At 35.4% G+C, this 72,089-nt stretch overlaps 2 protein-coding genes and 2 pseudogenes across 2 annotated transcripts; 3 read left to right on the forward strand and 1 right to left on the reverse strand.

Moving 5' to 3' along the window:
* The first annotated feature begins 8,844 nt into the window (after nucleotides 1–8,844).
* On the forward strand, nucleotides 8,845–12,296 carry LOC149533929 (UDP-glycosyltransferase 85A5-like; annotated as a pseudogene).
* An 11,122-nt stretch (nucleotides 12,297–23,418) lies between these two features.
* Nucleotides 23,419–23,820, reverse strand: LOC149533930 (uncharacterized). The gene has a single exon (XM_089805931.1). The coding sequence runs from the start codon at nucleotides 23,818–23,820 to the stop codon at nucleotides 23,419–23,421; it is 402 nt and encodes a 133-aa protein (XP_089662057.1).
* Nucleotides 23,821–29,038: 5,218 nt separating this feature from the next.
* Nucleotides 29,039–30,801, forward strand: LOC149533931 (7-deoxyloganetin glucosyltransferase-like). The gene is made up of 2 exons (XM_089804489.1): nucleotides 29,039–29,534; nucleotides 29,620–30,801. Exons 1-2 carry the CDS (start codon nucleotides 29,039–29,041, stop codon nucleotides 30,546–30,548), a joined length of 1,425 nt encoding a protein of 474 aa, XP_089660615.1. The 3' UTR covers nucleotides 30,549–30,801.
* A 35,232-nt stretch (nucleotides 30,802–66,033) lies between these two features.
* On the forward strand, nucleotides 66,034–69,111 carry LOC149533932 (UDP-glycosyltransferase 85A5-like; annotated as a pseudogene).
* The last annotated feature ends 2,978 nt before the right edge of the window (nucleotides 69,112–72,089 follow it).

Consider the following 72,089-nt stretch of genomic DNA (forward strand, 5'->3'; position numbering starts at 1 on the left):
CAAGTCTATTTCTAGACTAAGTGAAGGTTGAGCCCTAGAGGTCAATATCAATCAAATCATTTCTGCTCAGGAAATCCTCTAGATCTTGCATACTATCTGAGAAGTCCTCCAGTCCCCCCATCTTTTTTGAGGGCTACAAAGGGGTTTTAATGTCCCCCATAGATAAGATATTCTCTGGTTTTATGGAATCAAACATAGAGGTGGCCTCATTCAAAATAGATAGCCTACTATTACGAGTAGTAAGGGCATAAAAATTGGAAATAGACCAAAGTGCCAAACCAGTTGGTGAATTTGGTGGCAACAAAATGGGTGCTAGCAAAGATATCCACTTCCAATGCCCTGTCAAGATTCAACATCATGGTAATCCCACCAAAAGCACCTTTAGACTCACAATAAGTGTAGCTAGCACCTAGCCAGACATAACTATCCACTCTCGAGAAGACTTGTGTGATCGTTTGAACTTCCTATTAAAGAAACAAATCAGCCTTGAATTCAATCATCTTTTGTTTGATTTCATATTATTTCCAAGGGCTATTCAGCCCTCTAACATTCTAGGATATGACCTTCATCTTTTCCAACCCTGTGTTTCCTTCAAGGATCTTTGTTGTCGCTAAGGAATCTCCTTTTCTATTTCCTTTTGGAAAATGATCCTAGTCAAAGGTTGACCAATCCTCTCATCAGATCTGACATCCAATTTCTTCACTCTTTTTTTCTTCCTCTTTGGAACTATCTATTCAAAATCCTTGTTGAAAATATTTGGGTCCCTAGAAGTAGGTGAAATAAATTCAATATTGCTTGGTAGGGAAACCATAAGAGTTCCATTGTTAAATAGTGATCTAGCTCCCACATCAAGGAGTGGGTTGCAAGCATTCCCATTTCTCACCGAAGCCATATTATTTCTCAACAACCCCTCACCCAACTGCATTATCTCTAGGGTCTAGGTATCCAAAATTTCCCCCTCTTCATGCATAGTCATCTTCAAAGCCTCGGTCTTCTTACTATTTTCTCCTCCCCTTAGCTCTTGACTTAGGATTTCATAGGGGTACTAGATTTCTCCTCAATATTGTGGGTCTCATTTATCTGGACATCCCCCAAACCAAGTGGTTTCATACTTTTCAAGGTTTTTGGGATATCTTCCATCTTGACAATTTTTTAGCTTTCCACCACCTCAACACCTTGGGTTGAGACCTTGTTCTTGAGTTTCTCACTTATTGGGAAGTCAACAAAAAGATGTCCAAAATTGTTACACTTTTGGTAGAAGGGGGCAGCATTCTCATAAGTTAGTGATTACAACTAGGTACCTCATTTAGATCTTAGTCCCATCATGGTGGCAAGGGGTTTTATTCATTCTCACATTAACATAGATCCTAGCAAAGCCAAGCTTAATCTTTGACTAAGTTATCAAGTCTGCTTTTATGAAATGCGTAAAGGAGTTACCAATCCACCTAAAAACACACTCATTCCAATACTCTAAGGGAAGCTTGGGAGGGATATTTAGACTAGGGAAGATCTAAATAGATTGCATTCTGCATTAAATCTTGGTTTACACTTAGCCATCATCATGTGGTGTTTACCAACTCTCTAGGACCTAGCCAAGATTGAATACTACTCCAACTTAGCTATGAACCTAAATAGGAAAAGGTCATCCACCATCACAAAGATAGAAACAAAAATTATTAGTTTCCATTTAGTAGAGCACCATTTTCAAACCATGTCCATCATGGGTCAGAAAGAGACAAAGTTTCCAAAAAGGCTAAGGGTAAAACCTAAGCAAATCAAATCCACCACTGAATCTAAGAATGAAATCTTAGGTCTAGTGGGACCTAAGGACAACATGGGTTTAGCATTAGATTCCATAGGCATCTTTAAACCAACAAAAACCCCAAGATAGTTTGGTTTGGGAAACGTCGATGAAGTGTCCTCATTCGAGGAGACAATCATAGTTTGGGACCTAAGAAGGTGCAATCATCAGGGATGGAGCCAGAATTTGCCAAGATAGCAATAACCTCCTATAGAGAACAGTGACCACTTAGGCATTTTTCCACAAGTTCCAAATCTAGGTAGTCAGTGGTTGGATCTAGAGGGGGGTGGGGAGATCTATCCCTCCCAAGATTGAGAGGGCATGGAAGCAGGATAGGAGATGGTGGCACAGTTGTAGGTGGCATAGTGGGAAAGTTGTAGAGCATTGTCTATTGTTATTGTGAGATTAACTAGTCATTTTATCCCCTACAAGTCTAGCACTACTATTATGGGGGGGATTGAAGAGATGGGAAAAGTACAAGAAGTAGAAAATGAGCAGAATGTATGGGATACAATATATGGGGGTACCCTTGTCCCCTACATGGAGAGATTAAAATGGTCTAATCCTAACATGACTAAGAAGTTCATTCATGGTTCAAAAGAAGGAAATGGAAGCTTGGCAGGGAGACAATTGCAACTTTCGATGGAAGTTATTACAAAAATCACAAGGCTTAACACTAAAGGTATCCACATTTTTCTGATAAGAGGATATTTTATGATATAGTTAAAACTTTTCTTTAAAATACAAAGGGGAAGGTTAAAATTGTTAAGCATTCTAAGGGGGAAAAATGATTTCTAGTCTTTAAAGAAAATCTCAATGAAAGTCTTGATTGAGCTATCATAGAATACATCACTTTGGATGACCACTATGATAGGGTTTATTCGTATAATTTTTTTTTGATTAACCACTTCATGCATAAGAGAAGGGTTTTCTACTCCTTCTATATGTATTTTTTTCTTTAACTCATAGTATTAACTCCTTTCAAAAGAAAACAAGAAAGATTATTTTTTATGAAGGGATAATTTTGTACATTTTTTACTCAATTAAAAAGAAAATAGTGGATCATGTTAAACATGGGCTTTTGGATAAGAAATAGTTGTCTTATGTGCATAGTAGTAGCAAGCATAAGGGGAAGAGGATTCTTGGGGAACTAGAAATGGACTCTCATATTCTTGTTAACAATGCTAAGCAAAAATCAGATGACAATGAAATGGTGACTTAGTTGGAGGGTGAAAGTGTTGGAGAATAATGATGAGGGAGTGAGTGTGGATTCCTATTGGTTTGTAGAGAAATATTTTTCCCTGACCTTTCAATTCCCAGTATGTCTCCCCATCCTCTATAAGAGGAAAATGTCCCTCTACAAAGGCCCAATGAACACAAAAATGACAAGATTAACACTATAGAGGGAGAAGGGGAGTATAAAGAAACCCTGGTGTTGTTTGATTATGTAAATTTTGTAATGCATGAAACTCCCATTTCTCCCTAGTGCTTTACTAGTAAGGATGTTGAGATCATAAACAAGGATGAGTTTGAGAAAAAAAAGTTGAGGATGCAAGGAAAGTGAGAAATGATAAGTGCATCCCCCTATGACGACTATTGACATGGAGGATGCAAATGTTATAAGTGTAAAAGATGATCTAAAAGACATGACGGTGGAACCATACTTTGGGGTTCTCTATACTACCACTCTCATTTCTTTATACTCCTTTCATATGGAGAAATGAACATTCAATTCTATCAAAAACCTCAATATCAACTACTAAGCCCTCACTAGTAAACATTATGAGATATAGGGGAACATGTAGGACACTTTTGATGAAAGGGAGGTTGGGCATATGGAAAACTAGAATAGGAACATGGAGGATCTATAAGGGAGGGTAAGCAGAATGGAGAACTCTATTAAAAGATTTATTAAGAGCTACAAGGATATTATGTCTACATCTTTCTACTTTTTGAAAAGGCTTGTGGGTAAGGTCAATCGAGATTCTTGTAAGCTATGCTATTCTTGGATATTGAGATTAGTGATCATGTTGGTCAAGGGGACAGACCTAGTATGTGCATGAGGTCAAGCTAAAAGAAGAAGCAGGTTGTTGACTTCCCTTTGGACATGGTGATCTTAAAGTAAGTAGTCTAGAAGATATATGATCTCTGGTACTCTTTCGATGGATTTTTTTTGTCTCTTCTATATTTCTATTTTTTATTATTTGGTTGTGGCTAGTTTATGGTCTTAGTTCCATTTGGTTTTGTTTCAAGTTATTGGCTTGGCTAGCATAGATGGTTAAGTGGAATTCAATGTTTAATCTATTGTAATGACTTTATGGGGTTTTGTAGGTCCTATTAAAACCTATTTTTACACTTTAATAATAAAAAAAATAGGGATATATAAACTAGCATGTTAAATAAAAATTCCACATATTCACTTAGGTGTGTGTCTCCTACCTAGTCAAACTCCCTTTTTTAAAAATATATAGGCATAAAATCACACAAAAAATTAACTTTTTGACATAATGCCTATCTTTAAGTAAAAGTTAACCATACTTTCTCAAGAGCATAATATGTATTTTACAGTGAAAGAATAAATTTATTTTAGTAAAAATTACCATAATTTGTAAAAGAAATAGAAAAGATGGATGAAACTTAGATATGTATCCTCGGATAGTATTTTTTCCTCCCCTATCTAACTCCTTTTTTTGGTTCTATGTCTCTATTTTTTGTTCTTTCTTTATATCTCCATCCATCTATAAAAATAAAAAATTGTCGCTAGACTTCTTTTTTAATAAAAAAACTCTAATATGTTACATGAGAGGGAGTTTTTTATTTATTACATATGGGTTGTATTAAATGGTTAAGAGTAAGTTGGGAAACTTGATTCTTCTTGTCGATTTTTTTCCTATATATATATATATATATATATATACATTATTTTGATATTTTGTAGATAAATATATAAAAGGGAGATTTAAAAAAATATTATTAACAAATCCATTCTACTTGATATATTTTTCAACTTTCACAATTTGTCAAGGATAAATAATGTTTTTGATTAAGAAGGCAAGGATTGGCAGGCCCCTAAAACCTAGTATGCTAGTAAACTTCCCACAAAAGAACAACAAAGAAAAGCATAGCTAAGGGAAAAAAGCTTCCAAAGCTAAGTGCTAGGGATTTGAAAGGAACTCAAATCCTTGCAGGGTTTTTCAGAAGGACCCCCAACTATAAATGAATTTCCTAAGGATTCCAAAACTATGAAGACTACCAAAACCACAATGACTTCTCAACCAAAATGACTAATAACTAGCAAGTCCCCTTTAAAATTAATAGGATGACTTACTACCACAACAAAGAAACTAGAAATAGTAATTACCCATAAATAAAAAATAATTTGTCATTTAATAAAAATCTAAGAAGGGACCAAACCAATAGGGAGAAAAACTCTAAATAGAAAAAAAATATATAGAGACAAAACCAAAATAACTCTATGGCTTCAAAATAGAGAGTTTGTTCTCCACCTCCACCAAACATCATTGCCCAACATTTATTCAACAACCAAACTGCTAAAGATCAATAAATAGCACACCTCCAGAGAGTTAACAACCAAGGATTAGTTATAAAAATAGGACATCTCCCAACCATGAGAGTGTAGAGCAACACCACAAAAGGAAATTAGCTCAGAAGGATAGCAAAGAAGCCAATAAATGTCTTCAAGGAACCACTAGTGTATTCTCCAAGAGAGATCAAACATCTGCAAGAGAAGCCAAAAACCACCAAAGGCCAAAGCCCCAAAACCTAAAAAGGCTCTTGAGAGAAAGAAAACCAACCCCCCTTGGCATCCAACACCACATGGAAAATATCATACCAAAAGGGGCAACCACCATCACAAATAAAATGGAACAAAGACCAACCAAGAACCAAACTAGGCAAAAAAAAAAAAAAAAAACTCCTGAACATTCCCCCAGGCCAACATGGGAACAATAGACAACAATGAAGGGAATGCAAGAAGCCCTCTAGGGATGGCGAAGAACTAAACATAGCGGGGCTAGAAATAGCATAAATGCCACATAAGGGTGCCTCCTCACCAACCAAAAATCTAGTAGCCATGACAATAGAACAACAACAACAACTAACATGAGGAAACAACCCACTCCCCACGATCTAGGCCACAAGCACAAAATATGAGTGACATAGCCCTAACAACATTATAAGGAGAAAACCCCCAAAATTATTGGAATGTCTTTGGAATCGAACAAAAATGAAGAGTCCAAGGATCCTTTAGGCCCAACAAAGCATAAGAAGGGCTAAGAAAGGCCAAAGAACCCTTTTCTGCATAAGGAATAAGAGAACAAAGTTCATCCCCCAAAACACCTCAAAACTAGTACCACTGAGAAAATACTGAAACAAAAAAACCATGGTTGCTAACAATAGACAAAAGAAAATAGAACCAGGGTTTGTCTAGTGACTCTAGCACATAGATTGACATCCAAGGGGGAAAAAAATTCCCACACCCCTACACACATCTTCCCAACCACATCCATAACAAGCATCATAGGAAGCACCAACAAAGAACCTGCATCGTCTAGGCCATCATTGTCTTCCTCCTCACTACCATCACTAGACTTACAAACCCTAGCCACACAAAACACATCCATTGATATTGGTTAACTCTCCTGCATGTTATGCAAGGATAAATAATGTTAGTCTTTATTAGTAGATGTTTCAATTATGTTTTATGATTCTAGGATAAAATAACTATTGCTATAGAAATATGAAATGTCCTTCTAGTAATGAAACACAAAATATGTAAAATTACAGTTTTATCAATAAGATAAGTAAACTATATAAATCTATTAAAATAAACATAAATAATCATCTAGTGAAGTGATTGTGTGAGTTCTAGATTCCTATCATTCCTATTATTGTCATAGTTCTAACCTCTTGTACTGAAGCTGTAATGAACCTTTTTGAGGGTTTGTCATTTTTTCCGACTTTCCTTTTTGTCCACTCTTTCCATGCTTAGTATTTGTAACCCAATTCCTGGTTGTTCGTTCCCTGTATGCTCTCTATTGTTGGTTTTTCCTTATCATTCCTCAATGCCCTTCGGTGGTGTATGTTTCTTTTTTCCAATCTAAATAAAATTTTATAATATTTGATATATGATTGGAAAAAAGAAACATACACCACTGAAGGGCATTGAGGAATGATAAGGAAAAACCAACAACGGAGAACACATAGGGAATGAACAACCAGGAATTGGGTTACAAATACTAAGCATGGAAAGAGCAGATAAAAGGAAAGTTGGAAAAAATGATGGACCCTCAAAAGGGTTCATTACAAATGGTATCAGAGCTGGTTCTCTTGCCAGTCTATAAAATTTTATCAGAAGATTTATCAAAATATTAATAATTATATGAAATAGATGGGTGAAAAATAAAGATTATCTAATTCTGGTGACATAATGTACTGAATGTCAATTCAGAATTATTCTACAGAACTCCTTGGATATGAAGGGGAACTAGGTTGAAAATATTTGAAGTTTTGAGGCATAGCTTCAATTGACAGGAACATATCGGATCAAAAAATAATAATGTTGAACTTTTCATTTGGCCAAGTCACTGGATTCTATTGATATAAGGTCTCTGAAGATTTAATAGCAAAGAAAAGATATGGAAAAAGGGGATACAAATAAAAGAAAAAGTCACAAACAAATGACCCCTAAAAAGTCATTACAAATGGAAGGACCTAGGAGAAAACATATTTACAGTAAGAAACCCTAATGTCCCAAAAGGGGACATTACTTGTTCACAAAACTTGCAACACTCAAATTTGAGCATCAATGTCAGTATAGAAATCTATTAGAAAAAATTCAATAATATCAATAATTATGAGTCTTTCAACAATCATCAAATCACTAGTATGTAATTGTGATTCATTGTAAAAATAATCCTGATAAAATGGAAATTTATTTTTTATATTTTTAATTTTCATATAAGAACTTTAAATAATGAGAATATTTATCATGCTAGTTGCTCAATAAAGTATAATTATTATCTAAAGACAAACTAAAAGTGAAGTGGGGAAGCCTCCTCCTTAGAGATCTTAAGTTCAAAATTCGCATTGTTACAATATAAATAAAAGATAAAAAATGGAACTAATAGACGTCCCTTGGCATTCATCGATTTTTAAATAAAAAGATACAAAAATTGACTAGAGTAACTTTTCGTTTAGGCATGGCACGGACCAGATTTCTCAATGTGCGGGACACTCTATCCCTCAACTACATTAGGGGTCGTTTGGCAATAGGAATACAAGTGGAATAGGCATATTTATATTATCAATATTTTGATTTCTCTATTTGCATGCACCAACTCAAAATTGGAATAGGAATAAAATTGGAATATGTATTTCAATTTTGATCTAAAAATGAGCATTTTCTATTCCACCTAAATAGGTGGACAAGGAATACGTATTCTTATTCCAATTTTTATTATTTTAGTAAATATAAATTTTTTAGTCTGTGAATTCCACATCAATTTCTAAGTGAACCAAACAAGAATAGAAATACATAACCCCATTTTCTATTTGAGATTCGAGAATAAGTATTTCTATTCCCATTTTTATATAATCCATGGTCCACTAGTATTCCTGACTAATCCAATGCTGAGAATGGCTTTTGATCTAGTTGAAAACCCAGTTGTGCCACGTTTGATCATTTAATTTATAAGCAGATACATCCAAAAATGAGAATGGCTTTTAATATAGTTGAAAACCAGTTGTGCCACGTTTGATCATTTAATTTATAAGCAGATACATACAAAAATCAGAGCGAACTGCAGGTTTTAAAAGACCAGGTGGCGTGGCGTGGCCGGTAATGATTTGTTTGATTGGTCAAAAGCTGAAGATAGTGGTCAGCCTTGTGAAGGATTAATTAATAGATAGCCGTCCTGCTTGTGAAGGGTTAATTAATTTATTCGAAAGGGATGACCAAGGGATTGAAATTTGTTCTGCGGAGAGCGGCAATAGGCAGCTAAATTTTGCAGGAAAGAGAAATCATGGGCGAACAGAGGAGACCTCACACTGTTCTGGTTCCCTTCCCCGCCCAAGGACATATCAATCCCATGATGCGGCTGGCCAATAAACTCGTTGATCAAGGATTTCTTATCAGTTTCGTCAACACCGAATACAACTACTCTCGTATTGCACGGGCCAACAAATCCATTTACAAAGATTCTTCTCATCGTCATATTCGCTGGAGAGTCGTCTCGGACGACCTTCCTCCCACCGACACTCGGACAGACATTGCCAAGTTGTGTCATGTGACAGAAAACATCATCGTCTCCTTCATCGACAAACTGATCGGGGAGATGAAAGAGTAGGACCCTCTGGAGAACATCTGTTTGATAACGGACTGCATGGCTTCCACCGCTTTAGATGCCGCCAAGCGCCACGGAATTCCAATGGCTGCTCTCTGGACCTCGCTCACTGATGCAGAAGCATCCAGCAATTAATAATATTTTTAGACTATATGTTGTTATTATGCATTGTAATGTGACTTAAAAAGCCGTTTCATGTCTTTGCAGGTTCCGTAAGTTAAAATCATAGTAGTTTAAATAATCTAGATATAATAAATAAAGGGTTTATATTATCATGTGGTTAGTAATTAACTGATTCAGTTTCGAGTATATTGGAATAAGGGAAGTTGAAGGTTAGTTTTAGAAAATGGTTATCGGATGTGGAAAAGTTTTTTATCTCTGTAATGGGAAACCGAGAATAGAAAAAGGGGGAAGGAAGTCTCGATAAAGAGACAGAAGGATGTAATGAAAAGAGAATAATGACAATGGTGATGGGATTGTCTGGGAACTATTTATCTATTACAGTATTTGTTGTTTTGAATCGACATTGAAGAATCTATTTTGATCGATTCTTGATATCAAATTTTGTTGAAGTTGGATCAGTTTTTAATAGATTGTTTTATAATTTCATTGGGCTCAATTAATTTTACCGTTGTGCACTCTGCATCAAATTGGTATCAGAGCACAACAAAAGGTCTGGGAAGAAGATCTAGGATTTGACAGGTTGAAGGTCCCTTGTTGATGCTTGGAGTTGAACTATCCTTTGAGAGTGTTCCAAGGTGCTGGTTGGATATCTAACGAACCCTAGATTGGTTTAAGAAGATGGTTTTGACAAGGAGTGAAAGAGAAATGATTAAGGCATTGAAGGAGTACTTGTATGACGGTAAGAAAGAGAGAGAAGAAAGGAAAAGAAAGAAGAAGGAAGAAGAAGCAAGAAAGAAAGAAATAGAATAGATGAGACAAGAGGAGTTGAGAAGCCTAAGACGAGTTTTGGAAGAACAAGAAGAAGAAAGTTACAAGAATCTTAGAGAAGAGTTAGATAAGAGTATTGCAAAGTGGGAGAGGATAGCATTGCTTTTGGAGAAAGTAGTAGATGAAGATGAAGTTGTTGATGAAGACAAGGATCAAGAAGTGGTACACATTTCATTGGAAGGGCATGGACAGCACATGAATGCTGGTGTAGAAAGTGAGAGTGGGAGTGAACAACAAGAGGTTGTTGTTGAATCTTGTGAGGAAAAGGTTTTTGTGGATGAGGGAGAGTTGGTGACAAGTATGGTCGAAGAAATGATTTGCCCAAATGATGGAGATGTTGACAAAAATGATCAAGATAGAATGGACATAGTCCAAAGATTACAAGCTGAGGAGAAGACTATTAATGACAGGGATGAAGTATTTGTTGATCAATGTGATGCTCTAAATATATATAAACAAGAAGAAGATCAGATTGTGTATCACGTAGATTGGTATTTTTATGCAAGTGATATGCAGTTGGCAAATGTATTTGTTCTAGGATTCAACAAAAATACCATGAAGGGTATTCGTTATAAAGTTTTGAATCAACATGTTGTGGGGAGTGCATCAAATCAATCTTTCTTATGGTGACAACATTACCTACATACAATTGGAGAACTCGGAAGAAGATCACATCAATTCAACGGGACTCAAATTTTTCTGTGCCCAGAAATATGATGCAGGAGCATCCAGCAATTAATAATATTTTTAGACTATATGTTGTTATTATGCATTGTAATGTGGCTCAAAAAGCCATTTCATGTCTTTGGGGGTTCCGTAAGTTAAAATCATGGTAGTCTAAATAATCTAGATATAATAAATAAAAGGTTTATATTATCATGTGGTTCGTAATTAACTGATTCGATTTCGAGTATGTTGGAATAGGGGAAGTTGAGGTTAGTTTTAGAAAATGGTTATCAGGTGTAGAAAAGTTATTTATCTCTGTAATGGGAAACCGAGAATAGAAAAAGGGGGAAGAAAGTCTCGATAAAGAGATAGAAGGATGTTTTATAGTTTCATTGGGCTCAATTAATCTTACTGTTGTGCGCTCCGCATCACTCACTGCCACCTATGCGCTTCTCTAAAATTCGCCCAATCTCATCTCCTTCTCTCTTCTCCCTTCAAACGGTAAGCCACATGACAATTCCTTCCAATTTCACAGATTGCAATGAAATTCTGTAACAATGGATTATTTTTTATTTTGACTACTTCACAGGAGTGCCCAAGGACTTTAAGATGGTGAAATACCTTTCCTCCATGCCTCCACTCTTCTCTGCGCACCTTCCTTGGGCGGTTGGATTCGCTGAAGCCCAGCAAGAGTTTATCTTCCGCTTCATTGAGCGTTACATGAAAAGAGTGAGGGAGCTGAAATGGGTGTTGTTCAATTCTTTCTTTTATCTTGAAGCCCCTATCGATAGCCTAGTTTCCCAAGGAGCTTCGGTTTGATCAATTGGTCCCTCTATTTCTTTTCCCCGTCTCAACGGGCAAGACCATTCTGAAATCACGGCAAACGTCTGGACGGAGGAGGCAGAATGTTTGGAGTGGCTGGACAAGCAGTCTCCGCAGAGTGTGGTGTACGTGTCTTTTGGGAGCCTTGTAATAGTGAACCAGAGACAGTTGGAAGAATTTGCACTGGGTTTGGAGGCCACTCAGAAACCGTTTCTGTGGGTTCTGAGAAGCGATCTGATGGACGGGTCAAGCGCGATACTTCCTCCAGGATTCATTGAAGCCACCAGAGATCGTGCATTTTTGTGTCATGGTGCCCACAGACGAAGGTTCTTTCTCGTCCTTGTATTTCTTGTTTCAACACACACTGTGGATGGAATTCCATAGTTGAGAGCATCGCCAATGGAGTACCGATGCTCTGCTGGCCTTACTTCGCAGATCAGTTTTTGAGCTGTGTTTATGTGGTAGACGTGTGGAAGATTGGGCTGGCATTTATTGTAGATAGCGATGGAATTGTAAGAAATGGAGAAGTCGAGAAAGCGGTGGGAATGGTAGTTGAAGATGATAAGATGCAGAGGAGGGTGATGAAGTTGAGCAAGGAAGCAAGAGATGCAGTGAAGGGCGAAACGGGATCGTCATATGTAAATTTTCAAAGCTATGTGAAGGCGACGGAGGAGGAAGTTTGTGAAAAATAACTATTATTTGTTGATGTAATGGAACATGAAATCTGCATCAGCGCTGTCTATCTTTACCAAGAAATAAAGGTTCAGCCCATAGGGCATGATGGAAGGAAAGATGATGTTTGAAATCTTAATTCTAAGGAATCTTTTTTCTTGTGTTCAATTCATTTTGATTGACTCTCCAAAGCCAAGTGAGCGATATTTATTTGTGGACACTTGTAGGTATATTCAATGAGAAAAAGTCTTATCTATTCAAGAAGCGTTGATTGGAACGAGATCCTCTGAGTTGTGTAGTGGGCTAATTTATAGATAATCTGAATATAGACAAATACGTATAGGAATTCATAAAAGTTATTGCACATCTTTGGAAGTAATTACCGAATAGATCAAGGTATGGCTACAGTAAAAATTCTGAAGTTATTTTTTACGAGCATAGCTCAACTCCGCATCTACCTTGTAACATTCTTTTAGGTTGCTATTTTTAATATTAATCATGATAGAGTGACAGGGAGACCTATTTTTATAGGCATAATGTGGAAGTGCTTCAACAGGTGTAAAACTTAGTTAAACAAATTTAAGTGATAGTACTATCAATTAAAAAAAATTATGTTTAAAGGTATGTAAAGTTAAACATAATATACAAGTACATCAAATGTCACGTGGTATAACGAGAATGCATACTCATCATTTGCACATGTCACAAGGTATGAAATGCTAAAAGAATATACATCATGATAAGATACAACATCCATTAGGATCTCAAATAACCAAAGTACAAAATGTCTGAATATGACCATACACCATAATCAAAACATAAGAAAGATAGAACAACTTCACAAGGTACATCCAGCTGTCTAATCTCAATGGTATAAGAGACACTACTACCCTACCTCGTGGAACATAAATGGCCCACTCCTACCGTTCTAAGGAGATAATCTCAAGTCCCAAATGGATAACAATCCAAAACTCATAACAAGAATCTAGGTCAATGAATCTTGATAGCAATTTATCTCAAAGGTGCCAAGTACAAAAGTAACATTTAACCCCAGAGGCAACAAGACACATAGGAAACCTCATATACATGTGAGAAAGTGTCATCATGTGAGTAAACTCTAAGGTTACCCAAGGTAGACTCTCTGGACTTTGACCCCTTAGTGACTCTATGTAGTATCAATATCCTTTCTTATAGACAATAAATACTAACAAGGCAAGGTCACAACCAATCATACTCTCTACTTCCATCCTAGCCTATTCTAGCACTCAAGGCTTATGTGAGCTAGCACATTGATTCTTGTTAGTTCATTTTAACCCCAATAACGAAAATGTTAGCACTTATTCATACAACTTATAATGGGTTACCTAGGCAACTTTTTTAAGGCTCCAACCTCCATTGCAAGCCACTACCCAACATACATATAGGTAACCTATCCTAAGGTCACAAAAATATATCTTATAAAATCACAATATTCACCTCAATCCTATACATGTAACTAGAAATCACCAATCGATAACTACTCAAAATCTCACAAGTTACATCGAGAAAATTACAACACATGAGCTTGCAAAGAAGAACTAGATCTCATCATAGAAATATGTGAATATAACACATTGGTTGGGAATAATATAATTGTGACAAAACAACATCACATAACAACCTCAAATAAGATGGCATAGGGTAGATAACTAGGAGGTTACCTCTAGCTAATTCTTCAACCTTTTTGTTACTTGGGGCCAGGCCCCATTCTTTTTTGGTTGCTATCTAATACTTCAAAAAAATCGCATAATAGCATCATAAAAAAAACTATTTCCCAAGCCTCTAATAACCCTCCTATTTGGGCAAACTATTACATCTCCCAAAAAAACCATCCCAAGATAAACATAACATCTCGACATGCATTTAAAATTTATATAGTTATTCAACCATTTTAATCTTCAACAAAGTTTCATAAAGATCGATTTGAGTAAAACTTGAAGTTCTCATTTTATAATAGTTCCCATTAGATATAGTTTTACCCAAGTTTAGATCATCATAATACAATCTTTGTTTTCGTAGTTTAAAAAAACCCATTTCTAGTAAAACTACTCTTTTATTTACTTCTCAATAACAATCCTCTTTGTTTACTTAAGAAAAAAATAATGATATAGTAATTTGATGCTTTAGCAAAAAGTTCCCCTTTTTAAAAAAAACATATAAAATAAACTATAAGTAAATATTTAGAATTAAAAAAGAGCAATCATATTAAAATAATAATTCAATAACCATTTTTAAAATAAAATTAATATAAATAATTTTATATTATCAAAATTATAAAATTTAATGTATATGAAAATAATTATACTAAATTTTTGTTTTAAATAATAATTCCCTAATGGGGTGGGCCCGTGGCTTATCTAGCTCACATTACCATGACAAGTCTACTGACACAACAACACGATACTGCCCATGGTAATACCTACTTCTACAGTACTTTTGTGGTAGTAGAGACTGTCATGTAGTGCCTTAAAGGCCCACTAGAAGGCTTATAGCTGCCATTAGGGAGATGGCATTTGGGGAGGCGGTCACAAACCTATATGTATGTATGTACACACACACACACACACACACACACACACACACACACATACATATATATACATATATACATGTATATACATATATACATGTATATACATACATATATACATGTATATATATATGTATATATATATATATATATAGATACATGTATATACACACACACACATATATATGTGTATGTTTATATATGTACATATATATATGTATGTATACACACACACACACATATATAAAACTTATTTTTCAATACGATTATAACATATAAAATCATCATAATAATAGTTTATTAATGTGGTAATTTATATATTTATATTTTAAAAATTTTCCCAATATAACTTTGATAGGAAATTATGTTCAACCAATTAAATTTATTTAAACAATAATCCTTTCTTGATTTATGTGGAAACATCTTCTATAAAGTGATAGAAGTGGAAGCAGTTTCATAAAATGGAGCCTTGTAAAATAAATGGAAAGATTCCATATGAAAAGAGATATACAAAGTTGAACACAATGGATAAGGTGGAGGAAAATAAAGTGAGCTTAGAAGTACAGTGTTTCTTTGCACATGGCTTAATTTGTCCAAGATGAGGAAAAGCTTCAATTGCTTCAGAAATGTAGCCGTGCTTGTCGATTTTAGAACAACAAGATTCTAGAACTTCATGAAAAAAGAAAATTGTATTTTTTTATTTTTTTGTAAAATTTGTTAAGAGCCGACTAATAAATAAATTTGAATACAAAAATTTATAATAAAAAAATAAGCATCACTTCATGACATCTACGCCAGTGTTTTCTCATCTATCTCATCACCCATGAGTGTTGGTTGCATTAATCTTTAATAGAAATTCTCAATTATGAAAATATCATTATTTCTCTATCCTCGTATTTATATATATTTCTTTATAATCTAGAGTTAATATAGAGATCTTGTTTAGATATCTTCTAAACTAGAACTCCAACAAACTAAAACTTCAACTAAGAGATAGTCCTTAGCATTCAAGGATTTTTAAATTAAATGCTTAAAAAATGGTTGGAGAAGCTTTTCATTTAGGCATGTCTCTGACTAGATTCCTCAACATGCAAGAGACTTTTCCCCTCAATTACATTTAATAATTCAATATAATCCAAGATACATTGTTCACGACTAATCCATTGCTGAGAGTACCTTTTGATATAGTTGAACAACCAATTGTGGCATGCTTGATCAATTAATTTATAAGTAGATACATTAAAAAAAAATTACTTTCATTGTGGATAAGATTGAGTTGCAACTTTTAGAAGAATAGGTAATGATTTGTTTGGTCTATTGAAAGCCAAAAATAATGGTCCTATCTTTTGAAGGTACCATTTTAACTTATTGCAACAAGGATGATTGAGTGATTGAAATTTTTTCTATGGAGAAGCAACTAAATTTGACTAGAAATAATGGGAAAACATAGGAGACCTTGCATTGTTCTACTTCCCTTCCACGCCCAAGGTCATATCAATCCCATGATGCAGTTGATTGATCAAGGATTTTTAAATCAATTTTATCAACACAGAACACAACTACTCTCATATTGCACGGGCCAACAAATTCATCGACATAGATTTTTCTCATAGTGATATTTGCTAGATAGTCATCTCAGGCGGCCTTCCTCCCGCATGTTAGGAATGCTAAGATTGTCTTGATTGTTCTAGGAAATTCTAGATGTCAACATCTACAGTTGGATTGCAATAGTAATTGTTGACTCCACAAAAATATCTATTACTTACAAACTAATTTCACACATTTCCCAATCATTTTGTGGGATACATCTCCATCATCTCATGCAACCATCCATGTGTAGAGTTATTTAGGATAGAATTTCATTCAATCATATCACTTAAGATTCTTGAAGTTGTAAATGCCCCCATAAATAGAGGCAATATAATTTTTCACACAAATTCAATTCAATTTTTTTTTCTCTTATGTTGTGATATATTGTTTTATATTTCATTTTTCTACATGGTATCTAAGCTAAGGTTCAGATACAGATATATTGCTAGAGTTATTTGTTTACAAGGGTTTCTTTATTGTTAGAGTAATATTTGTTTGAAAATAAATTGTGGCTAACATGACCTCTACAAATGAGGTGTTGCCTATATTTGATGGAAGTGGTTTTGAGGATTGGAAGATTGCGGCCAAGAATATTTTAAGGGAAAATGCTTTATTGAGGATTGTGAGTAGGGAGATTAAAGAACCCAAAACTAATAGAGAAAAAGAGTTCTGGAATAGAAGGTTGATGTTGATGATCCTATAGAGCTGTGCAAGAATTTAGAAAAATATCATAAATATGCATATATTGATAGTATATTCAGTATAGAATAAATATTGATGAACTTAGATCCATCTTGTTTTGGAAAAATGATAGATTATTTTAATGAAGTTATTTTCTTAACTGCTCAATTGAATAAAATAGGTATTGACTATACGAAAAAGGATTTTTAGTTGATTGCAATGGTTGAAAGTAATCTCCCTTAGCAATACAAGGTATTTAAGGAACAATGCAAAGGGTTATTCAACTTAATCCTAATGCTCCACAACAAACATTTAATCAATTTTGCAAGTTTTTTTTAGATGAAAAAGATCAATGTATTAGAGAACAATATTTAAGAAAAATCATGTAGATGTAGCTAGAAGTAAAGTCTTTAGAAATCATGGAAAGAAGAATTGGAAAGGATATAATAAATTTCAAAATAATGAAGGTTCTAACCATTTTTCTAGTAATGATTATGTAGAAGAAAAAGATAGAAGAGAACCCATTATTTTTAGGTATTGTGGAGGTGAATTCACATGGAGAAATTTTGTTTGAAAATGAAGGAAAATGAAAGACAACAGTTCAAGCCCAAGCAATAAAATTTTAAGGACAAAAAGAATGATAGACATGGCTTTGTAGCCATCGAGAGAGAGAGAGAGAGAGAGAGAGAGAGAGAGAGAGAGAGAGAGAGAGAGAGAGAGAGAGAGAGCGAGAGAGAGAACAAGGAGATAATTGCTATACCTAAAATTAAATGTAATGTTATGGGGGTTATTTTGTTTCAGATTCTACTAAAGAGTAGATTTTAGATTCAGGGCCATCATTTCACATGATTGGAGATAGATCTTTTCTTATTGATTTTCATGAAGGAAATAATTCAAACCAAGAAATTACTATTGGAAAAAAATGAAACTTCTAGTTCTAGGGACAAGAACTGTTGATGTAACAAATGGGTCTTTGAAAAATGTTTTGTTGGTTGAAGGATTAGGGGTGAATCTAATTTTAATATACAAAATAGTTCAAGATGGATATGAGGTTGTTGTTACTTCTGATTAAGTTATTATTAGAGATAAAAATGACCCAAGCAATATAATTGCCATTGGTAGAGTTGATCATGAAGAGAGTATATTTAAATATGAGAGATTTGTTGATTGTTTCTAAATTTAAACACTCTCATGCTTATATTGATTATATCTCAAAACTTTGGCATGCCAAACTTGGAAATATAAATTAGAGAAAATTACAAGATATGGTTAGAATGGACATGGTTAGAGGATTAAAAAAAAAATTACCATTTGAAGAAGTTTGTGAAGAATGTGTGCTACGTGCTAGTGATCATAAAGATGGTATTTTTATAGCTAGAAAAAAGATAAGGAGTATTGAAGAAATCATCAGACAAGGCATATAGATCCAAGGAAGGAGTGGTTGTGCTCTCATGGCTAAGCATTAGAAGTAAATGACCCAAACTCATACGAAAAAATCTAGAGGAAAGAAAATATTTGAATCTGGAGTTAAGCTTACTAAGGAATGTACCTCCAAGAAAGAAATTATTACATTATATAGACAACTTGTTGGTAGCTTGGTTTAGCTAACTCATTCTAGACCATATATTTATTTAGTAGTGAATATGGTATCTTAAATTTATGCAAGAACCCAAAGAAAGTCATTGTGTGGCTACAAAAAGGATTTTGAGATATATTCAGGGAACCATTTACTATGGCATACATTATAGTTATGAGTCCTCAATTTCTTTGATTGACTTTATAGATACAAAATGGGGTGGCAATATTGATGATAGAAAGTCAACTAGAGGCTATGCTTTTCAACATGGATCAAGTTCAATTACACAGAGCAGCAAAAAACAAGCAATTTCATCACTATCTTCATGTAAAGGAGAATATAGAGCAGCAAAGGAAGCAGAAATAGAGGCAGTCTGGAGTCAACATCTTTTATTTGAGCTTAGCTTTGCACAAAGTTTGCCTACTACTTTGTATTGTGACAATCAAACAGCTAATATATACACTAAGAGTATGCTTGAGGCTACATTTTTTAAGTTATGGAATAGGTTGGGCATGATTAAGGTGAACATCAAGGGGGAATAGTAATATAATATTCTCCTCGTCTTTTGTATTCTTCTAGCCAATCTTAAGGGGGGGTGTTAGGAATGCTAAGATTGTCTAGATTATTCTAAGAAATTCTACATCTCCACATCTGCAGTTGGATTGCAGTAGTAGTTCTTGACTCCACGAAAATAGCTATTAGTTACAAACTAATTCCACACATTTCCTAATAATTTGATGGACTACATCTCCATCACCTCATGCAACCGTCCATGTGTAGAGTTAGTAACCATGAAATTTAATTCAGTCTTATCACTTAAGATTCTAGAAGTTGTAAATGCCCTTCTATAAATAAAAGCAATGTAATTGCTCACACAAATTTAATTCTGTTCTTCTTTGTTGTGATATATTGTTTCATATTTCATTTTTCTACACCACCCACTCGCACATGCATTGCCAAGTTGTTTCATGTGACAAAAAACATCAGGGTCTCCTTTAACAAACTGATATGGAAGATGAAGGAATTCCATAGTGGAGAGCATAGCCAATGGAGTTAATGGTTTGCCGGCCTTACCTTGTAGATCAGTTTTTCTTGCTGGCCTTAATTTGTAGATCAGTTTTTGAACTATGTGTATGTGGTAGACGTGTGGAAGATTGGGCTTTCATTTACTGTAGATAGCGACGGAGTTGTAGGAAATGGGGAAGTCGAGGAGGCGGTAGGAATGGTAGTTGAAGATGATAAGATGGAGAGGAGGGCGATGGAGTTGAGCGAGGAAGCGAGAGATGCAGTGAAGGACGAAATAGGATCGTCATATATAAATTTTCAAAGCTTTGTGAAAGCGATGGAGGAGGAAGTTTGTGACAAATAACTATTGTTTGTTCAATTATTGAATCATCGGATCTCTATAACATTGTTTAAAACTTAGCACGGTGTAAAATCTTTGATATGGAATAATCTCATATCACTTTGGGTAATTGGTTAAAATTATACATCAATTTTCTTCTTTTCCACTGCCCCAATTCTTTTCCCTTTTTAAATTGATGTAGAAAGTACTTTTGAAATAAAGTTTAGCCCAATGGGTATGGCTCAAGGAATGATGATGTTTGAAACCTCAACACTGAGGAATTTATTTTGTATTAAATTGGTTTTAAATGGCTCTTCGTAGCCAAGTGAGCCACGATTATCTTTTTTTAACACTTATAGCTATATTTAATGGGAGGCAGTTTTATTGATTCAAGAATCATGGAATATGTGGAGCGATATTCTCTGTTCTCTGAGCTGTGCAGTGAGCTAATATACAGTGATTATAGATAATGTGGATATAGACAAATATGTATACAATTTATATTGAAGGAAAAGCTATTATACGTATTCAGAAATAGTTACGAAATATAATATATTTTACAACGCCCATCAAAAAATGTCTAAAGTAAAAAGGTGTGAAGTTCGCATTTTCTATGAGCATAGGTGACCTCATTCGTCTAATTCTATTTTAGAGCAATCTTTAGGGTTGTTATTTTGATTCCTCTCATTATCGAGAATTTTACGGTCACCTCTATTTGTCATATGAGCTTTTTTATTATGGGTAATTTATTCCAATATCTTTCATTTTACGAAAAAAATATTGTTATCAATTTTTCTAGTTTAAAAATAGTTTAATAAATATTTTTAAATTTAAATATTTTATATATTAGAAAATAATAAATATAAATTAATAACAAATAATCATCTTTATCAGCTGATTATTTTAAATTAGTAATATTTAAAAAGTTTCAAATAAAATAAACAAGTTTCTAAATTCAGACCTTCAAATTGATATTTAATATATAACAAATAATATAAAAAAAAATCTATTGCATACTAATATTGGAGATAACTAAAACTAGGTTTTTAAAATTTATTCTATTATATTTTAATAAGATTCTAAATTATTATAAATGTATAATAATCAAATAGAAACATAGAAATAATTTCTTTATAGAGACATGTATAATATAAAATAAGATAGATTTATGATACTATTAGTGAACAGATTGTCCTCCAATAAAATGTGTGCAAATATAACACTGAATGCCCAAGTGAGAAGACTAATCAGCACTAATAGTTGGATAGGTTATCATTGGATTGATAACCTTTCCCTAAATTTTATCGGGTACAGCTCAATGTATAAGATATACAATGAATTAATTATGGATGCTTTTAACCAAAAAGCACAAAAGGAATTCAAACATCTACTTGTAAACTCAAAGTAGACGTGGAAAAACTAAACAGCAACAAGAAAATAAATGGCAAATGACACAAAGTCCATTCACCCTGACATGTTACAAAGGACGAAATCAAAAAAGACATTTTCCATCTTCTTGAGAAAGTGCAGAAACAAAGCTATGAAGATGTCCTGTAATCAAAATGTATACAAAGAACAGTGACAGTAAAAGCATATTTTAGAGAAAACTAAAGTGACACAAAGATCACAATTAGTAAAAAGAGGATCACTCGAACTCTAGGTTTTGATATACAATCAACTCTCGAGTCTCTCTTCCCTAAACCATAAAAGATACAAAGACCTTATCACGCATTTGCAATTGCAATCACTATTACAGAAAGTTGAAGCTCCTTCTTTTTATTACATAAACAAATCACAACTCTCTTATTTTCTAACACGCAATGCAGAAAAAAGAAAAGAAAACCCTCACTCTACTTCCTATAACCTTCACAAGAAAATTTGATAATTCTGAAAACCTCTTCTCTTGCTGAAGCCCACAATCTGCAATCTTGAAGAAAAAAGATTGAACCCTTCTTATGTTTTGTCTTCCTCCTTTTATAAATTTTTGGAAATCTTTTTTCAATCCTTATAACCTTCCTTTTTCCGATGACATCTGTTCATTCAAATAACTGATTCTTGAATGGTGGTTGATCTTCCTTTACCTTTTATCTCTTGCCAAATAAATAATGTCTTGACTTTTAATAATCTTTAAACATTATGTGCTTGGGATAAGGATATCATAAAACGATTAATTTTCGCCCTTTATAGTTTAGTTGCTAGGATGTTTTAAAATTTGTGACCACCTAGCATTTCTTGACACCTTGGCATATATTAAAAGTCCATCTGTCTTAGCAATATAATGGATCCGAGATAAAATTTTGCGGAGAATTTTGGATTGCTTCACCGCCTTAAGAGTTTCATTTACTTGCTCCAATATATGGGTTTGCATCTCATAATTTTGATTGATGAGCATGTCACAGGATTCCACAAACCATGACTTCAGATTTGTCTTCCTATTTGTGCATTATCCCAACCGAATCCATACTTCAATTTGATTGTATCATTTGAGTGGGTTCGCAGCCTAGCATGCTTTTCAGGTGTCTCTCTCTTTATAAGATATCTACCACGGGCATTTCATGGCTCGGGTTTGGTGATGAACTGCAGATATTTTGCCAACATTCTATGAGCATCCTCCCGGCCCTTCGCATGTTAAGGCTGAAGACGCATATTGTATAAGGAAACTATATTTTACAAATCAAAACATTATCTCAACAGCTAACATGGATTGAAATCTAGGAGCACTTGCGTAAGTAGCATCCTCTTGAGTGCTCCACACATTCATTGCAGGTCGAGATCAATCTATTACTAATTGGATTTGAACAGTCTGCACGATGTAATTCCAATAAATGTAATTCACGCAAATAGAACCTTCCGAATGTGCTGTTGTAAGATACAAGAGAGTCTTCGTCTCCTCGCTACCATAAAACAAACCAAAGCTTTCTTATTTCGATGGAGTTGCCTTCCATCATCAAAATTCATGACAGACAGTCCACAGTTCTCATGGAGAGACTATTGTATGCTAGAGAGCACGTGAAGTGTTCTTTTATGCTCGTGTAAAGAGCATATTTATCAATGTAGAATTTGGCCTCGCTGGTGACCTGTGGCTCGTTTTCATCAAACTCCAAGCTTTCGCTTTCCATGCGTTATCGGTGCTACTTATTATATTTCAGAATGTATTATCAGGGATGGCTCTTTTTAAATGCCGATGGACTCATGTGTCGCTCCTTTCGGCCTTAGCTTTCCCATCCAGTACAGACCTCATCTTGATGTTTTTGGCGATACGTTGTAGCTTCAATTAGAGGATATATCCGCTGGTCCAGCATTCCTTTCATACTTCTTTAATGGGACAAAGTATTCTGTCACAGAAAATTGAGTTGTTGGTAAAACTTCCTAAGGTACATACTAGTATTCAATAGGTAGAACCTTCACATAATATTTAAAAGTTCCACTGGTATCTCGAAGTATGCGAATAGTTCCATCCAGTGGATTGTGTATTCTAGGGTATTTTGGCCTGAATGAAAGATCATGAACAATGTGACTAACATTAACATGTGTTGCATCCCCTAACATTTGCTGAGCAATAATAATATTCAAGCCATGCACTGAAATGTGGAAGTTTCCAGCAACCCTCTGAACATCCAGAACACCGAAAACCCGACATCCTTCACCATCATCTAGTGCACACTTGATGTCTTTGATCATTTTCTCAGGATCATTTCCAAATCCATGTAAGTGTTTACTGTCCTGGTGATGATCAATTATGCCACTGGGATCATGGGATGTATGCTCCTTCTTTCCATTCATCAGGATTTTCTGAGTTTAAACCCCAAACATTCTGACTGTACATGTGTGTCATCAAACTTAAATGTCCTTGCATCTAAAAGTAACCTTTGTCATCCACAAGTAGTGATTATTTGTATATCTTCACATGAGGCTTGAACTCATGTTCCCATTTCAAACTTCAAAATATCAAATCTGAACTTTACTCCAGCATTTCCACCCTTGAACTTTTTGAACTAAACCTTTGAATTCGTGAATTGACAAACTGCATCTCTGAACTGGAAATTAATCACCAAACCCAAGCCACTAAATTGAATATATGAACTTCTTAGAATAAACCACTGAATCTGAATTATGAACCGAGAATGAATTCAAATTTTAGTCTGATCAAGGATTATAAACTTTCTGAGTCAAAGAATCTACATATTGAATCATTTGTCTGAACTTTTCTTGTGTTGAACTTGTAGGATGGATCATTTGAACCACTTTGAACCAAGTTCGAAGTAGTTCAAATAGGTTCAAAACTTGAAACTGAATGTTTAAAATCTGGGTCCATATGTGTGCTAACAAATACATATATTATTATACATATTATAAAATTAAGTAAAACCTTGAGTTGCCTATAATAAATATGTACGATTTAGTAATAAATTAAAATGTCATATTGACATTTTTTCTAAAAATTTAGTCTATTAACTAACAAGGTCTAACAAATTCTTAGCTTGTCATATACAATACAAATGTGGTAAAATGACCAATATGAATATCAAATTCTAGGCCTAATTGAAAGTTATGTTTCCCTCTTATATTTAGTTTGTCTCAAATATCATACATTCTGAAAAGAACATCAACAGTTATCTTATTTTTATTTCCTTTTCCAATTTGACTTTTTATATCTATACTAGTAGTTTTCTCATTTTTCTTTTCAAAAATTCAAGATATTTTTTGACAAACAATGAAAACAAGAAAAAATAATATTTCTAAATTCCTATAAAATAAATGATATAGATGAATGAGTTATAATAAATGTAAAATTAATTGTAAAAGTTAAATAAATTTAAAGTGATGTCTATTTATATTCTAATATAGGTTTCCTCAAAAATGGGTGGAAGTGTTTTCTTTTCTTTACATAGGAAAATTTTGAAACATGGATAAAAACAAGCATAAATATATTCTAGAACCTTAACATCTAACATCTGTTAAATAAATTACATTGAGAATTCACATAGAAGTCAAAGTGGAATAAGTTATCAAATTTTATAAATTATAATATGGGATAGTCGGGTGTCATCCCATTACTTTTGCAATGTAGCCATTTGTGAGTTAAGACAAATAGGCTCACAAATGCATTTGAAGCACATTTGTTTCAATCTTATTTCTTTTAAGCATTAGAAAAGACTCCACTGGTATCACATCTATTGTTTTTTATATTACTTATGATAGAGAGGCAAGGAAATCTATTTTTATAGCTATAATGTAGAAGACTATCAATAGGTAGAATACCATCAAACAAATCAAAGTAGAAATTAGTCTCATGTTCAAAGATATATGAAATCAAAATTAATGTCACTACAGAAAAACAATTGCTCTTGAAAGACATTAATCTTAACATTAATTTTAACGAGAAAAGTTCAAAACATTTCAAAGAAGGAAAAAATGTGAGTATTATGATTTTTTAACATGATATTTTCAAGAAAGCCTAAAAGATATGTGGTTAAATTATTACATAAATAATAATTTATAATAATATTACAATGTTGATTAATCAATAAAATTGAACAAGACTTTATATGATAATAATGGAATGTCTATCACATGAAAAGATAACATGAATCTTTCAACAAATCTTTACACCAAAAAATATTAATATTTTACCACAAAGGATAAACATAGAGATTAATTTTAACAAGAATGATAGAAGCGTTTAAAAAGAAAAAGTAAGTGCACTACTTTCTTGAGATGCAATCATCCTTAGAAGATTCCATAAGAGATATTCAGTATATTAATTGAAGGAATAGCTCTCACATAAATAAAAATTTATAGAAATTTTCCAATCAGCATAAAAAGAAAAAGTAAGTGCACTACTTTCTTGAGATGCAATCATCCTTAGAAGATTCCATAAGAGATATTCGGTATATTAATTGAAGGAATAGCTCTCACATAAATAAAAATTTATAGAAATTTTCCAATCAACATAAATTAGTAAAATCAAATCTAATTTAGGATAATGGTAATAGAGTGTCCAGTATAGGTAAAATCAATCTCAATATTCTAGCTCTCAATGGGGGAAGGGAAAACTTATTTTAAGTGTCTTTCTATTTAAAATTTTAAAAAAATCATTATGATCTTAAATGTAATGAAACAAGAAAAAGAAAACTTAGATATAGAGGCATAAAATCACACAAAAATTTAACTTTTTGACATCATACCTATCTTTCAAGTAACAGCTAACCACTAATTTCTCAAGAGCATAATATGCATTTTACAATGAGAGAATAAAATTATTTTAGTAAAAATTACCATAATTTGTGAAAGAAATAGAAAATATGGGTGGAACTTAGATATGAATCCTCAGGTAGTATCATTCTTTGTTCTTTCTTTATATCTCCATTCATCTACAAAAAAAAAAAAAAATTCTCTAGAATTCTTTTTTAATATAAAACTCTAATGTGTTACATTAATTCTTTTAGCTTCTCTTGAAATACAAAGGGTTATTTTTATTTATTACATATGGGTTGTATTAAATGGGCATGAGTAAGTTGGGAAACTTGATTCTTCTTGTCTTTTTCTTCCTATATAAGATATATTAAATATTATTTTGATATTTTCGTAGATAAATATATAAAAGGGAGATTTAAAAATATATTATTAAAAAAACCATTCCATTTGATATATTTTTCAAGTTTTGCAATTAGTCAACGATAAATAATGTTTTTGATTAAAAAGGAAAGGATTGTCAGGCCCCTGAAACCTAGTACAATAGCAAACTCCTCACAAAAGAACAACAAAAAAAAACTTAGCTAAGGAAAAAAGCTTCCAAAGCTAAGCCCTAGGGGTTTCAAAGGAACCCAAAATATTGTAGGGTTTTCAAAAGGACCCCCAACAATAAAAGAATTTTCTTAAGGATTCCAGACCTATGAAGCCTACCAAAACCATGATGACTTCTCAATCAAAATAGCTACTAACTAGAAAGTACCCTTTAAAATTGATAGCATGACTCACTACCACAACAAAGAAACTAGAAATAATAATACCCATAAATAAAAAATAATTTTCCATTTAATATAAAGGAGAAAAACTCTAAATAGAACAACATATAGAGACAAAACCAAAATAACTCTATGGCCTCAAAATAGAGAGTATTTTCTCCACCTCCACCAAACTTTGTTGCCCAACATTCACTCAACAACCAAGCCACTAAAGATCAACAACTAGCACTCCTCCAGAGACTCAACAACCAAGGAGTAGTCATAAAAATAGGATGTCTCCCAACTGTGAGAGTGCAGAGCTCCACCACAAAAGGAAAGTGGCTCACAAGGATAACAAAGAAGAAAATAAATGTCTTCAGGGCACCACCAGAGTATTCCCCAAGAGGGATCAAACATTTTCAAGAGAAGCAAGAAACCACCAAAGGCTAAAGCCCCAAAACCCAAAAAGACTCTTGAGAGAAAGACAACTGACCCCCCTCAACATCGAGCACCACATGGAAAATTTCATACCAAAAGGCACAACAACCATGATGAATAGAATGGAACAAAGAGCAAATCAGAACCCACCTAGGCATAAAAATAAGAAAACTCTTGAACATTCCCCCAAGCCAACATGGAATTAATAGACAACAATGAAGGGAATGGAAGAAGACCTCTAGGGAAGGCCAAGAACTAAAATTAGAGGGGCTAGAAATAGCATAAATGCCATAGAAGGGCACCTCCTCTCAAATCAAAAATCCAATAGCCATGACCATAAAACAAAAACAGCCCACATGAGGAAGTAACCCACTCCCCATGATCAAGGCCACAAGCACCAAAGATTAGTGACACATCCCTAACAACATTATTAGAAGAAAACCCCCAAAAAAATTGTAATGTCTTTGGAATCGAACAAAAATGAAGAGTCCAAGGATCCTCTAGACCCAACAAAGCATAAGAGCCAACAAAGCATAAGAGGGGCTCAAAAATACCAAAGAACCCTTTCTGCACAAGGAATAAGAGAACAAAATCATCCCCCAAAACACCTCAACACTAGCACCATTGAGAAAACACTAAAACAAAAAACCATGGTTGCCAACAATGGACAGAAGAAAACAAAAAATATACAAAATTGTATTTTTATCAATAAGATAAGTAAACTATATAAATTTATTTAAATACACTTAAATAATCATCTAGTGAAGTGATTGTGTGAGTTCTAGATTCCTATCATTGTCATAGTTCTAACCTCTTGTATCAAAGCCTCATTTTCACCTTTACACCTATCCACAAACTTGCAACACTCAAATTTGAGCATCAATGCTAGTATAGAAATCCATTAGAAAAAATTGAATAGTATCAATAATTATAAGCCTTTCAACATTCATCAAATCATTAGCATGTAACTGTGATTTATTGTAAATATAATTGTGATAAAACCAAACTCTATTTTTAATATTTTTAATTTTCATATAAGCACTTTAAATAATGACAATATTTATCATGCTAGTTGCTCAATAAAGTATAGTTAACATGTAAAGACAAACTAAATGTGGAACTAATAGACGTCCCTTGGCATTCATCGACTTTTAAATGAAAAGCTACAAATATTGACTGGAGTAACTTTTCATTTAGGCATAGCTCGGACCAGATTTCTCAACGTGCGGGACACTCTATCCCTCGACTACATTTAATAATTCAATATAATCCATGGTACACTAGTGTTCATCACTAATCCATTGAAAGCCCAGTTGTGCCACGTTTGATCATTTAATTTATAAGCAGATACGTACAAAAATCAGAGTTGAAAGCCCAGTTGTGCCACGTTTGATCATTTAATTTATAAGCAGATACATACAATAATCAGAGCGAGCTGCAGTTTTTCAAAGAGCAGGTGGCGTGGCGTGGCCGATAATGATTTGATTGGTTGGTCCGAAGCTGAGGGTAGTGTTCCTGCCTTCTGAAGTCATCATTAATTTATTGCAACAAGGACGAGCGAGAAATTGAAATTTGTTCTGTGGAGAAGTAGCTAAATTTGACTGGAAAGAGAAATCATGGGCGAACATAGGAGAGCTCACGCTGTTCTGGTTCCCTTCCCCGCCCAAGGCCATATCAATCCCATGATGCGGCTGGCCAATAATCTCGTTGATCAAGGATTTCTTATCAGTTTCGTCAACACCGAATACAACTACTGTCGTATTGCACGGGCCAGCAAATCCATCGTCAGAGATTCTTCTCATGGGGATATTCGCTGGAGAGTCGTCTCAGACGGCCTTCCTCCCACCGACACTCGCACAGACGTTGCCAAGTTGTGTCATGTGACAGAAAACATCATCGTCTCCTTCATCGACAAACTTGTCGGGGAGATGAAAGAGCAGCACCCTCAGGAGAACATCTGTTTGATAACGGACTGCATGGCTTCCACCGCTTTAGACGCAGCCAAGCGCCACGGAATTCCAATGGCTGCTCTCTGGACCTCGCTCACTGCAACATATGCCCTTCTCTATAATTCGCCCAATCTCGTCTCCTCCTCTCTTCTCCCTTCAAACGGTAAGCCACACAATTCCTACCAATTTCACAGATGGCAATGGAATTCTCTAACAATGGAGCATTTTTTCTTTTGACTGCTTTACAGGAGTCCCCAAGGACTTTACGATGGTGAAATACCTTCCCTCCATGCCGCCACTCTTCTCTGCGCATCTTCCTTGGGCGGTTGGATTCAGTGAATCCCAGCAAGAGTTTATCTTCCGCTTCATTGAGCGTTACATGGAAAGAGTGAGGGAGCTAAAATGGGTACTGTTCAATTCTTTCTATTATCTTGAAGGCCCTATAATCGATAGCCTAGTTGCCCAAGGAGCTTCGGTATGTTCAATCGGTCCCTCTATTTCTTTTCCCCGTCTCAACGGGAAGGACCATTCAGAAATCACGGCAAACTTCTGGACGGAGGAGGCAGAATGTTTGGAGTGGCTGGACAAGAAGTCTCCGCAGAGTGTGGTGTACGTGTCTTTTGGGAGCCTTGCAATAGTGAACCAGAGACAGTTGGAAGAATTTGCACTGGGTTTGGAGGCCACTCAGAAACCGTTTCTGTGGGTTCTGAGAAGCGATCTGGTGGACGGGTCAAGCGCGATACTTCCTCCAGGATTCGTGGAAGCCACCAGAGATCGTGCATGTTTTGTGTCATGGTGCCCACAGACGAAGGTTCTTTCTCATCCGTGTATTTCTTGTTTCATAACTCACTGTGGATGGAATTCCATAGTTGAGAGCATCGCCAATGGAGTACCGATGCTCTGCTGGCCTTACTTCGCAGATCAGTTTTTGAACTGTGTTTATGTGGTAGACGTGTGGAAGATTGGGCTGGCACTTATTGTAGATAGCGATGGAATTGTAAGAAATGGAGAAGTCGAGAAAGCGGTGGGAATTATAGTTGAAGATGATAAGATGAAGAGGAGGGTGATGAAGTTGAGCGAGGAAGCAAGAGATGCAGTGAAGGGCGAAACGGGATCGTCATATGTAAATTTTCAAAGCTTTGTGAAGGCGATGGAGGAGGAAGTTTGTGACAAATAACTATTATTTGTTGATGCAATGGAACATGAAATCTGCATCAGCGTTGTCTATCATTACCAAGAAATAAAGGTTCAGCCCATAGGGCATGATGGAAGGAAAGATGATGTTTCAAATCTTAATTCTAAGGAATCTTTTCTCTTGTGTTCAATTGATTTTGATTGACTCTCCAAAGCCAAGTGAGCGATATTTATTTGTGGACACTTGTAGGTATATTCAATGAGAAAAAGTCTTATCTATTCAAGAAGCGTTGATATGAGCGTGATCCTCTGAGTTTTGTAGTCGGCTAATTTATAGATAATCTGCATATAGACAAATACGCATAGGAATTCATAGAAGTTATTGCACATCTTCGGAAGTAATTACAGAATACATCAAGGGATGGCTATTGTAAAAATTCTGAAGTTATTTTTTATGAGCATAGCTCAACTCCGCATCTACCTTTTAACATTCTTTTAGGTTGCTATTTTTAATATTAATCATGATAGAGTGACAGGGAGACCTATTTTTATAGGCATAACGTGGAAATGCTTCAACAGGTGTAAAACTTAGTTGAACAAATTTAAATGCTAGTACTATCAATTAAAAAAATTCATGTTTAAAGGTATGTAAGGTTAAAGATAATATATAAGTACATCACATGCCACATGGCATAACTAGAATGCACACACATTGTTTGCACATGTCGCAAGGTATGAAATGCTAAAAGAATATACATTATGATAAGATACAACATCTATTAGGATCTCAAATAACCAAAGTACAAAATGTCTAAATATGACCATAGACCATAATCGGAAGATAAGAAGGATAGAACAACTTCACAAGGTACATCCAACACAAGCATCCAACTGTCAGATCTCAATGGTATAAGAGACACTACTACCCTACTTCGTGGAACCTAAATGGCCCACTCCTACCTTTCCAAGGAGATAATCTCAAGTCCCAAATGGATAACAATCCAAAACTCATAACAAGAATTTAGGTCAAGGAATCTTGATAGCAATCTATCTCAAAGGTGCCAAGTACAAAAGTAACATCTAACCCTAGAGACAACAAAACACATAGGAAACCTCATGTACATGTGGGAAAGTTTCATCACGTGAGTCAAGTCTAACATTACCCAAGGTAGACTCTCTGGACTCTGACCCCTTAGTGACTCTATTTAGTATCAGTATCCTTTCTTATAGATAATAAATACTAACAAAGGAAGGCCACAACCAATCATCCTCTCTACTTCCATCCTATCCTATTCTAGCACTCAAGGCATAGGCGAGCTAGCACACTAATTCTTGTTACTTCATTTTAACCCCCATTAATGAAAATCTTAGCACTTATTCATATAACTTACAATGAGTTACCTAGGCAACCTCTTTAAGGCTCGAACCTTCATTGCAAGCCACTACCCAGCATACATATAGGTAACCTATCATAACGTCATAAATGTATATCTTATCAAATCACAATATTCAGCTTAGTCCTATACAAGCAACTAGAAATGACCAATTGATAATTAATCAAAATCTCACAAGTACCGAGAAAATCACAACACATGAGCTTACAAAGAAGAACTAGATCTCATCATAGAAACACATTAATATAGCACATTGGATGGGAATACTATAATTGTGACAAAACAACATCACATAACAACCTCAAATAAGATGGCATAGGGTAGATAACTAGGAGGTTACCTCTAGCTAATTCTTCAGCCTTTTTGTTACTTTAGGCCAGCCCCCTATCTTTTTTGGCTACTATCTAATACTTTAGAAACATCACATAATAGCATCATAAAAACAACTATCTACCAAGCCTCTAATAAATATTCCTATTTGGCCAAACTATTACATCTCCCAAAAAAATCATCCCAAGGTAAACATAACATCTCAACATGCATTTAAAATTTATATAGTTATTCAACAATTATAATCTTCAGCAAAGTTTCATTAAGATCAATTAGAGTAAAAGTTGAAGTTCTCATTTTATAATAGTTCCCATTAGATATAGTTTTACCAAGTTTAGATCATCATAATACAATCTTTGTTTTCATAGTTTAAAAGAACCCATTTCTAGTTAAACTACTCTTTGATTTATTTCTCAATAATAATCCTCTTTGTTTACTTAAGAAAATAATAATGATATAGTAATTTGATGCTTTAGCAAAAAGTCCCCCTTTTTTAAAAAGACATATAAAATAAACTATAAGTAAATATTTAGCATTTAAAAAGAGTAATCATATTAAAATAATAATTCAATAACCATTTTAAAATAAAATTAATATAAATAATATTATATTATCAAAATTATAAAATTTAATGTATATGAAAATAATTATATTAATTTTTTGTTTTATATAATAATTCCCTAATGGGGTGGGCCCATGGCCTGTCTGGCTCACGTTATAGCGACAAGTCTAGTGACACAACAACATGATATTGCCCATAGTAGTACCTACTTCTATAGTACTTCTATGGCAGTAGAGACTGTCATGCGATGCTTTAAAGACTCGCTGGAAGGCTTATAGCTGCCATGAGGGAGATGGTAGTTGGGGAGGTGATCACCAATATATATATATATGTGTGTGTGTGTGTGTGTGTGTGTGTGTGTGTGTGTACATATATATACATGTATATGTATATGTATATATATATATGTATGTATATATATATGTATCTATGGATACACACATATATATAGACATATATATATATATATATACACACACACACACACACACACACATATATATATATATATATGTGTGTATATATATAGACACACACACACACAGATATATATAATAAAAAAATTACTTTTCAATACGATTATAACATATAAAATTACCACAGTAATATTTTATCACTGTGGTAATATATATATAACTTTAACAATATAAATTTGATCCTATCAAATTTATCTAAACAATAATCCTTTCTTGATTTATGTGGGAACATCTTCTATAAAGTGATAGAAGTGGAAGCAGTTTCCTAAAATGGAGGCTTGTAAAATAAATGGAAAGATTCCATATGAAAAGAGATATAAAGAGTTGAACACAATTGATAAGATGAAGGAAAGTAAAGTGAGCTTAGAAGTGCAGTGTTGCTTTGCACATGGTTTAATTTGTCCAGGATGAAGAAAAGCTTTAGTTGCTTAAGAAATGTAGCCATGCTTGTTCATTTTAGAATGATACAAAAGATTCTAGAACTTCATGAAAAAAGAAAATTGTATTTTTTTTTTGTAAAATTCGTTAAGGGCTAACTAATAAATAAATTTAAATACAAAAATGTATAATAAAAAAAAAGTATAACTCGATGACATCTAAGTTAGTGTTTTCTCATCTATCTCATCACCCATGAATGTCGATTGCATTAATCTTTAATAGAAATTCTCAATTATGAAAATATCATTATTGCTCTATCCTCATATTTATATATATTTCTTTATAATCTATAGTTAATATAGAGATCATGTTCAAATATCTTCTAAACTAGAACTCTGACAAACTAAAACTTCAACTAAAAGATAGTCCTTAGCATTCAAGGATTTTTAAATGAAATTCTAAAAAAATGGCTGGAGAAACTTTTCATTTAGGCATGTCTCCAAGTAAATTCCTCAACATGCAAGAGACTGTGTCCCTCAATTACATTTAATAAATCAATATAATCCAAGATACAATTTTCATGACTAGTCCATTGTTGAGAGTGGCTTTTGATATAGTTGAACAACCAATTGTGGCACATCTGATCAATAAATTTATAAGCAAATATATAAAAAGAATTACTTCCATTGTGGATCATATTGAGTTGCAACTTTTAGAAGTCCAAGTAATGATTTGTTTGGTTTGTTGAAAGTCAAAGATAGTGGTCTTGCCTTTTGAAGGTACCATTTTAACTTATTGCAACATGGATGACTGAGTGATTGAAATTGTTTCTATGGAGAAGCAACTAAATTTTACTAGAGATAGAAATCATGGGAAAACATAGGAGACCTTGCATTGTTCTAGTTCCCTTCCACACCCAAGGTCATATCAATCCCATGATGTAGCTAGTTGATCAAGGATATTTTAATCAATTTTATCAACATAGAATACAACTACTCTCATATGGAATGGGCCAACAAATCCATTGACATAGATTTTTCTCATGGTGATATTCGTTAGATAGTTGTCGTAGACTGCCTTCCTCCCACATGTTAGGAATGCTAAGATTGTCACGATTGTTCTAGGAAATTCTAGATGTCCACATCTATAGTTGGGCTGCAATAGCAGTTGTTGACTTCACAAAAATATCTATTACTTACAAACTAGTTTCATACTTTTCCCAATAATTTTGTTGGCTACATCTCCATCATCTTGTGCAACCATCCATGTGTAGAGTTATTTAGGATAGAATTTCATTCAATCATATCACTTAAGATTCTTGAAGTCGTAAATGCCCCCCATAAATAGAGGCAATATAATTTTTCACACAACTTCAATCCAATTTTTTTTCTCTTATGTTGTGATATATTATTTTATATTTAATTTTTCTACATGGTATCTAAGCTAAGGTTCAAATAGAGATATATTGCTAGACTTATTTGTTTACAGGGGTTTATTTATTATTAGAGTAATATTTTTTTGAACAAAAATTGTGGCTAACATGTTCTCTACAAATGAGGGCTTGCCTATATTTGATGGAAGTGGTTTTCAAGATTAGAAGATTGCAGTCAAGAATATTTTAAGGGAAAATGCTTTATGGAGGATTGTGAGTAGGGATATTAAAGAACCCCAAACTAATATAGAAAAGAGTTTTGGAAGAGAAGGTTGATGTTGATGATCCTATAGAGCTATGGGAGAATTTAGAAAAAGATTATAAATATGCATATATTGATAGTATATTCAATATAGAATAAATATTGATGAGCTTAAATCCATCTTGTTTTGGAAAAATGATAGATTATTTTAATGAAGTTACTTTCTTAAATGATCAATTGAAAAAAATAGGTATTGACTATGCAAAAAAGGATTTTCAATTGATTGCAATGGTTGAAACTAAGCTCGCTTAGCCATACAAGGTATTTAAGGAATCAATCAAAAGGGTTATTCAGCTTAATCCTAATGCTCCACAACAAACATTTTATCAATTTTGTAAGTTTTTTGTAGATGAAGAAGATCAATGTATTAGAGAAGAATATTAAGAAAAATCATGCATATGCAGCTAGAATTAAAGTCTTTAGAAATGATGGAAAGAAGAATTGGAAAGGGTATTATAAATTTCAAAATAATGAATGTTCTAAACATTTTTCTAGTAATGATTATGTAGAAGAATAAGATAGAAGAGAACTCATTATTTGTAGGTATTGTGAAGGTGAATTCACATGGAGAAATTTTGTTTGAAAAGGAAGGAAAATAAAAGACAACAGTTCAAGCCCAAGAAATAAAATTTTAAGGACAAAATGAACAATAGACATGGCTTTGTAGCCATCAAAAAAAAAAAGAGAGAAAACAAGGAGGTAATTGCTATACCTAAAATTAAATGTAATGTTAAGGGGGGTTGCTTTGCTTTAGATTCTACTAAAAAGTAGATTTTAGATTCAGGGGCATCACTTCTCATGATTGGAGATAGATCTTTTCTTATTGATTTTCATGAAGGAAATAATTCAGACCAAGAAATTACTATTGGGAAAAAATGAAACTTTTTGTTCTAGGGATAGGAACCGTTGACGTAACAAATGGGTCTTTGAAAAAAAAAATTGTTGGTTAAAGGATTACAGGTGAATCTAATTTCAATATACAAAATAGTTCAAGATGGATATGAGGTTGTTCTTACTTCTAATTAAGTTATTATTAGAGTAAAAATGACCCAAACAATATAATTGCCATTGGTAGAGTTGATCATGAAGAGAGTATAGTTAAATATGAGGGATTTGTTGATGATCACTGAATTTACACACTCTCATGCTTATATTGATTATATCTCAAAACTTTGGCATGCTAGAATTGGAAATATAAATGATAGAAAATTACAAGATATGGTTAGAATGGACATGGTTAGAGAATTAAAAAAAAAATTCACCATCTGAAGAAGTTTGTGAATAATGTGTGTTAGGTTCCAATGATGATAATGAAGGTGTTTTTATAGCTAGAAAAAAGACAAGGAGTATTGAAGAAATCCTTGGACAAAGCACATGGATCTAATGAAGGAGTGGTTGTGCTCTCATGGTTAAAGCATTACATGTAAATGACCTAAACTCATACGAAAAAATCTAGAGGAAAGAAAATAATTGAATCTGGAGTTAAGCTTACTAAGGAATGTACCTCCAAGAAATAAATTCTTACATTATGTAGACAACTTGTTGGTGGCTTGGTTTAGCTAACTCATTCTAGACTAGATATTTATTTTGCAGGAAATATGGTATCTTGATTTATGCAAGAACCCAAAGAAAGTCATTGTGTGGTTGCAAAGAGGATTTTGAGATATATTCATGGAACCATTTATTGTGGCATACATTATAGCCACAAGTCCTCAATTTCTTTGATTGGCTTTACAGATTCAAAATGAGGTGGTGATATTGATGATAGAAAGTCAACTGGAGGCTATGCTTTTCAACTTAGATCAAGTTCAATTACATGAAGCAGCAAAAAACAAGAAATTTCATCACTATCTTCATGTAAAGGAGAATATAGAGCAGCAAAGGAAGCATAAAAAGAGGCAGTTTGGAGTCAACATCTTTTATTTATCCTAACTGTCTCATAATAAAAATAATTAAAATAATGCAAAGTAATTAACTAATGCATTAACCTAAGTAAACTTAAGTAAGTGTAAATAGTAAAGTACTAATTTACACCAACACCCCCCCTTAAGTGCAAGTTAGGGGAATGCGCTTAAGCTTACAAGCTAGGATGAAGATGCATAATGGGTCCCGGCTACTAGGCCATGTTAGGTACCCATGTACATAATGAAAATGCAATGCAAATATCCCATAAAGCGGGGAAAGAGGGAAAACCTCATGGGAAAAACCCTCCCCCAAAAAGAGAGATAAAGATGGATGCATCGATGGATGGAGTAATCAAGACCCCCCCATTATGACATACATCCAATATATAAAAAAAAGAATGGAGAAGGACAAAACCTCCTATGAGGAAAAAGTCCCCCCCAAAAAAGAGAAGAAGGAGACCAGGTAGTCCCCCGCCCCCTTAACAATAGTGTGCCAATTAGTGAGAAGTGCTCCGATGAAGAAGCTGATCCACGACCTCTGAACAATGTTCCTCCCCTTTGGAAGAAACATCAGCAAGGGTACAGGTGAGAAGTGTCCCCTGGATGGAGAAGGAATCTCGATGATGACTGGTATCTCTGAAATCTGTGTCAAAACACCAACAGTCTTCTCGAATGTGAGAGAGATCACCTGCAGATGTTGGACATAAGTATCCACAATCACACCAACCTGAAATGATTGATCATGTAGAGAATGTACAATAACTGTAGAAGAATCATTCTCAGCAAAGAGAAGCAAGAAATCATCATAAAAATCTCCCATATCAACTGTGTGTGACTCCAAGAACAAAGCTGAAATGTCTGGCAAGAAATCAGCACCTGGAAGACCATGTGTACCCTGCAATGCTGAAGTGCATGAATCTATCATTGCGGCAAAAGATGAAGTGTCCGCCTCAAAAAGGAGACGGAGGTCATCAAGAATGTCTCCCACATCTTCAATGTGAGACTCCACGAACAAATGTGCAATGTCTGAAAGGTAGTCTTCGCATGAAGCTAGAGTAGGAAGACATAAAGTATCCTACTGCAATGAATCCGAAGCATCTGTGGCTGGAGCAGGATCAGTAGGAGCAACAGGAGCTGGAGGTGTGATCTCATCTAAAGAGGTGTCAGTTGCAACTGGAGGAATGAGGTCCTTTGGGAAGGGAGGAATAGATGGATCTTCATAAGTCTACCAAAGAAACATCCAAACATCATAGGGATCAGTGGACTTAACTTCATCTGTGGTAAAGTCAATAACGTCATATTCCATATGTAACTAGAGAGTACGCAAAATGATGTCATGCTAATCAAAAGTAAACTCAAGATCTAGTGCATAGGGTAGTACATTGTGCTGACTAAGATATCTGATAGCAAGTTGACTCCATTCTTGATAGTTGTGTGTGGTCAATTGAATCAAATCATCCTCTTCCATGATGGATCAATAAAAAGAACCTCCAAAAAAACAAAGCACCCCCCCCCCCCCCCCCGAAAAAGATGTTGTTGGCATGTGAAATGTGGTGTGTCCACTAGTCAAAGAAGAACAAAGTAGACTACTGATTTTGCTAGATGCAACTGTCGCTTGAGGCCAAAGACCCAAATGTCCTAATTCTGAAAGTGACAAATATGTCCACACAACCCTAGAATCTAAATGCAGATCTAGAAAGTAGACGAAAAAATATGCACTTTTAAAAAAAATAGAACCTGAAAAGGAGTCCGGATGTGCCTGTATGGAGCATTTCAAGTTGCAAAATGCAGGATGAAGCAGGTACAGTTGCCAAAAGACGCAAATTTTGACCAATCCATGCACCAAAAATAGAAAATAATGCCACCACTAGAAAATTTAGAAAATTCTACCTGATTTCAAAAAAAATGCACCTGAATCGGAGGTCGGATGCCCGAGTTATGACCTCGTGAAGACAGGCTGCCAAATCGAAAAGCAATATGGAGAGGGATCTAGAACAGGAACTGCGAGCCCAAATTTGGCGGTCAAACAGCCGTCAATGCAGTTCAAAACATACCCTGGGATGACGTCCTGATGGGCGTCAATTTTAAACCAGTGAATTGATGATGTCGAAAAAAAAATCAGCCGGCCCGAGGACGTGGCAAGATGACTTGTCTTTCCGTACTGTACGAAATATGCATGTGTTAGATTGCCGGCTGATAGGTCCACGTGTTCCAATAAATTTGGTGCACATCTTGGGTCTTATCTCCAAAAATGGGCGGATTTGGAGTTTGAAAAAATAGCGATGCCTGAATATTCTTTCGACGCTGCCAGAATTCTCACCAAAAAATGGTGAAATAAATTACAGTGCATTGGTTGAGGGTTTACGCAGTTGCCAGAGAACGTGAGCAGTGGGAACCTCACCGAAAAGTAGAGCGCGGGAGAACCTCTGCGGGACGACGACACTGAGAAACCTTGATGCGTGGGGGGTCGGAGATCAGTCGTCGTCGAAAAGAGCAAACAGCAATCTCGAAAGCCAAAGGTCAGGCCGGAGGTGTCTGCGTGTCTGGAGAAGAACGTGAAGGCCAAAAAACCCTCGCGCAGGCACAGTATGAGTTCGAGCGTGGGCGGAAACAATCGCCGGTGATCTGTGGATTAATCCACCACAAATATAATACAGATCCGGGGGTTGACAGCCTGGGTCTATTAAAAAATTTTCTCTGCTCATGTCCGTAGGGCAAAACAAAAATTTCGCAAAATTCCGATGACGAAAATTACAGAGAAAAAAATGCAGATCAAATAAATTAACAAGATCTGCAGAAGATGATCATACCCATACCACAAATTGAGGCTTTTGAGGTCCGATTTGCTAAAAAAATTTGCCTCACGGTCGACTATGGGCCAAAGTAGGCGTGCTTATAGTCGATTTTCACCGGTTCAGCGTTTCGAACGCAATGGAGAGGTCAGATCTGCTGCTGGACGCTCCTAATTTTTGCAGCACTTCAGATTCAGGCTAAGGTGATGAAGCAAGAGGTGGTCTCGAATGGCTATGTGATGAGAAAGACTCCAAGTTCTGATACCATGTAAGAATTTTCTTAAGGGAAAAATTCACCCAAGAACCAAGAACTCAAACACAAGCACAACTGAAGACCAAGAGAGAGTATGATCAATTAATCAGAGTATGTCCGAATACATTGCTCTATTCAGAATGTGATCTGCTAATACACTAGGAGTGCCTGATTATAAAGGCTAGAGGAGAACTTCTAGAATGCATAGAAGTTAGCACCATGAAGTGTCACACAACCAAGAACATGTCCACCAGATATGGATTATCCTTCATTAAGCACGGAAGTAAGTGCGGTGATGAGAGGATAAGCCTAGAAGAGTGGAACATGCAAAACAGTGTTGTAGACACCATGTGCTCAAATAAAGGTGCAGACTCCTGTGTTGTCAACATGACAAATCACAAGATGGCACAAAATCCTAAGTGTCTCATAATAAAAATAATAAAAATAATGCAAAGTAATTAACTAATGCATTAACCTAAGTAAACTTAAGTAAGTGTAAATAGTAAAGTACTAATTTACACCAACACTTTTCAACTTAGATCAAGTTCAATTACATGAAGCAGCAAAAAACAAGAAATTTCATCACTATCTTCATGTAAAGGAGAATATAGAGCAGCAAAGGAAGCATAAAAAGAGGCAGTTTGGAGTCAACATTTTTTATTTGAGCTTAGCTTTGCACAAAGTTTTCCTACTACTTTGTATTGTGGCAATCAAACAACTTATATATACTAAGAGTGTGCTTGAGGCTACATTTTTTAAGTTATGGAATAGGTCTGGCATGATTAAGGTGAACATTAAGGGGGGATAGTAATATTTCTCCTCATCTTTTGTATTCTTCTAGCCAATCTTAAGGGGGAGTGTTAGGAATGCTAAGATTGTCTAGATTGTTCTAGGAAATTCTAGATCTCCACATCTGCAGCTGGAGTGCAGTAGTAGTTCTTGACTCCACGAAAATAGCTATTAGTTACAAACTAATTCCACACATTTCCTAATAATTTGGTGGAATACATCTCCATCACCTCATGTAAACATCCATGTGTAGAGTTAGTTACCATGAAATTTAATTCAGTCTTATCACTTAAGATTTTAGAAGTTGTAAATGCCCTTCTATAAATAGAAGCAATGTAATTGCTCACATAAATTTAATTCAATTCTTCTTCTCTTATGTTATTGTGATATATTGTTTTGTATTTTATATTTCTACACCACCCACTCACACATGCATTGCCAAGTTGTTTCATGTGACAAAAAACATCAGCGTCTCCTTTATCGACAAACTAATCTGGAAGATGAAGGAATTCCATAGTGGACAGCATAGCCAATTGAGTTAATGGTTTGTCGGCCTTACCTTGTAGATCAGTTTTTTTTGCTGACCTTACTTTGTAGATCAGTTTTTGATGTATCTTGATTGGACTTTCATTTATTGTAGGTAGCGGAATTGTAAGAAATGGGGAAGTCGAGAAGGCGGTGGGAATGGTAGTTGAAGATGATAAGATGGAGAGGAGGGCGATGAAGTTGAACGAGGAAGCGAGAGATGCAGTAAAGGACGAAATGGGATCATCATATATAAATTTTCAAAGCTTTGCGAAAGCAATGAAGGAGGAAGTTTGCGACAAATAACTATTGTTTGTCCAATTATTGAATCATTAGATCTCTATAACATTGTTTAAAACTTAGCACGGTGTAAAATCGTTGATATGGAATAATCTTATATCACTTTGCGTAATTGGCTAAAATTATATATCAATTTTTTCCTTTTCCACTATCCCAATCCTTTCCCCTTCTTAAATTCATGTAGAAAGTACTTTTGAAATAAAGGTTAGCCCAATGGGTATGGCTCAAGGAATGATGATGTTCGAAACTTCAACAATGAGGAATTTATTTTGTATTAAATTCATTTTGAATGGCTCTTCGTAGCTGTTGTCACTTAGGTTTGCACCCCTGTCCAAGGCCTATGCACGAGGACAACCTAGTGAAACATGGAAACAACCTCCAAGCTCTGGGACTTGAACTACGAGGTTGAGTCTCCGGAGAAGGCCGGCTTCCTCTTACTGTCAGGGCACACCTATCTATTATCAGAAGAAAAGGGAGAAAGAGAACAATAAACCAAATCTACCTAGTCTAATCTAAGGCGGTGATGGACCAAAACAGAGTGTTCAGACTCATTTCTACCCATATATGTGCTACAGAACTAGAGTAACATCCAAAAGTCATACACATCCAAACTTATATCGATCAATAATCACATACAGATCAGGAAACCAACTGAATGACACCAGGGAAAGGAGATCTCACTTGTATGTTATTCAATAGGCCAAAGGTAGATATGGCATGTGGACTACTAATCTCAATAATGCATCAATGAGAGGCAAAACAATGCATATGCACATTGATGGCTGAAAGAGATGATACAAGATGTTATCTAACTCAGAGACAAAGGGGTTTTTACACTACAAATCCGCGAGCAGTAGTAGCGAAAAAAAATGAAGAGTTGGCCTCGGGAACAAATCACTAAATTGCCTTTATAGATCAGGCATAACTTGAAGATTTCTGCATTATATTTTCTTCCTACCTACTGGCATCGAACCCCAAAATATCCGATCAAAGATCACACTCGAGCATGATTCTGAAGTACCAAATTAGATATTCGACTGAAAGAACTCCTCGAGTAGACAGAGCGAAGCCAATGAATGATACTAACATAGTAGATGGATCGACTGAGACGGTGGAGTGTTTCCCTATGCCTGGCATTCATTCCTGGTAGGTCGGAAATGATCGCGAAGATCAAATTGCAAGATAACATCGATCATCTTCAATTTTTTGATTCATGAATCAGCCTAGTCAAAAGGTCAACCAGGCTCCTTATGCGTCAACTAAGCCACGCAAGCCAATTATATTTCTTTATTTTGCCACCTGAGGAAGTCCTCCTGTGGTTGACCTTCCATCATCAAACTATTGTGCCACCCTTCAGACGGTTATCACTAACTGCGACGATTATATTATCTGCCAGTCGACCGTCAATTTTGACCGAGCCAATAGGACACGTGTCATCCAAGCGCGTTGTCGCTAACACTATCTCCCGAGCAGTTCTTCATAGCGCAATGGCACCCACCACAGATCTATCTTCATCTAATGACCAGAATCGCCTCGTACTGCCCTGCGCTATTCCTATTCTGGGCCCATCACATTTGGCGCCGCCTTGGCAATCGATCTTCGTCCGAATGACACATGGCAATAGCTCAGCGATCCATTCTAGCGAGACTTGACCCCACCGACACATGGCAACAGGGCGCCATGTCGTTATACTAAAAATCTTGCAGCTTCGCCATGGCGAGATGGTGCCTGTCGCCGATCCATTTCCAATCTGACGGTCACTAAAACTTGACCTCCCGCGACCCACCTTCTTTATTAAATTGCCAGGCCCGCTGGCATGTGGCGTCAGCTTATTGGTCTGTCGGTGACCTTGAATCCGACCACATCCAGCGACATGGAATGTGGTCCTGCCAGGATACGTGGCGCAAGGGTGCCAAGTCGCCAATGTTATTTACCGAGCTGTTCTCAATAGCGAGACAACGCCAATCGTAGATCTCCATGGATCCGACGATCATGAAGACTCGCCATTTCTCCCGAAACTACTGGGCCTGCTGAACGTGTGTCATCATTTGATTCATTCTCCTAACGTCGATTGGTAAGACCTGACTCCCGCCGACACGTGGTGGATGGTCGCTATGTCGCCATGTTAAAACTCGTGTATCTCCGCCATAGCGTGATGGCGCTATCCGTTGATCTAAATTGATCTGACGGTGTGCAAGGAAGATCATTCCCCTCAGCATATCGATGAATAAGAATTGGCCACGTATCAACGGTCTGACTAGTCCTCGCTGACATCCCCAGACCCACGAGGATGCATGTCCTTCAAGTGCAATGTTGTTAACATAAGACTTGCGCAGCTCTTCTATAGCGCGATGGTGCCTGCCATCGATTAGCCCTGATCTGACGGTGGAGATCTTACCTTTCTATGTACTGGTGACGCTAACTGAACTCTGACTTGGAGGACGTGGTCGCTCTTTATTGGCCCGATGAAACACCTCCCTGGTCTGACAAAGTGCCAACTCGGAGGGTTCGTATTGCCTTGACCCCACTGATGAATGCGTGGCTACATCTGATTCACCACCGTGGCGCTGGGCTCCTGACTGCTCATGCGAAGTACTTGCTGAGACCCAACGTGCCTGGTCGCTTCCTGCCACATGGATTTTCTGATTGGGAGCTATGTCGCCATCAAAAACTGCATTGGTTTTCCATTGGCGCCATAGCGCCTCATCGTGTTTTGAAACTTCCAGGCTATGAAACTGTCTGCCCGCTGCCACGAAACCTCTGTCCAGTCATACTCTGCGACCTGCGATCGGACTCTGAATGACACCTGGCGATCCCTGGTGAGACCTGGCCCATGTCGATCCACATGGCGGATGGTCACTATGTCGCCATGTTAAAGTCTGCACATCTTTGCCATAGCAAGATGGTGCCATCCGTTGATACAATCCAATCCAACGGTGGAGAGGACCATCGCGCTTCGTACTTCTGCTTGCCATGTCGACACACCTGGCATCGCCCTGCGACACGGCCCCACCTGACACATGGCATCAAGGTGCAATGTCGCTGTCATAACCCTCATGCATCTCTGCCATAGCGTGATGGCACTTACCATCGATCCAAGCCGATCCGACGGTGGAGATCATAGACCCTGACTGTGTGAGCTGTGCTAATAGAAATTTGGCCTGGTTACACATGGTCCCTTTTGATTTGCCATCCGAAAATCCTAATCACGTCGGTCATTGAAACTTGTTGCTGTACTCTTTCCGTCGGGCGCTATGTTGCTATGGAGATTTTATGGCTAATTATGCAATAGCGACATAGCGGACAAGGCACCGTGGAACTTTTTCGACCCGCCGAATGCTGGACCCACCTCTGCAACATGTCTTTAGGGCGTCATCGCGCTATCATAAATATCATGCATTTTCTTTATAGCGCGATGGTGCCAACCATCGGTCTGCTTAGATTTGACGGCCAAAAACTTGTGGGTCACAACATTAAAATATTAATTCAAGGCCAACCGTTGCACGAGCCATGCTTTCAAAATTTAAATCCTTGGCGGCAAAACCAGAGGTAACACTTCTGGCGACTCGCAGGGGGCATGAGCCTGCTCGATGCATGACCAGTGCCTGAGAATGATCCATTGGGCCATGGAGTCAGAAAAGAGGGCCTGGAAGGTACGAAACTGAGAGCTGCAAGAAACCCTAACCGTAGATGAGGAAATCAAAACATTAAAACCCTTAAACTCTGGCTCTGTCCCTGCGACTTGGAAACAAAAATCAGGACCTCCTCAGCAACCTGAGACTTGTCAAAATTTCAAGAACTGGCGACTCGCAAAGTGAGCCATGTGCACGCGCACTTATTGAAAAAAGGAACAACAGGAAGCAACTAAACTAATTATGTACATGGATTCACAATCCTTCAGAAACAGGGCTTCAAATGGATCCCATTGACTAGAAAGGGCAGAACTTCACCATTTGGCCTGCTTAGCTGGAACGCATTGGCCTGTTTGCAATTGGAGATTAGATAAGGGCCACTCCACAATGCATCAAATTTGGAATGTCTTCCTAGTTTTGCTCTGTCTGAATCCCACTTGAGAACCAAATCCCCTTCTCTGAAGATTCTGGCCCTTGCCTTCTTGTCAAAGCTCCTCTTCATCTGCTGCTGATGTATCTCTAGAGTTTGCATAGCTTTGCTTCTCTTTTCTTCCAGTTCAATTAGTTCTGCCATTCTTACTGACATGGCATCATCTTCAATTAGTTCCAGCTGATGAGCCAACTCCAAGGATGGGAATTCCAATGAGATTGGTGTTGGGTGATGCAACGCGCTCACCTGCCCATAGGTGGTTAATTATGTGGTGTTCCATGTTCACTAACAGTCATGGCTTTTGGTGCAATGGCAAATGGGCCCTACAATTGGTATCAGAGCCTGGTTTTGGCTTGGTCATGGGTTCAAATCTTCCTGGTGCCTTCCCGACCCGCATAAGCACCTGGTATCCATGTTGAGGGGGAGATTTTTGGGTGATGCGACGCGCTCCCCTGCCCATAGGTGGTTAATTATGTGGTGTTCCATGTTCACTAACAGTCATGGCTTTTGGTGCAACGGCAAATGGGCCCTACAATTGGGAGTCTGGCCTCCCTACCATATACCAGCACAAAAGGTGAATTCCCAATAGATCTCTTGGGCGTTATCCTATCAGCCCATAAAGTAGTTCTTAGCTTCTTATGCCAGGCCCTCTGGTTGTCTTTTATTGTTCTCTTTATGATTCTGATCAGATTCTTTTTGGAAGATTCAGCCAAACCATTACCTTGAGGATAGTAGTTCAATGATGTGCTCAAATAGATGTTATGATCCATTGCCCATGCACAAATCTGGGTTCCAACAAAAGATTTGGCATTATCTGAGATGATAGTAGGAGGACCACCAAATCTAGATACAATTCCATCAAGGAATTCAACAACTGATGGCTCTGTAGCATCCTTCAAGGCAACTGCCTCTGTCTACCTAGTGAAATAATCAGTAGCAGCCAAAATCCATTTATGACCTACACTAGATGGAGGATTAATGGGGCCTATAAAATCCAACCCCCAGTGGGTAAAGGGCTAATCCACCTGAATAGGATGAAGAGGAAGAGTTGCAAGTCTCTGTTTGCCTGAGAAGAAAGCGCACTTCTCACATTTTCTCACATACCTATGACAATCATGAAACAAGGATGGCCAGTAATAACCAGCCCTCATGATCTTCATGGCAGTTGTTCTCGCAGAGAAGTGGCCACCATCAGGGCCATCATGGAGTTCTTTAATCATCCATTCAGCCTGATCCTCTTCAACACATCTCAACAGGGTCCCATTAAAATCCCTCCTGAATAGGATATCATCAATCACAACATAGGGAATGGACTGTAGTCTATATTTTCTTCTCTTGGCTCTGTCCAATCCCTGGGGGTATCCATTCCCTGATAAAAAGTTCTTCATGTCATCCATCCAGCTCTTTGGGGCATTAACATTTCTTTCCTCCTGCTGCTCTGCAATTACCATAGCAACTTCTTCATCTGAATCCTAACTTGATAAAATTTCTTTGCATAATCCTCTCCCTCTTACCAATTTGGTAATCTGAATGTCAACATCATATTCCATTACCCTAGTGATCCATCCAGCTCTCTTCTCACTGATATCTTTGTTTAACAGGAAGTCTTTTACACTTGCATGGGGCACCAACAAATGGATCCTATTATGGGATAAGAGGTGTCTGAATTTCTTCAAGGCTCTAATGACTGCAAGGGCTTGCTTCTCAACAAAGCTATACTTATCTTCATATTCCTTGAGCCCTTCACTAAAGAAGGCTATGGGCTGCTCCTCATTCTTGTCATTTGTTGTTTGAGTCAAGACAATAGAAATACTTGACTCACCACCTAAAGTGTAGAGGATGAGATCTTTCTCAAAATTTGGGTTCATGAGGGTAGGGGCCGATGCTATGGCTGCCTTGATCTTTTCAAAACTCTCCTTCCCCTCCTTGGTCCATGAGAAGACCATATCTTTCTTGAGCATGGATGTAAGGGGTTTCACCATGGCAGCAAGATTAGGAATAAACCTTCTTACAAAATTCATCCTACCAAGGAAACTTTGTAGCCCCTTCTTGTGTTTAGGGAGAGGAAGGGCAAGTATTTCTTTTGTTCTTTCTAGATCAATGGCCAATCCATCCTTAGATACAATGTGTCCCAATAGTTTTCCTTGGTTTGTAGCAAAGACACACTTGGCTGGGTTGAGAGAAACCCCAAACTCTCTACATCTTAGAAATACCCGTCTCAAATGATCAAGATGATCTTCTACATTCTTGGAATACACAGTTATATCATCAAGGTATACTAAGACAAACTTGTCAATTAATCTTTTGAAAGCTACCTCCATTGCCTTTTGGAATGTGTCACCTGCATTTGTTAATCCAAATGGCATTTTACAATAAGCATAGGTGCCCCATTTAGTAGTAAATGTTGTCTTGTATCTATCAGACTCTTTAACCAGCACTTGGTTATAACCAAAAAACCCATCAAGAAAAGAGAATCTCCTTGACCCACTGACCTTGGACAAAATTTGCTCCATAGAAGGGAGAGGATGGTGATCCTTAAGGGAAGCCTGATTAAGATCCCTAAAGTCCACACACAATCTGATTTCTCCATTCTTCTTCCTCATAGGGACAAGGTTAGCTACCCATGATGAATGTTTAATAGGAAAAATTATGTTAGCTTCAATCAACTTGGATAGCTCTTTCCTCATCAAAGGTTCAATCTTGGGATTCACTGGGCTCTATTTTTGTCTTACTGGTTTGACCCTATCAACCAAATCTATGGTATGCTGAAACAAACTAGGGTCGAAACCTTTTAAGTCATCATACGTCCAAGCAAATACATCACTAAACGCTTGACATAGATGAATGAAATTTTCTTGCTCGGCTTCAGAACATACCTTTCCCATGTTAAGAGATTTTCCATCAGCAATAGTAACTGGGGCATGGTCATCCTTTTCTGTAGCTAGATTCATTCCTTTATCCCTTGACTGATCATCAGGATTAACGACACTCTCCAAGGTAATGAGACCCTTGGGCAGCTTGTTGGAACTGAGATGAATGATCTGATCACCATATTGGTCTTGTAGTCTTGACTGATTTCTCTTTGAAAATTTTGCTTCATTCTGCAAGAAGCTCACAATTTGCTCATCAGACTCAAACACTTGCCAATGAGTATTATTATCAGGAACAGCAGGCCTTACCACCACCCTTATTTGTTGTTTCTTTTCTTCCTCAAGATTCCTTGGCATATCATAAGATGCTCCCACTGTTGCAAGTCTATCAGCGTATTTATTTTCTCTCCTAGGAATGCTCCAAATATTAAATGCTTGGAAACCCTCAAGAAAGTCCCAGACTCTGTGTTTATAAGACTTGAGTAGGCCATTTTTGGTGATATTCTGATTTCTCACTTGGTTCACTACCAACTCACTATCCCCATATACTTTCAAAGCTTGAATTCCCCTCTTTTGGGCAAGTAGGAGACCTTGGATCAAAGATTCATACTCGGCCACATTATTGGTACAACTGAATTGGAGTCTAAAAGAGAAATAATATCTTATTTGTGTAGGAGAGATCAACATAACACCAGCCCCTAATCCATTTCTATTCCTTGAGCCATCAAAGTACATACTCCATACTCCATTTATGTCATCATTAGTCCTAACAAGGTCAGGAACTTGAACCTCTTTCTCTATTATGCAATATGTACTAAGGCCCGTCTCAAGAGTTTTCGACATAGGCTCAAACTGACATGTATTTGCCCACTCATCTAAGAAGAAATCAAGAATCGCTGCTATGGAAGTGGCAGGCTCGTTTGCTATGTTGTTTTCGTCCATCTCTAGAATAGGGCAATTCATATTGATGAAGTTGGGAGTGTAGGGTTCAGTGTGATGAAGGGCTTGAGGTTCTTCTCTTATTGAAGCATTGGCCCCATATCTGGTCTTAAATGACATATAAGACCAATCAGCAAATATGAATCCACCAATTTGAGCAGTGAAGTCTCTTGAAAGACAGATGGCAAAATAGAGCTTGACCTCAGCAATAGATATGTCTTGAATCACAGTACAACCAGGGCATGCATGTAAGGCCATTTCCACACTTCTAAGGATGCCTACGATTTTGACAGTACTCCCATCTAGTTGTAACACATCCCTAACAATGGGCTCATATTTCATCCCTAAAGCATCAGCAACACACCTAGGCATTACTGAGCTACTAGCCCCTGAATCTATCATGCAATTATGGACTAATTTGCCCCCTATAATCAGAGAAACACAAAATAGAGGAGGTCTAACCTTTTTACTTGTCTCCACATCTCCTACTGGTTGTACTAAACTAGTGGCACTCTCCACGGTAGATGACTGATCCTTGGGTTCAATCCTTTCCAATTCTTGCTGCAGCATCTTCCTCTGCATTGGCATGGTGGCAACAGCATCCCACATGGAAATTTTTACATTGGTCTTCGTCATTTGCTCTACCACACTCAATGGTGTGTTAGGAATTTTGGTAGAAACTTTGGGAGCTACACTCATGAGAGGTTGAGATGGAGCAACATAGGGATCACTTGCATTCTCCTCTCTTGGACCTTGCCTTTGCTGTTGTGAAGTTTTTGTTTGCTCATTTGATATCTGTGTGTTAGGTGTAACACTTGAAGTTGAGGCCTGCTTAGGAGAAGGAGGAGCAGCATGTTCCATAGATCTCTTTTACTTCTTGTGTTATGAGCAACGAAATCCTAGTTTACATTACAATGCTCCTCCATCTGGTGATTCATGAAAGAGAAATCGCCTTGCCTTTGGATATATGAGGCCTCCTTGGTATGATCTTCCTTGTATGGTTGCTTTACTGTAGGCTCCTGGATAGTTAAGGCCAAATAAGATTCTGCCTTCTTACACATGCAATAGGTATAAGAATAGTTGCAAGAAGGACAAAAATCTTGATCTTGGGCCAAGTTATTTTGAGGGACTATAGCTCTGTTCTGATTTGAGCTTGAAGCAGAAGCATGACTATTCTGCCTATTCTGATCAAAAGAGCCGTTCCACTGATTAGGAGGCCTACCACCACTTGGAGCCTGATATTGTAATTGGGGATGCTTGCCACTTTGGGCTTGCTGCCTTTCTAAGGCCACCACCTTGTTACTCATCTTTTTTATTAGAGAAAAACTATCCTCTAATCTCTTCCCTTGGTCCTTCATCTCCCTCCCCTGCTCTTGTAATTTTTTATCCAGGGTCTTCTCTCTTTTATCTGTGTTTAGCACTAGACCTTGGAGCATTTCCTTGAGTTCATCTATTCTGTTTGAGGATGTGGAAGCTCGAGGAATTAGAGTAAGGGCTTGTGATGTAGGAATTTTAGGAAGGGGAGCTATTACTGGTTGGTGGTTGGGGACATCCGGAAAGAAGGGCATAGGAGGTATTGGAGCCAACTTTCCTCCTTGTATTAGGATGTTCTCAGCTTTTATGGCTGTCTCATAAGCATTCGGTAATGTATCTCCCTCCATAGTTTGGATTGTAGTGGTAATGTCACTGTTGAAAGCTCTAAGGTAATGCAAGAAAGCATTACCAGGGGTAGGTTTTACTATAGTAGGTATTCTATCCTATGTCTTTTGGAATCTGTAGTTAAAATCAGTCATACATTCATGGGGGGCTCTTTTTATTGTAGTCAGTTGCTCTAATAGTGACAAATGGTCACTCTTATCCTCAAAATGTTTGCATAATCCTGCTCCTAGTCCATCCCAATCAGTTATGGAACCATGAGCTAAGCCTCTATACCACTGTAATGCTTTTCCTTTTAAAGATGAGGCTAGAAGTCTGACAGCAACATCATCCTCTGTAATACCATGAATATTACAGACATTTGCTACCTCTTGGATATGCTCTAAAGGGGAAATAGAAGTTTCACCAGTAAAATCAGGTATGCTTTTTAGTTCAGCTACTGGTATATCATGTCTTTGGGCTAACAATAGAGGGCTTCCAGCATTAAAGGTGGAAAAAGCATGAATCCTTGGGTGTGCCATATAGACAAGCGTTCTATTGACGAGGCTAGATGGCAATCTAGGCTAAGCTCGAACAGTAGGAGAAGTAGAGACAAATCTTATAGGTATATTAACTGTTATTCCATCTCTAACTAGTAATAATGAAGCTCTAGTCCTCCTTCTTCTAGGGTTCGAAAGTTAGAGTTCTTGATATTGAAAATTACCTCTAGAAGACGCCCTTGTTTCAGCTCTAGGCATGAATTTCTGCAACTTAGCCTGAAACCAGATTTATTAACGTTCAGAGTCGCCAAGTACTTGAAAGATCAGCCTCTTGAAGGCTTGAATACTAAAGCCAGCACTACCTCTTCGGCGTTGATCCCTGGAATTCTCTCTTCTTAACACTAGTAGACCTTAAATCTTCTGATATGAGTCCCACTGGGCGTGCCAAAAACTGTTGTCACTTAGGTTTGCACCCCTGTCCAAGGCCTATGTGTGAGGACAACCTAGTGAAACATGGAAACAACCTCCAAGCTGTGGGACTTGAACTACGAGGTTGAGTTTTCGGAGAAGGCCGGCTTCCTCTTACTGTCAGGGCGCACCTATCTATTCTCAAAAGAAAAGGGAGAAAGAGAACAATAAACCAAATCTACCTAGTCTTATCTAAGGCGGTGATGCACCAAAATAGAGTGTTCAGACTCATTTCTGCCCATATATGCACTACAAAACTAGAGTAACATCCAAAAGTCATACACATCCAAACTTATATCGATCAATAATCACATACAAATCAGGAAACCAACTGAATGACACCAGGGAAAGGAGATCTCACTTGTATGTTATTTAATAGGCCAAAGGTAGATACGACATGTGGACTACTAATCTTAATAATGCATCAATGAGAGGCAAAACAATGCATATGCACATTGATGGCTGAAAGAGATGATACAAGATGTTATCTAACTCAGAGACAAAGGGGTTTTTACACTACAAATCCGTGAGCAGTATTAGCAAAAAAAAATGAAGAGTTGGCCCCAGGAACAAATCACTAAATTTCCTTTATAGATCAGGCATAACTTGAAGATTTCTGTGTTATATTTTCTTCCTACCTACTGGCATCGAACCCCAAAATATCCGATCAAAGATCACACTCGAGCATGATTCTAAAGTACCAAATTAGATATTCAACTGAAAGAACTCCTTGAGTAGACAGAGCGGAGCCAATGAATGATACTGACACAGTAGATGGATCGACTGGGACGGTGGAGTGTTTCCCTATGCCTGCCATTCGTTCCTGGTAGGTCGAAAATGATCGTGAAGATCAAATTGCAAGATAACATCGATCATCTTCAATTTTTTGATTCATGAATCAGCCTATTCAAAAGGTCAACCAGGCTCCTTATGCGTCAACTAAGCCACGCGGGCCAACTATATTTCTTTATTTTGCCACCTGAGGAAGTCCTCCTGTGGTTGACCTTACATCATCGAACTACTACACCACCCTTCAGACGGTTATCACTAACTGCGACGGTTATATTATCTGCCAACCGACCGTCAATCTTGACCGAGCCAATAGGACACGTGTCATCCAGGCGCGTTGTTGCTAACACTATCTCCCGAGCAGTTCTTCATAGCGCAATGGCACCCACCGCAAATCTGTCTTCATCTGACGACTAGAATTGCCTCGTACTGCCCTGCGCTGTTCCTATTCTGGGCCCATTACATTTGGCCCCGCCTTGGCAACCGATCTTCATCCGAATGAGACATGGCAATAGCTCAGCAATCCATTCTAGCGAGACTTGACCCCACCAACACATGGCAACAGAGCGCCATGTCGTTATACTAAAAATCTTGTAGCTTCACCATGGCGAGATGGCGCCTGCCGCCGATCCATTTCCAATCTGACGGTCACAAAAACTTGACCTCCCGTGACCCACCTTCTTTATTAAATTGTGGGGCCCGCTGGCATGTGGCATTAGCTTATTGGTCTGTCGGTCACGCTAAATCCGATCACATCCAGCGGCATGGAATGCGGTCCCGCCAGGACACGTGGCGTAAGGGCGCCAAGTCGCTGATGTTATCTACCGAGCTGTTCTCGATAGCGAGACAATGCCAGTCGTAGATCTCCATGGATCCGATGATCGTGAAGACTCGCCATTTCTCCCAAAACTACTGGGCCTGCTGAATGCATGTCGTCATTTGATTCGTTCGCCTGACGCTAATTGGTAAGATCTAACTCTAGCCGACACGTGGCGGATGGTCGCTATGTCGCCATGTTAAAACCCATGCATCTCTGCCATAGGGCGATGGTGCTATCCGTTGATCTGAATCGATCTGACGGTGTGCAAGGAAGATCATTCCCCTCAGCGTATCGATGAATAAGAACTGGCCACATATCAACGATCTAACTAGTCCTTGTTGACATCCTCAGACCCACGAGGACGCGTGTCCTTCAGGCGCAATGTCGTTAACATAAGACTCGCGCAGCTCTTCTATGGCGCGATGGCGCCTGCCATCGATCGGCCCTGATTTGACGGTGGAGATCTTACCTTTCTATGTACTGGTGACGCTGACTAAACTCTAACTTCGAGGATGTGGTCACTCTTTATTGGCCCGATGAAACACCTCCCTAGTCTGACAAAGCACCAACTCAGAGGGTCCGTATTGCCTTGACCCCACTGATGAATGCGTGGCTACATCTGATTCACCACCGTGGCGCTGGGCTCCTGACTGCTCATGCGAAGTACTTGCTGAGACCCAATGTGCCTGGTCGCTTCCTGCCACGTGGATTTTTCAATTGGGCCCTATGTCGCCATCAGAAAATGCATTGGTTTTTCGTTGGTGCCATAGCGCCTCGCTGTGTTTTGAAACTTTCGGGCTGTGAAACTGTCTGCCTGCCGCCACGAAACCTCTATCCTACCATACTCTGCGACCTGCGACCAGACTCCGAATGACACTTGGCGATCCCTAGTGAGACCTGGCCCATGTCGATCCACATGGCGAATGGTCGCTATGTCGCCATCTTAAAGTCCACACATCTTCGCCATAGCGAGATGGCGCCATCCGTTGATGCAATCCAATCCAACGATGGAGAGGACCATAGCGCTTTGTACTTTCGCCTGCCATGTCGACACACCTGGCATTGCCCTGCGACACGGCCCCACCTGACACATGGCATCAGGGTGCAATGTCGCTGTCATAACCCTCGCGCATCTCTGCCATAGCGCGATGGTGCTTACCATCGATCCATGCCGATCCGACGGTGGAGATCATAGACCCCGACTGTGTGAGTCGTGCTGACAGAAATTTGGCCTGGTTACACGTGGTCCCTTTTGATTTGCCATCTGGAACACCTGATCACGTCGGTCATTGAAACTTGTTGCCGTACTCTTTCCGCCGGGTGCTATGTCGCTATGGAATTTTTTGGCTAATTATGCGATAGCGACATAGTGGACAAGGCACCGTGGAACTTTTTTGACCCGTCGAATGCTGGACCCACCTCTGCAACGTGTCTTCAAGACGTCATCGCGCTATCATAAATATCGTGCATTTTCTTTATAGCGCGATGGCGCCAACCGTCGGTCTTCTTAGATCTAACGGCCAAAAACTTGCGGGTCGCAACATTAAAATATTAATTCAAGGCTAACCATTACACGAGCTGCGCTTTCAAAATTTAAATCCTTTGCGGCAAAACCAGAGGTAACAGTAGCCAAGTGAGCCATGATTATCATTTTTTAACACTTATAGCTATATTTAATGGGAGACAGTCTTATTCATTTAAGAATCATGGAATATGTGGAGCGATATTCTCTGTTCTCTGAGCTAATATACAGTGATTATTGATAATGTGGATGCAGACAAATATGTATACAATTTATATTCAAGGAAAAGCTCTTACACATGTTCAGAAATAGTTATGGAATGTAATATAATTTACAATGCGCATCGAAAAATGTCCAAAGTAAAAAAGTGTGAAGTCCACATTTTCTATGAGCATAGGTGACGTTATTCATCTAATTCTATTTTAGAACAATCTTTTGGGTTTTTATTTTGATTCCTCTCATTATCGAGAATTTGACGGTCACTTCTATTTGTCATATGAGTTTTTTTCATTATTGGTAATTTATTCCAATATGTTTCATTTTACAAAAAAAATTATTATTATCAATTTTTCTAGTTTAAAAATAATTTAATAAATATTTTTAAATTTAAATATTTTATAAATTAGAAAATAATAAATATAAAAGTTTTTATGAACTTATTATTTTAAATTAGTAATATTTAAAAAGTTACAAATAAAATAAACAAGTTTCTAAACTCAGACCTTCAAATTAATATTAGACAAATAACAAATAATATTAAAAAAATCTATTACATACTAATATTGTAGATGACATAAACTGAGTTTTTAAAATTTATTCTATTATATTTTAATAAGATTCTAAATTATTATAAATGTATAATAATCAAATAGAAACATAGAAACATTTTTTTTATTGAGACATGTATAATATAAAATAAGCTAGATTTATGATACATATATTATTATACATATTATAAACATTAAGTAAAGTCTAATAAATATGTATGGTTTAGTAATAAATTTAATTGTCATATTGACGTTTTTCTAGAAATTTAGTCTATTAGCTCATAAGGTCCAATAGATTTTTAGCTTGTCATATACAATACAAATGTGATAAAACAACGCATGCGAACATCAAATTCCAAGCCTAATCAAAGCTTATATTTCCCTCTTATATTTAGTTTGTCTCAAATATCATACATTCTGAAAAGAATATCAATAGTTAACTTATTTTTATTTCTTTTTCCAAAATGACTTTTTATATTTGTATTATTGGTTTTCTCATTTTTCTTTTCAAAAATTCAACATAATTTTTGACAAACAATGAAAACAATAAAAAAGAATATTTCTAAATTCCTATAAAATAAATGATATAGATGAACAAGTTATTATTATAAATAATAAATGTAAAATTAATTGTAAAAGTTATATAAATTTAAAGTGATGTCTATTTATATTCTAATATAGTTTTCCTCAAAAATGGGTGACATGTTTTCTTGTTTTTTTTACATAAGAAAATTTTGGAACATGGATAAAAAATCATAGATACATTGTAGAACCTTAACATCTAACATCTATTCAGTAAATTACATTGAGAATTCACAGAGAAGTCAATGTTGAACAAGTTATCAAATTTTAAAAATTATACTATGCAATAGTCAAGTGTCATCCCATTACTTTTGCAATGTAGCCATTTGTGAGTTAAGACAAATAGGCTCAGAAATGCATTTGGAGCACATTCCTTTCAATCTTTTTTCTTTTCTGCATTAGACAAGACTCCACTGGTATCACATCTATTGTTTTTTTATATTAGTTATGATAGAGGGGTGAGGAAACCTATTTTTATAGCTATAATGTAGAAGACTATCAATAGGTAGAATACTAGCTAAAAATATTTAATTGTGAGTACCATCAAACAAATCAAAGTAGAAATTAGTCTCATGTTCAAAGATATATAGAGTCAAAATTAATGCCATTGTAGAAAAACAATTGTCATTGAAAGACATTAATTTTAACAAGAAAATTATATTTCAAAGTAGGAAAAAATGTGAGTATTATGATCTTTTAACATGATATTTTCAAGAAAGCCTAAAAGATATGTTGTTAAATAATTACATAAATAATAATTCATAATAATATTACAATGTTGATTAATCAATAAAATCGAACAAAATTGTATATGATCACAATGTAATGTCTATCACATGAAAAGATAATGTGAATATTTCAACAAATCTTTACACCAAAAAATATTTATATTTTACTACAAAGGATAAACATAGAGATTAATTTTAACAAGAATGCCAAAAGCCTTTAAAAGGAAAAAGTAAGCGCACTACTTTCTAGAGATGTAATCATCCCTAGAAGATTCGACAAGAGATATTGAGTATATTAATTGAAGGAATAGCTCTCACATAAATAAAAATTTATAGATATTTTTCAATCAACATAAATTAGTATAATCAAATATAATTTAGGATAATGGTAATAGAGTGTTCAATAGAGGTAAAAGTAATCTCAATATTCTAACTCAATGTGGGTAGGGAAACCTTATTGTAAGTGTCTTTCTATTTAAAATATAAAAAATCATTATGCACTTAAATGTAATGAAACAAGAAAAAGAAAACTAAGGGTACAATGTAATTGGCACATTATATTAATTAGGAGAGTTATTATCGATTCAAGATGTAAGAATCACATTAATAATAATTTGTAAAATGTTTTCTATTCTAGAAGAAGTAATTAAACCAAAGAATAATTTGGACAATGCTAATAGAGTATTAATCATGTGTTAAATTAATGCACATATTCTAAGTGCAGGGTGAAAAATATTTTATCAAATATCATTATACTAAAAAAAATTGATTTTTCACAATAGTACAAGGAAAGACATTGATTTTAACAAAAAAGTGCAAGACTATCAAAACAAAACCAAAATAACAATACCATGTTTTTGTCATGTAAAATTCATAACAAATTTCAAACAATATATTACTATTTGATTCAAGATATTATAATCACCCAAATAATCATTTATAATATTTTTCAAACATAGATAAATTAGTAAAATCATACATATTTGAGCCAATAACAATTGTTTCTCAATCATAGGAAAAGGTAATTTTATCAATCAAAATATGTTAGCCAAAAATAAATTCATCAAAATGAAATCATTGTGACCATCCTTGAGGTTGGACCCAAAAGAAATGTATAGAAGAGAATTAAAATACTTTAGTGGGATAGCCCAAAAATATTATTCAATGCACATGAAATCATAAGAGAAGCATACACTAGGGGATGACCTCTAATATATCTTATCTCTTATCTCAAAGAATATTTGAACCAATAAGTTATAAATTTTCCCATCAAAGTTAGTTGTTTTGATGAAAAACTTAAAGAATAGTCATCTCAGACTTCAAGGAATATAACTTCACTTGTTAAGAAAATCAACATATGTTATCTAAATTAGAAACATGTCCACCTTATCACTAAAAATGAGATGCCAATGTAGAGAATTCTCTAAACTTATTGTAACCATTATTTATAACTACCCTTGATTTCATCAAATAAGTAAAGACAACTTCTTATTCTAAACTTCTATATAGTTTAAAATCTAATAGATAAATATTCATAGACCATACATTAAAGTATAAAAACCACATCTCATCAACTTCTTAATAAAACAAATGAAAGCAATTTTCCTAGAACAAATTCAAGTTCTATGTCCTACATATTCTGGCTTCTCATGTTTCTACCTTTTGGATAAACCTCTTACTAAATTGTGATCATCACGAAACATTAGAAATATCATTTGGGTGTAAAAAAATTCATAGATAAAGGGAGAGAAGGTGTATCCGACTGACTAAAATATTATTTTTTTAAAGGATGTCGATTGCATTAAATATGATTGTTTCTAATGATGATGAGAACACCAATCCAACTCTAGACTACAGTAAAGTTTTCCATTAGAGGAGAAATATTTTTATAGGGACCAAAAAACCAAATTTTAGAAAATAAAAATATTCTTCATGATAAAAAACTAAATATATACTAACCAAGAAGGAGCCATACACCAACTGAAATCTAAAAGAGAGGTGTACAACCTCAAAAGAAACTACTTTTTTTTTTTTGAACATTTTTCCCTAATGAAAATAATGCTAATGCCTCTAACATTTAAAAAAAACACTATCCAGAGAAGTAGAAGCATTATTCTTACTCCTCAACTTCCTAGTCGAACCTAATCTAATTTCTAAAGATACCTTTATCAACCACCTTTCCTTTCTTCTCACTTATAATTTTTTTTTATTATATGTAATGTTTCTAGAACTTGAAGCAGGGAACTTAAATTTAGACAAATAATATACAACTCTAGTTTATTGGTTAAGCTTCTATAAACCCTTACTATTGTGCTATAGATCAATTTTACATACATTTACCTCTTTGTATAACACATTTTGCATATCTTTAAATTTATCCTTAAGATGTATGATTTTTCCTTCATGGTCCTATTTTAGATAACTAATGTACTTTTCTAGAGCTCTTACTACTTTTGACTATATCATCCAATGTCTAGTAAGCACATGAAATACTCCTAATAAATTTTATTTCCAAAAAAATCCAATAAAAAGATCCACTTGAATGACAAAAATGTTGCTAAAAAGTTTTCAATTAGATGCCTCATCTTTACAAGAGGGGAATTTTCAAAAAGGGTGCCCTTTTTCATCTAAATTAGAATGTTGACATGTAAAGCCTCCTCCTCATCCATAGAATGATCATGCATTGCATCCTTGTTCGATAGAAAATAAATTCTCTCTTTGGGTGGAAATTTAATAGTGAGATAAGGGGAGCTAGTTGATTTAGATTTTGGATTTAATATTTCTACTTACGCCCTTAAGTTTTCTTTTTACTATGTTTTAATCAAATGATCCTTGTATAAAAATATAAGATGAGACATTGTCAAAATCCTTGTTATCAACATAAAAACCCTATTGATTCAAGAAGAAGAGGGAACATAAGTCACAAAGAAAAGGGCCTTTTTATTTTTCTAACAATTATGATAAACTTCATCTCTAACTGGAAATAAAAACTAGCATGATCCATTCACTCTTCATCATAATGTACCACAACATTATTTTCAAAGTCAAACTTAGTTCTTGTAGGAGTGTTAATTTTAATATGCATGGCTTTGGTGCTTTCCATTATCCAAAATAATGAAATCCGCATAAATAAGATGAGAGATGACAATTTCTTCTTATGTGTCACCAAAATATCACTTAAAGAAGAAAATAAGCTATACATTATAAAAAAATCCATTTATCATGGCCAAAATGATTCAATATAACAAAGTGATAGCCAAACAAGTTTATAAATTGTATTTCCAAGGTTATGTAGTTCCTAGTGACTTCCACCACAATTGACCATATATTTAGTAGATAAATGTGATTTAAACCTCAATCGATAGTCTTAGTTTCCTTGACCACTAACTTCTTGTCTCTATAAAACTTGGTGCCACTACACTATATATTATAGAATTTAATGACAAAATCTTCATTAATTGGAATTTCTAACCCACAAGCCCACATAAAACCATTCTCCAAGCCCTCCACATATTCCTTTGCAATTGTTCTCATATAAAAAGGCAGAGACCCCTAAAGACTAAGGAATCCACACTGTTTCAATATTCTATCATTTTTCATAAATGATTAGCTCAAGTAAATTCCTTTGTTTTCTTATGGGTAAAATAAGTAAGAACTATGAAAGTAAGTCATATAGAAAAAAACATCATTAGAAAAAAGCCATTATTTCTATAGTAAAATATCTTGTTTGACATCATGCTCTTGTAGGTAACAGTGTAATAAGTGAAAGTCATATTGCATCTTACTACATAAAGGAATATTTTTATAAGAGCTCTAAAATTCATGGGAGATCAATCCATTAAATACCACATCAAATATTTATTTTAAATCACACTCAAGCTAGAAAGATAATTCACCACTTGGTATTTTTATATTAATAAGAAGCCATAATGGGGACTAACCCAGAACAAAAAACCAAGGTTGAAGATCAACCAAAAGTCATTTTCATATGATTAACCAAACCCCTTTCTTAATATCAAAAACCTATAGACTAACATATTTCTATGAAAAAACTTACTATACAACTAGAAACTAACATACCATCATAATTATACAAAAAAACCAGCCAAATAAAATGTCTATGAGTATGAAACAAGTTTGGTGCTTAATAACAGATAAATACCCATGGGCTAAGTAGTAACTAGTAAAAGTAGTAAAAACAAAAAAAAAAAAAACCAAACTATATTAGGAGTTAACTCTCATTCTTTTGGTTATTTAGGTTCTCCCCTATTAATCATAGCTAATCATCCACCAAAATGTTGTATAGAGAATGATTTATTTTCATATCCTTAGCATCATTTCTCTCCTCCTTCCCAGCTACAATAAATGAATGGTAGTTATAAGAAGAACATATCCCATGAATAGAAAATTTAGCCACCTTAATGAACTTTTATTCTAGGCCATCATTTTTCTTGATGAGACTAGTGATGGATTCCTCCAGTTTGGCAAGATCTAGATTAATTGGAGGTTATTTTTCCATAGTAGCCTACCTCACAATATTCCTCTCCTTATTATTATCACCCTTACCATAATCCCCTCTTGAATATCACCCCTATAGGTTTATGTCCTTGAGCCTCTATTTTCTTCTCCACCCCTTGTTTATGCCATTCCATATTAAAGATCCTAATAGGGGAGGATCGTGCACTCCTCATGCATGTCACCATATTTTATAAAATCTGGGGTATTAGTCTCAATTTTAAAATTATTAAACACATAGGAAGGCAAAGGGCTATCCTAAACTTCACCAAGAGCTTCCTCATTCTTTTAATTTCTTAAAGGAGGTAAGAAAATGGTCTAAAACCCAAGAAATAGTAAGGACAAAGAACTTTCCTTCTCTAGGCCATTACAGCCAAGCCATAGGGAAGACCACAACTAATAAAAACTATTATATATCCCCCACATGCTAAAACTTAATGAAAAACTAGAGAAAGTTCTGCGAATACTAGAGTTTAACTTATTAGCCAAAGCCTTATTGATAATAAACAATAATAATTGAGTCTTAGAGTAATGAAGTTTAACATAAATTAAATTAAATAGAAAGTATTTGAATTATGTCCTACATTACAAGAAGGAGCATAGTCATTCATAAAAGCAATAAAATAAAAGTGCTAATCATTAAAATGAAATGAAAAAAGAAAGCTAATTCCAAGAAAAGCTAGGCATGTTTAATGTTCTCTATGTCCACGACTAGGCACCTAAGATCCTCAATCCACTTGTGAACATCCTTTATAATCTTCATTTCCTCACAAACACCACTCTTCTACATGCCAACTTTCTTGGGTTTGTTATGGGCCATGATGGTTCCAAAGATAGCCTTCTACATCATCTCTTTCTGGGCCCTACATATAGTCGAGATAGCTACACCCAACTCAATACCTATAATGGTATTATCAAAAATTTTGTTTAGGGATAAAACTTTTTCATTAAGGATCTTAATCTAATCTTCCATGTCTATTTTTATATTTTCAACCTTACTTTCCTCATTAGTCTCCATATTAAATAGGGTTTTGATTTCCACATCATAGTTGTCATCTTTGGGGACCTCAACATCAAGCCCTATAACTATCTCAATATGGGCTTCCTGGGACTCCTATTCTACCACCTCTAACTCTTTTCCATCTGATTAGGTGTTAAATTCCTCCTCTAAGGAACCATTCTCTACTTTCTCCATAGTTTCTTCAACCTTAGTTTCATAGCTATTATCCTCATTTTAATCCTAGGTTTCCTCTCTACTTTCTTCTTTGTAGTTCTTACCTATTTTAACTTTCAATCTCTCTTATATCCTTTTACCAAAACTAGACTCAATACGATAACCCTAAGCCTTCATTTTCATTTCTCCTTTATCCCCATCAGACTCTTCTAAGTCCTATTTATCCACCTTAATAATTTACCTAAGGATTTTACTCTTCTTTGTGGTTTCAACTAGGGTAGTAAGTTGTATTAATAAGTGATAACATTTCTTTAAATGGGTTAAAATGAATTAACAAGAATCTATTTTTTACCTCACCCATACCTCAAGTGCTAGTATAGGCTAGGATGGGAGTAGAGAGGATGCTTGATTGAAGTTGTGCGTCATTAGTATGCCTTGTCTGTAAGAAAGGATATTGATGTCGCATAGAGTAACTAGGGGGTTGGAGTCTAGAGAAGCTTCCAGGGTAGCCTTAGAGTTGGCTCATGTGATGACACTTTTTGAAATGCATAGTAGGTTTCTTACATGTCTTTGTTGCCTCTGGGATTAGATGTTACTTCTGTACTTGGTACCTTTGAGATAGATTTCCACTAGAATTCATTGACCTAGATTCTTCTTATGAATTTTGAATTATTATCCATTTGAGATTTGAGATTGTCTCCTTAGTATGGTGGAAATGGTCCATTTAGGTTCCACAATGTCGAGCGGTAGTGTTTCTTATACCATTGAGATCCAATAGCTAGATGTCATTGCTGGATGTACTTAGACAGTTCTTCTATTATTTTAATCTTGTGATTATGTTCTATGGTCATATTCTGATTTATCATACTTTGATTATTTGGGATCCTATGAGATTTTTTATCTTATCATGATGTATATTATTTTAGCATTTCATACCTTGTGACTTATACTAGGATAATTATGCATTTTTGGTTATGTCGAGTGGCACCTTATGTAATTAAGTATATTATTTCATTTGATTTCATACTTATGATTATCCTATGATGTGGACTTTGTTATGAATCAGAATTAATCTTAATAAAACTTATATATTTGATTCAACATCATGTAACCCTTAAGAGATGTAACTATTAATGTATTGCTTTTGTATGTATGTGAGTTATTGCTTCCGCTATATTTTTTAATTTTCCTCTATGTTAATGCTTTGCTGAGTTATTGCTTCCACTATGTTGTCTCTTGTTGTTTTAATATTTCAAAAAAAATGTTTACCAAACTTAGTGACATAATAGGTTAATTTATTTTGGGTTCCTTGGTAGGACGTTACAATCTTCCTCCTCGCTCTCATCATAGGATTTACAAACCCTAGCCACTCGAAATGCATCCATTGATACCACTTAACTCTTTTACATGTTATGAAAGTATAGATAATGTTAATCTCTATTAGTAGATGTTTCAATTATGTTTTATTATTCTAAGACAAAATAACCGTTTCTATAGAAATATGAAATGTCCTTCTAGTAATGAAATGCAAAATATGTAAAATTGCATTTTTACCAATAAGATAAGTAAACTATATAAATTTGTTAATATAAACATAAATAATCATCTAGTGAAATGATTGTGTGAATTCTAGATTCCATCACTCCTATCATTGTCATAATTCTAACATCTTGTACCAAAGCCTCATTTTCACCTTTAGACCTATCCACAAACTTGCAACACTCAAATTTGGTCCAGTCAAGGCCAGGATAGAAATTCATTAGAAAAAATCAAATTGTATAACATACAACAAATTATTAGTATGCAATTGTGATTCAATGTAAAAATAATCACGGTAAAACTATACACTATTTTTATATTTTTAACTTTCATATAAGCACTTTAGATAATGAGAATATTTATCATTCTAGTTGCTCAATAAAATATAATTAACATCTAAAGACAAGCTAAAACTGAATCTAATAGACGTTCCTTGGCATTCAGCTATGTTTAAATGAAAAGCTTTAAAAAATTGGCTGGAGTAATTTTCCATTTAGGCATAGCTCTGACCAGTTTCCTCAACGTGCGGAACACTCTGTCCGTCAACTACATTTAATAATTCAATATAATCCATCGTACAGTGTTCATGACTAATCCATCGCTGAGAGTGGCTTTTGATATAGTTGAGGAACCAGTGTGGCACGTTTGATCATTTGGTTTGTTTGGTTGATGCAAAAGGAATAGAAAAATTGGAATACGATTTTTATTTTCTATTTGATTTGTTATTTGGAATAGAGAATAGGAATACGTATTCTCATTTTGCCTCTAAAATGAGATTATACCCATCCCAAAAAATAGCTGTTATTGGAATAGCCATTCCTATGTCCAATATTACATGCCTATTCTCCATTCCTATGCCCACGACCAAACGGACCCTTAATTTATAAAAAGACATATACCAAAAAATCAGAGCGGACTCCAGTTTTTAGAAGAGCAGGTGGCGTGGCGTGGCCGGTAATGTTTTGTTTGGTCAGTCAAAAGCTGAAGATAGTGGTCCAAAGATGAGACTTAAATCTCATTCTTAGATTAAAAATGAAGATTTATTTTTATAAGCTTAATTTTTTCATCATTGTGTGGCCTTTATAATTCAAACAAGGATAATAATTATGAGATTGAAATTTGTTCTGGGGAGAGCGAAAATAAGCAGTTAAATTCGACTCGAAAGAGAAATTGAAATTTGTTCTGTGGGCAAGTAGCTAAATTTGACTGGAAAGAGAAATCATGGGCGAACGTAGGAGACCTCATGCTGTTCTGGTTCCCTTCCCCGCGCAATGCCATAGCAATCCCATGATGTGGCTGGCCAATAAACTGTTTGATAAAGGATTTCTTATTAGTTTCGTCAACACCGAATACAACTACTCTCGGATTGCACGGGCCAACAAATCCATACACAAAGATTCTTCTCATGGTGATGTTCGCTGGAGGGTCGTCTCAGACGGCCTTCTTCCCACCGACACTCGCACAGACATGCTTAAGTTGTGTCATGTGACAGAAAACATCATCGTCTCCTTCATCGAGAAACTGATCGGGGAGATGAAAGAGCAGGAGCCTCAGGAGAACATCTGTTTGATAACGGACTGCTTGGCTTCCACCGCTTTGGATGCAGCCAAGCGCCACGGAATTCCAATGGCTGCTCTCTGGACCTCGCTCACTGCCACGTATGCGCTTATCTATAATTTGCCCAATCTCGTCTCCTTTGTAACAGGCCCAAAGAATGTGAAACTAAAAATATAAAATGAAAGAGCAAAAATATAAAATGTTGAAACTACTGATTCAGATCATTCGCAAACTTGACACTAAAAATTATATTGAAACGATACTGAATAATATACTGGAATGATATGAATAATACTAAATCATTACATTGATGTCTGGGTAGATAGTTTTATTTTCCCTTGCAACAACTGCGTACAGGAATAACTTCCCGGCAACTATATATTAAACTAATTTCATTTATCTAATCTAAACACAAAAATTAACCTAATTAATGTAATAAACCTAGCATTCCCCCCTTATTACATTAATTCAACAATCATTCTCACTTATTTAGAAATGAACCTAATTAATGTAATAAGTCCAACATTCCTAACCTAATTAATGTAATAAGTCCAAAATTCTCCCCTAATTACATTAATCTAACAAAATTGAAAAGCCTTCACCAATATTACAAACTTTGATGAAGCTCCATCTTTGAAAGTAGTCTGCAACTTCAGATTGCAAATCCTAATCCTGAAGTTGAGCTCCTTTACCAATCTTTAAAAGTAGTCTGTAACTTCAGATTTCAAATCTTAATTCTGAAGTTGAGCTCCTTCACCAATCTTTATAAATAGTCTACAACTTCAAATTTGAAATCTTAATCCTGAAGTTGCCCTCATATCCCAACTTCAAACTATAAATCTTGAAGTTGACCTCATAATAACATTGTTTCTACCTCTCTTACACAACAAGACATAGTTTCCTCCAAAATTTCACATTTTCATAGAGTGTGCCTAATGCCTCTTTTGGTGCTGCACATGAGATGCCTTTCCTCCGAAAGTCCACATCTCCTCCAAGTGTCTCAAATGCCATCGTTGAAATCCTACCCCACCTCACTCAATAGAAGGACAATCACGTAGCCAAGCCCCCTCTTTTCTTCAAGGACACAAATCTATCAATTCCCCTCTTATCTTCAGGGAGGAATTGGCCAAGCCCCAACTTTACAGGGACACAAATAGTTGCTTCCCATGCAATAATCATCTCTGAGCGAGAAGCTAGCTCGAGATGATAAAAATCCTCCAACGTCCATTGCCTCCAGCCTCCTATTTTATTCATATAAAATAGGGTCTGGTCATCCAAAATTCATTAAAAGAATTCTTCTCCTCATTGAGCAACTTGCTCTGATACCACTATAACAGGCCCAAAGAATGTGAAACTAAAAATATAAAATGAAAGATCAAAAATATATAATGTTGAAACTACTGTTTTAGATCATTCGCAAACTTGATACTAAAAATTATATTGAAACAATACTGAATAATATACTGGAATAATATGAATAATACTATGAATAATATTGAATCATTACATTGATGTCTGAGCATGTTTATATAGTTTTATTTTTCCTTACAACAACTGCTTATGAGAATAACTTCCCAGCAACTATATATTGCACTAATTTCATTTATCTAATCTAAACACAAAAATTATCCTAATTAATGTAATAAACCCAACATCCTCCTCTCTTCTCCCTTCAAACGGTAAGCCACATGACAAATCCTTCCAATTAATTCACACAAGGCAATGGAATTCTCTAACAATGGAGTATTTTCTATTTTGACTGCTTTTCAGGATTGCCCACGGACTTTACAATGGTGAAATACCTTCCCTCCATGCTGCCACTCTTCTCTGCGCAGCTTCCTTGGGCGGTTGGAGTCAGTGAATCCCAGCAAGAGTTTATCTTCCGCTTCACTAAGCGTTACATGGAAAGAGCGAGGGAGCTGAAATGGGTATTGTTCAATTCTTTCTATTATCTTGAAGCCCCTATCATCGATAGCCTAGTTTCCCAATGAGCTTAGGTTTGTTCAATTGGTCCCTTTATTTCTTTCCCCCGTCTCAACGAGCAAGACCATTCAGAAACCACGGCGAGCTTCTGGACGGAGGAGGCAGAATGTTTGGAGTGGCTGGACAAGCAGTCTCCGCAGAGTGTGGTGTACGTGTCTTTTGGGAGGCTTGCAATAGTGAACCAGACACGGAAGAATTTCAATTGGGTTTCGAGGCCACTCAGAAACCGTTTCTGTGGGTTCCGAGAAGCGATCTGATGGAAGGATCAAGCGCGATACTTCCTCCAGGATTCATGGAAGCCACCAGAGATCGTGCATTTTTTGTGTCATGGTGCCCACAGACGAAGGTTCTTTCTCATCCGTGCATTTCTTGTTTCATCACTCACTGTGGATGGAATTTCATAGTGGAGAGCATCGCCAATGGAGTACCGATGCTCTGCTGGCCTTACTTCGCAGCTCAGTTTTTGATATGTGTTTATATGGTAGAAGTGTGGAAGATTGGGCTGGCACTTATTGCAGATAGCGATGGAATTGTAAGAAATGGAGAAGTCGAGAAAGCGGTGGGAATGGTAGTTGAAGATTAAAGATGAAGAGGAGGGTGATGAAGTTGAGCGAGGAAGCGAGAGATGCGGTGAAGAGCGAAACGGGATCATCATATGTAAATTTTCAAAGCTTTGTGAAGACAATGAGGAGGAAGTTTGTGTCATATATTGAGAGTTCATATGGGAGTCAAATGGAACAAGTTCTCAAATTTTATTAATTATATTATGCAACAGCCAGGTGCCATCCCATTTTTTGAATTTTTTTTTTTTAATCTATATATGCCTGCAAATGCATTACTTTTTATCTTAGTTTGTTTTGTCTTTTTTTTTCTCATTAGACAAGACTTTAGTTGTATCACAACTTTTTTTTTTTATATCAGTCTTCAGTCGTATCACAACTTCTTTTGTTTTTCATGTTAGTCTTCAGTTGTATCACAACTTCTTTTGTTTTTTTATATTAGTTATGATAGAAGGGCAAGGAAATCTATTTCTATTGGTATAATGTACAAGCTCATCAATAAGTAGAATGGTAGTTTAAAATATTAAAATGTAAATACCATCAATCAAAATTGAGCTTAAAATTAGTCTCGTGTTTGTTCGAAGGTATATAAAGTTAAAATTCATGTCATTAAAAAATTATTGTCATTGTGCACATAACTATAAAAAATGATATTGTTTTTAACAAGAAAAGATCAAAACTTTTAAAAGTCGAACAAAAAGAGAGTATAATGATTTTTGAACATAATATTTTCAAGAAAGCCTAAAAGATATGTGGTTTTAAATATTACATAAATAATGATTTATAATAATATTTCAATGTTGATAAATCAAAAGAACAAGACAAGATTTTATATGATCATAAGGGAATGTTTATCAGGGGAAAAGGTAATGTGAACATTTCAAAAAATTGATTTTTTATTTCAAAACTATAAATGTAAAGATTATTTTTTAACAACCAAGCTAGTAGCCTTTAAAAACAAAACAAAATTGCACTATTTTCTTGAGATGTAATAATCTTTAGAAGATTCCTAAATATATTTACTTTATTGATTGAAGAAATAGTTCTCACATAAATACAAATTTATAGATATTTTCCAATGTAGATAAATTACTAAAATCAAATATGATTTATGATAATGGTAATAGCATGTCAAGTATAGATAACAATACTGTCAACATTCTAACTTAGCAGGGGAAGGAAAAGCCTATTTTAAGTGTCATTCTTTTATATATATAAATATTATGCAGTTAACTATAATTTAACAAGCAAAAAGAAAATAAGGATACAACATAATTGGCACACCATATTCTTTAGGAGAGTTCTTAATATTTTTAATTGATTAAAGACGTAGGAATCACATAAATAATAATTTTGTAAAATATTTTCTCTTCTAGAAGAATTGATTAAACCAAACAATAGTTTGGACAATACTATTCGAATTTTAGTCATGTGTTAAAGTAATGCAAACATCCTAAGTATAGGGTGAAAAATATTATATTAAATATCATTATGATAAAACTTATTGTGATTTTACATAATAATATAGAGAAAAACATTGATTTAAATAGGAAAAATTATGATTTTGCATAACACTGTAGAGAAAGATATTGATTTTAACAAGAAAACCACAAGACTATAAAAAGAAAACCAAAATAAGAATAATATATTTTTGGCATGTGAAAATTCTTAGGCAAGTTTAAACAATATTCATTTATTTGATTCAAGGTATTATAATCACAAAATAATCATTTATAAACCTTTTTTAACTTTGATAAATTAGTAAAATAATACATATTTTAGCCAATAATAATGGTGTGTCAATCATAGGAAAAGGTAATTTTATCAATTGAAACATTTTGTCCATAGATAAATTCATCAAAATGAAATTGTTGCAACCATCCGTAACATTGGATCCAAAAGTAATATATATAAAAGAATTAAAATGTGCTATTAGGTTAGACCAAATTATTATTTGATACACATGAAAGGGTATAGGCACAAACCTGTGTCATCGTTTATAAAGATAATAGATTCCAGAACTCAAATTATTCAACTTTAATGACATAAAAATGGTATTTTTTCTTATAATTTGAATATGATATAAAATAGTGAAATGTGTAATTGGATGAATTTTATGCCTAGAGGTTCAAATTACTTTTTATATTTTGAGGAAGAATAAATATGTATTTAAAAAAAAATGTAGTCCCTTTTTTAATTCTAAAAAATATAGGTTGTGATGCTCATCAAACAAGTATATGCAAATCATATTTTTTCTCTGATTTCAAAATATGTTATAGATGACATGTATAGTTAGTGCATTAAAAAAAAATATTGCTTTTTGTTGAATATTTTCTTTATTATAAGTACTTGAGGTCAACGTTATCAAAAACTGACACTTTTTGTGTCTCGTCAAAACATCCCTATCAAATCTACACATTTTGGAAAAAAAAAAAAAAAAAAAAACATTTTCTTGAGGAGGAATTTCTCCTCTACAAATAAATATAAATTTTAATTTTTTTTTATATGATTACTATTTTTTTCTTTTCTTAAGGGAGCAGCTTCTCTAATTTCAAAATAGGTGTACTTATAATATTTAGAAATTATAACATCTTATAACTAGTCAAACATTATATATATATATATATATATATATATATATATATATATATATATATATATAATGATGATATTGACATCAAGATATATAAAAGTTTACTTTTAGTTTTTGAATAAATTTGAGTTTTGATAGAGAATGAAGATTTGACTAAAACATGTTTCAAGGTCTTAAAAGGTGACACAAATGTGTTCTTTTACCCAAAAAAATGAGAGAACCACACACTAGGGGATGACCTTTGTTTATCTTAACTCTTCCTACAAAGAATATTTGAACAATAAGTTATAAGTTAGCTCATCCAAATCATTTTTGTTGATTACAGACCTAAAGAGGCAGTTATGTCAAACTTAGAGAAATACAACTTGACTTGTTAAGAAAATCAAAATATGATATCCAAACAAGAACATGAAAGAGATGTTAGAAATATTTCTACCATATAAATAAACATGAAATGCCAATGTAGAGCATTATTTGGACTTATCACAACTATTCTTTATAACTAGCCTTCATTTTAGAAAATAAGTAAACACAAATTCTTACTCTAAACTTCTATATACTTTAAAATATGATAGAGAAAATAT

The sequence above is a fragment of the Cupressus sempervirens genome, chromosome 10 (assembly GCF_028749045.1).
Source record: "Cupressus sempervirens isolate cs-2001-9-10 chromosome 10, ASM2874904v1, whole genome shotgun sequence".
NCBI classification, from domain to species: Eukaryota; Viridiplantae; Streptophyta; class Pinopsida; order Cupressales; family Cupressaceae; genus Cupressus; species Cupressus sempervirens.

Excerpts from the sequence above, each read along its gene's own strand:
- LOC149533931 (XM_089804489.1), top strand. The coding sequence starts at position 29,039 with ATGGGCGAACATAGGAGAGCTCACGCTGTTCTGGTTCCCTTCCCCGCC. Across the intron at positions 29,535-29,619 it reads CTCTCTTCTCCCTTCAAACG|GAGTCCCCAAGGACTTTACG; the intron begins GTAAGCCACACA and ends ACTGCTTTACAG.
- LOC149533930 (XM_089805931.1), bottom strand. The coding sequence starts at position 23,820 with ATGAATGGAAAGAAGGAGCATACATCCCATGATCCCAGTGGCATAATT.